This window comes from Amblyraja radiata, chromosome 46, assembly GCF_010909765.2.
Source record: "Amblyraja radiata isolate CabotCenter1 chromosome 46, sAmbRad1.1.pri, whole genome shotgun sequence".
Taxonomy (NCBI): Eukaryota; Metazoa; Chordata; class Chondrichthyes; order Rajiformes; family Rajidae; genus Amblyraja; species Amblyraja radiata.
In genome coordinates, this window is record NC_046001.1 from 3,010,088 (window position 1) to 3,061,200 (window position 51,113).

Here is a 51,113-nt window from a genome sequence, read left to right on the forward strand (position 1 = left end):
CAAAGTTCATGACTAATACCATACAACTATAGCTGAAGGGATCAGGATTTATAGGACGATTCATTCTAAACTAGAGCACTGCATTCTGTTCTTGCACATGACCTTATTCAAGCTCCAGTTATGTCCATGTTACATCTTCTACACGGTGGATGATATTGAAGCTTTAAAAGGATGCAAAGCAGAGCCACAGAAGACATTTCCAATTTTAAACACTTTAGTTACCAAGATAACATCAAAAAATCTGGGTCAGCAGACTTGACAAAAGCATGGACTCCAGCAACTTGATTGACGTTTATAGAAACATGGAGGGATTAGATTGTGTTTATGTGGACCAATTCTTTTAATTTAAAAATAAGGGAGGCCAGGGGTCACATGTACATAGTAGGTAAGGGTAATTCTTATGATGGTTCTTCTTTCCTATTTTTGGCCCATGCGATAAAAGCTGACTTATCAAATTCCTCAAGAATTTAGCCAGTTTCTGCCTGGGGGAACGATGAAGTTCTATGTAACATGGTCAATATGGATCAGAGTTTAATTATCCAAAGGAGTTGGACGGGAATTTTCTGGTCAGAACCTGAATCCACCCCACCTCCCTATTACTAATTGCACAGTTTAGTTTAGAGCTACTGCGTGGAAACAAGGCTTTTCGGCCCACCATGTCCGCACCGACCAGCGATCCCCGCACATTAACACTACCCTACACGCACACCGACAATTTTACATTTGCACCAAGCCAATTAACCTACAAACCTGTACGTCTTTGGAGTGTGGGAGGAAACCGAAGATCTCGGAGAAACCCCACGCAGGTCACGGGGAGAACGTACAGGCAGCACCCGTGGTCAGGATGGAACCCAGGTCTCTGGCGCTGTGAGGCAGCAACTCTACCCGCTGCGCCACCGTGCTGTCCATAATGTTCTCAATGTGCTCTTTCTCCTCAGGATAATACATGGCTTCAGGTGGGTAGGAAACAAAAGCCAAACAGCACAAAGCCCATCACAACCATATAGAATGGACAAGTGGGTCTTTTCCATACTGTCATTTTTATGTTGTTTCATAAGCAGTGAAACAACACTTCCCACTCCAAGTCATAACATAAATTTACTTTAGACGTTAGAGATACAGCACGGAGACAGGCCCTTCGACGTGCCGACCAGCGCCAACCCCGTACACTCACAATATCCTACACACACTGGGGAGAATTTACAATTTCAACAGAAGCCAATTAACTTACAAACCTGTACGTCTTTGGAATGTGGGAGGAAACCGGAGCACCCGGAGAAAACCCATGTGGTCACAGGGAGAACATACAAACTCCGTACAGACAGCACCCATAGACAGGGTCGAACCCGGGTCTCTGGTGCTGTAAGGCAGCAACTCTACCGCTGTGCGACTGTGGCGCGCTTAAATCTGGGATTCTGGATTCAAGTCATCATGTTGATGCTTAATATCCTTGGAGAAACTACAGATGGGCTATTATGCCCCAAGAATGGGAAAACTTTCATCTATGCTTGGGGAAGCACAAATAATTATTACAGGAATCAGATACAGATTTAACTGTACTGGCTAACTGACGATGGTCCAAACTCAATGTACTCGTGATAATCTATAACTGGTGTTTCTTTCTTGTCGATAGTAGCAAGTTTTCCAATGCAGTACCCAAAGCCCACACACATGATACAGTTTCCTGGCCAGCATATTAAAGTCTATTTGCGCCGCTGGTAGTGATGGTAGGAGAAAATTGTTCCGCAACTGCAAAGTAAACTGAGACATTCGGAATGCTACTGTAAAGAGAAGAAAAGTATCTCTGCAGATACAAGGTACTGCAGATGCTGGTTTACGAAAAAAGACACAGAGTGCTGGAGTGACTCGGCGGGTTAGGCAGCATCTCTGGAGAAAATTGATAGGTGTCAGACTTTAGACTGAAGAAGGGTCTCAACCCAAAAGATCACCTATCCATTTTCTCCAGAGATGCTGCCTGACCCGCTGAGTTACTCAAGCATTTTGTGTCTATCTTTGGTATAAACTAGCATCTGCAGTTCCTTTTTATTACATTTATCTCTTCCGTTTGTTCGATGCTTTCCTAGTCATCCTGGATAAAGCGGAGGCCAGGAGGTATTGCACAGGGGAGACGTGGATAAAGGTAGCAGAGGCTCAGAATAAGAGTGCAACAGCAAGATTCTGGGTCCCCCGGGAAGAGGAACTGCACATGTCCATCTACAGTTCCTTCCTACACAATCCTTCTTTACCCAACTCCTGCAGAGTAATTGCTTGTTGGCTTTCATCCCCGACACCATTCATAAAAATCCGCAATGCTGCGTCCCTCTCCATGTCAATCAGAATAGTAAACTGCACCACCGTTACACTTAGCACCTGCTGACCGCACATTTCCTCCTTAAAGAGGAATTGACAGAGGAGATGGTGAGAAGAAGCTTTCTCAAGCAGGAGAGTCAGGAGGTATAGTCTCAGGACAAGCGGCCAGCCACTTTGTTTGAACATGAGGAGAAATATCTTTACTCAGAGGGTTATAAGTCTTTGGAACCAGAGGACTGTGAATGCTCAGTTGTTGAATAGATTTAAGGCTGAAGTTAAATCGACTTTTTGCCACCAACGGAATCGGGGGCGATGGAAATCAGGCAGGAAAGTGGATATGGTTGCGCATCAGCAATGGGTTCATTGAGGTGCAGAGTCAACTCGAGGGATTGGCAACTTCTCCTTCACGCTGTTGCGTCATAACATTTGCGACAAAAGTACCAGACGACGGCCATTTCCAACACAAAGGAAGCAAGCCCTCCATTCAGTGACATTATTATTGTAGAATCCCCAGTGTGGAGCTGGCGAGGCAAGGGGAATGGTTACCATTCAACTGAACATTAACAGGAAAAGCTACAAAATACTGAGGCCACAAGAGTAGGTTAGAGGCTGAGTATCTGCCAGCAAATTAACTCATCCCTTCGCACCCTCTCTTTCCAGGACTCGCAGATACAAGCAAAGAGATGGAATGATTTCCACTTGCCTCTGTGAGTGCAATTCCAACAACACGATCCAGAACAAAGCAGCCCACTTGTGGTGCCCTGTACTCCACCTTAGATGATCACTCTCTCCTGCCTAGACGACTGTGCCAACCATCAACCAAATAAGTTCATAAGTGATAGAAGCAGAATTAGGCCATTCGGCCCATCAAGTGCACTCCGCCATTCAATCATGGCCGATCTATCATTCCCTCTCAACCCCATTCTCCTGCCTTCTCCCCATGACCCCGGACACTCGCACTAATCAAGAATCTATCTATCTCTGCCTTAAAAATATCCATTGAATGGATAAGAGCAACTCATCAAGGTTTCCTTGACAACATGGGAGCATTGCAGGCAGGAGATTTAGTGAGGTGGTCTGGCCAAAGGTACAGGCAGCAGATAATTGGGGACCAAGAAAGGTAGAGAGGGTAGAGTGTAGATACATAGAAAACATAGAAACATAGAAATTAGGTGCAGGAGTAGGCCATTCGGCCCTTCGAGCCTGCACCGCCATTCAATATGATCATGGCTGATCATCCAACTCAGTATCCCGTACCTGCCTTCTCTCCATACCCTCTGATCCCCTTAGCCACGAGGGCCACATCTAACTCCCTCTTAAATATAGCCAATGAACTGGCCTCGACTACCCTCTGTGGCAGAGAGTTCCAGAGATTCACCACTCTCTGTGTGAAAAAATTTCTTCTCATCTCGGTTTTAAAGGATTTCCCCCTTATCCTTAAGCTGTGACCCCTTGTCCTGGACTTCCACAACATCGGGAGCAATCTTCCTGCATCTAGCCTGTCCAACCCCTTAAGAATTTTGTAAGTTTCTATAAGATCCCCTCTCAATCTCCTAAATTCTAGAGAGTATAAACCAAGTCTATCCAGTCTTTCTTCATAAGACAGTCCTGACATCCCAGGAATCAGTCTGGTGAACCTTCTCTGCACTCCCTCTATGGCAATAATGTCCTTCCTCAGATTTGGAGACCAAAACTGTACGCAATACTCCAGGTGTGGTCTCACCAAGACCCTGTACAACTGCAGTAGAACCTCCCTGCTCCTATACTCAAATCCTTTTGCTATGAATGCTAACATACCATTCGCTTTCTTCACTGCCTGCTGCACCTGCATGCCTACTTTCAATGACTGGTGTACCATGACACCCAGGTCTCGCTGCATCTCCCCTTTTCCTAATCGGCCACCATTTAGATAATGATAGGGAGTTTGGGTTTCCACTCTGGCCAATCCTCCCAGTAACAAAATCAAATACTAGAGGGCAAAGCTTTGAGGTGAGAAGGGCAACGTTTAAAGGGGTGAGATTTTTACACAGAGGTTGGTGAGTGCCTGGAACGTGCTGCCAGGGATGGTGGTGGAGGCAGATACAATAGTGGCGTTTAAGAGACTTTTGGATAGGCACATGGATATGCAAAGAATGGAAAGATATGGATCATGTGCAGGCAGAGAAGAGTTGGTCTTGGCATTGTGTTGTACTGTTCTATGTTCTAATTAGGGGTGTGCAATAAATGCTGGTCTTGCCACCAACAACATCCAAAAACAAAATGTGAAAGAAAACATACTTCCTGTAACATGATGACCAGAACCATAAAGGCCGAAGACATCAGTGATATCAAAGAATCACAAGTCAGAACAAAGTGAAAGAGCAGCTTTCTTCAGACTTTTAGAAATCTGGATATCAACTAAACCTGCATGGGTTGCCTTAATGATCTTGCCAATCTGGGTGTAAGGTGTTGGTCAGTTAAAATCACATCAAATTTCAAAGTGCATCAATCATGGCGCCTCCGTTTACAGGCAAACATTAGGCCAATAAGTATTTTGCTGTAGTTAGGTGGGAGATTTATTGGTTTAATGTTTGCTTCTGTTTGTATTGTGGTGGGTAAAGGTGCACTGGTTTGAATTGTATTAATTGAATTGAATTGTGTGGGGTTAAAATCAAGCCCTGAATGTCAGTAGTTATAAGACCGTGGGTGAGCCTAGTTCCCTCCACAGCTGACTGCCACAAATATATCCAACATGACCCAGGTCCATATCATGGACTTGGGTCATGGTCCCTATAATGATGCTCCAGTAACTGAAGTCCAACCTGCCTCTCGCTCAAGGCCTCAAGTGTCATCTCTGGCTGCGATCAGATGATGTGCCAGACCAAGGATCAAATCTTGTTGGTAAATTTGCTGACCCTTGGCAAAGCTGGATTTAAATATTTTAAATTCCCCTATGGATTATTTTACATAGCACTTATTTGAAAAGCAGTATTAATAGATACGTCTTCTCACTGATAAGAAATCAGAGATGCTTACTGTCGCCACAAGGTCAATTTAACAGGACGTAGGAGGGCCATTGTAACTGATTGTGACATTTGATCTAACCGAGGACCACAAAACAAATTATGCAAACGTGTATGCACGACACATCTACGTTAGTTATCGTACAATTAGTGATAATGGTTCCATTCACGTGGCAGCATACCACAGTGGGCTTTAGTGGAGAGAACGGATGCAGGAATCTGTGGTTCTCAGCTTTGCCCTTACCCTGTAAATGATCCTCATTGTACTATTTGTAAAAACTTTGCAACGACTCACTGAAAGAATCTTCCGCACATCAGCCCGTTCCAGCAGTGTTTACTTTGGGGTCCAGTAATGGTTCGCCTGAACCCGATTCCGTCGAGTCGTTCGGCTGCAATCTCTTGATGGTGTTTTTTAAAGTCTGCCGCTTGTTGCAGAACCAGACTCTGACCACCTCTCGGTCATAGTTCAGCTGCTCGGCTATCTCTGTCATTTCTTGACCGGTGGGGTGGGTGTTCTTCTCAAAATGGACGTTCAGGATTTCCAGGGCCTGCGGTGTGAAAGACGTGCGGCGTTTGCGTTTCTTCGAAGGTTCGCTGCCAACAAACTCGGTGAGGTTTTGTATGCCCGCACGATGCCGCACTTCTGCTTCTGTCAGCCACCTTTCAAGCACCGGCTTGATCTTCTGCGCACTCTTAGGAGTGATGTCCAATTTCTCAAACCTGGCAGGAGACAAAACAGCACGATTAAGTCGTATACCTCACTGATTGTCCATCTCTCCAGAAACCGAGCACTCAATGTTTTTTTTCATTCTGATCATCTGGGGTGTGTTCAGGAGGTTGTTGAGTGATAGGATGGGCAAAAATTAAATGATGGGTAGGGGGCGCTGCACTGGCAGCTGCCTGTCGGCAGCGTGTCCGTCTTTTTTCAACTTTTTTAATTTTTTTAGTATGTTTAAAAGTCTGTTTTTAATGTTTCTTTGTGTGTTATGTGTGGGGGGTGGTGTGGGGGGGTAAGGGGGAAACCGTTTCGGCCGCCTCTTCCATGGAGAGGCGACTTTTTCAGGTCGCCTCCCCGTGGCCTAACAGCTAGGATCGGCGCCGACTTTCCCGGAGACGCGCCCGGAGCTTCAGCGGCGGGCACAGCGTGGACTCTCGGCGCGGAGCGGGTGAGACCTCGCTGGAGGGGAGCGCTCCGTTACGCTGGCCCGGGGCAGCCGGCAGCCTGAAGCAGCGGTCTGCAGAACTCCAGCTGGTGCGGCGTCTACAGCCCGGGATCTCACGTGGAGGACCCGGGGGAAGAAGAAGCTTCCACCGCTGGCCCGCGGCCGTCTTCTACCTCGGGTGCGGTATGGACTTATCATCTCCCCTGGAGGGGAGCTTCGACCGCCGGCCCTGCAGACTGCGGTGCTTCCGGCTGCAGCACGGCAGGTACTTTAAAACTTTGACCGCCGGCCTGCGGCCTACACCAGTCTGAAGCCGCGGTCTCTGGTTGAGAAGAGCCGATCCTGGACTCACCTTGACTTTGACTTTGTCCCTTACCATCTGGACGCCCGCAGCAAGGGCTGTGGAGGGTGGAGGTCCCGACCACGGGGGAAAATGGAGGAGGACTGGCCAAGCTCTGTGCCTTCCACCACAGTGATGAATGCTGTGGTGGATGTTTGTGTAAATTTTTTTATTGTGGTTGTGTTCTTTATTATTGTACCGCTGCTGGCAACCCAAATACCACCGACCTTGGTTGTGTGGCAATTAAATTATTTCAAATTCAAATGAGGCCAAGGTATTTTATTTTCCACTTGTTACTACAGCCTTGGTCAATTTACAGCTCAGCGGTATGAACATTGACTTCTGCAACTTCAAGTAACCCTTGCTTTTCCTCTCTCTCCATCCCTCCCCCACCCCAGTTCTTGGACAGTCTGACTGTCCTCCTGACTTTTTTGTATCTTTGTCTGCCTTGCTCCCACCTTCAACAATGCTAACAATGATCTATTCTACATTTTCCTTGTGCTTCGTCCCCTTTGATCTGTCATTTTCACACCTTACTCTTCCATATCTCTGTGTCTCCCTTTCCCCTGACTTCGAAATGAGTTACAAAATGCTGGAGTAACAGAGTCTGAAGAAGGGTCTCGACCCAAAACGTCACCCATTCCTTCTATCCAGAGATGCTGCCTGTCCTGCTGAGTTACTCCAGCACTATGTGTCCTTCTTTGCTTCTCCTGCTCGATATTACATTGTGCACCAACAGCTGAGTGGCTTTGTTACCTGCAGATAGCTGACTGGCTGTAGGCAGGTCCCTCTGCTGCACTCAACGCCTGTCCAACCTGTGTCTGTGTCAGCCCGAGAGATAGCCGTCGGATCTTAAAGTTCTTTGAAAATTCACGTATTTCTTCCAGGTTTATTCCGTCCACCTCAGTGGGTGCATTCTGAGGCTCTAAAATAAGAACTTGCATTTACACAGCACCCTTCACAAGTTCACATTGCCCCGAACGGTTTTAAAGCTAATGAAGCCATTTAAGTGTAGGAAGGAACCGCAGATGCAGGTTTACACCGTAGATAGACGTAAAAAGCTGGAGTAACTCAACGGGACAGGCAGCATCTCTGGAGAGAAGGAATGGGTGACGTTTCAGGTCGAGACCCTTCTTCTCGACCTGAAACGTTACCCATTCTTTCTCTACAGAGATACTGCCTGACCCGCTGGGTTACTCCAGCTTTTTGTGTCTATCTAAGCCATTTCAGAGTGGCCCCTGTTGTAATGTAAGAAATGTCACAGTAAATTTGCAGACAACCAGCTCCCACAATGAGCAATGTTAGAAGAACTGCCCGAGGTGGAGGACGGTACTCTTATAATATTTAACTAGCAACTCGATAAGCACTTGTTGTACGAGTCTCTGACCAGAGAATCAGTTTTCAGTGATATTGGTTGAGACATTATTCCAGATAGGATGCCTTTGTGAGAAAATTAGAAATGCTCCGCAAATGAGATTCTTCTTTTGCCATTGTTTGGAGCCAGGCACAAAATGCTGGAGTAACTCAGCGGGTGAGGCAGCCAGACTCTTTGGTGAAAGCTCTAATTTAGTTTATTTTAGAGATACAGCGCAGAAATAGGCCCTTCAGCCCACCGAGTCCACTCCAACCAGTGATCCCCGCACGCTAACACTATCCTACGCATACCAGGGACAATTTACATTGATATCAAGCCAATTAACCCTCAAACCTGTATAGCTCTGGAGTGTGGGAGGAAACCAGAATTTCCAGAAGAAAACCCTCGCAGATCATGGGGAGAATGTACAAACTCCGCACAGAAAGCACCCGTAGTCAGGATCAAACCCAGGTCTCTGGCGCTGTAAGGCAGCAACTGTACCGCTGCGCCACCGTGAAACTGGGTAGGTTAGGGCAGACCTTTTCTCTAAAGATGCTGTCTGACCCACTGAGTTACTCAATCACTTTGAGTCTATCTTCGGCAGAAGCCAGCATCAGCAGTTCCTTTCTACACTCTAGTTATTGTTATATTGGTAGTCAATATAAATAGTGATAACTCGTGAATCACCAATTCATTCATTGAGCAACTGCGCACATTTAGTGCCGGATAATTTTTGACTGGTTCTGTCTCATACATACGGCTGACCAGTTGTCCAACACTAGCATTGGAAAGAGTGTTGGAAAGAGTGTTTCTTGAAGTAACGGGAGGTTCAGTCGGTGCAGAGGATGCGGCTGGTGTCACGTTGGGTGGTGCAACGGTAGCAATTGGCTGGAAAGCTTGTACCTTAAGGAAAAGAAGGGCAGATGAAGTTAAAAAATTCTTCCTGTGATTTCCATTAAGAACATTTTAGCCTAGCATGAGCGAAGCTCTGGTCAAATATTCCCAGATTGTCCCAAAGAAAATTCACTCTCAACGCCACCAGGTGCTCGAGTTATTTTTTAGATTTTACAAGCAGGAATTGAGTGATTGATATTTTACTGTCACATGTACTTGGTACAGCAAAATACTTTGTTTTCCAGACAACACTCGTATGCAAAGAGCCGACAAAGTTACAAAAGTATTCAATATGGTCCCGATGGTCCCTCTTCCTTCTCGTCCCCACTCCAGAAAGTTTACAGTTGAGCATACTGTCGCCTGCCGTCTTTAACGGCCAAACACTGTTACCTGTTTTAGTCCTGCTGCCCTTCTTTGCTGTCCTCCAGTCATCTGGCGCCTGATCTGTGGCCAGTGGGAAAATATCTAAGATGGCACCCAAACTCAGCGACTCTTTGTGTGATAGTCAGAGAAATGGATCTGCAATCACGCATTCCCATCACTCCACTCTTTTAAATACCTACTCCTACAGCAACATTTCTTACTTTAACTATAATATCGGATTTTACTGGCTTTACTTTGCACTAAACATTATTCACGTTATTCCCTTCATCATGTATCTGTACACTGTGATTGTAATCATGTATTGTCTTTCCACTGACTGGTTAACACGCAACAAAAAGCTTTTCACTGTACCTCGGTACACGTTACAGTAACTAAACTCAATTGAATATATATCGATGTTCCTATAGAAAATCTGCTTGGTCATAAAGGGAAGCCATTCCTTCTGAATTTGCAGTGTTTAAATTGAATTTACAATAGATGGTGTTTCTTGCAAACAGATTCTACTGAACTTAAAATAAATCTAGGAAGGATTACCTGCTGTAACGTCTTTACAGGGGAGAGGAGGCCCCCTTGTCGGCTGAGAACTGGTACAAACTGGTTGCTGATCACAGTCGCAATCACTTGACCGTGTGCGTTCAGTAGCATCTGTGGTGTGACTGCTTGCACTTGTAGGCTCTGTGCTGGTACTGCTGTCACAGTATTGGTTGTTGATATTGTAGCTGGATTCATGACTAAGGGAAGAGTTCCTATGACCTGCATGTGAGAATGACAATGGCAGTAAAAGGATTCAAAAAAATAAAAGGACACGGCTGCAAACATCAAGGCCATAAAACCACAAGGCACAGGAGCAGAATTAGGCCATTCAGCCCATTGAGTCTACTTGCCTCTCTTTTACTTTTTATATATCTGAAAAAACTTTTGCTGTCCTCTTTTATATTATTGGCTAGCTTACTTTGATATTTCATCTTTTTTCTCCTTATTGCTTTTTTAGTTGCCTCCTGTTGATTTTTTTAAACTTCCCAATCCTCTAGCTTCCAACTAATCTTTGCCATGTTATATGTCTTCTTTTAAGCTGCCTTTGATTTCCTTTCTCAGCCACAGTGGCTGTGTCTCCTGCCATCGCTGCTCCACTGTCATTCCTGCTAGGGTCCCTTCCAATCAACTGCAGCCAGCTCCTCCCTCATGCCTCTGCAGTTACCTTCACTCAACAGTAACACCGATACATCTGATTTTAGCTTCTCCCTCTCAAACTGCAGGATGAATTCTATCATGTTATGATCACTGCCTCCTAGTGGTTCCTTTACCTTATGCTCCCTAATCAAGTCTGGTTCATTACACAACACCAAATCCAGAATTACCATCAAATGTCACAGTTGGATTTTATGTGCAAGGCAATTACAAATACTTTATTAGGAAATATCACTTAGATAATTTCAGCAATGAACTGAAAAGATGTCATTGATTCCCACTTCTGATTCGTATGAATTAATTTGTCCCAATGTTCAGTTCAACCATAGTCCTTCTTATCTCACCCTTTTCCAAGTCATTAATCTGACTCTTGCATCATTTACACCTGCTAATGGTCGAAGCAGGAAATCAACATTACACAATGTGAGGCCATTTTATCAGACATTAAGCCGCGGGCATAAAAGATGTTTCTTGGGCCACATAACAAGAGCTGATGCTGTATGTGTGGTTTGGCTGCATCAACAAGCAAGGAATCTGACAACCCAAGATACATTATTAAATAAACTGTGAAGAGCCATATGTTTGGGTACCCAGTTTCAAACAAACAGAGTGTTGAGATGTAAATTGCAAACTGCATATGTCGAGGTAGAATGGAAAGATCTGAAAATAATTTTAACACTTTTCAGTAGATAGTCATAATGTGGAAACAGACTTGCCCACACCGACCAACATGTCCCATCTACACTAGTCCCATTTGCTTGAGTTTGGCCCATATCCCTCTAAACCTGTCCTATCCATGTACCCGTCGAATTGTTTCTTAAACATTGTGCCTCAACTACCTCCTCTGGCAGCTCGTTCCAGACACCCACCACCCTTTGTGTGGAAAAGTTAACCCTCAGATTCCTATTAAATCTTTTCCCCTTAACCTTAAACCTACGTCCTCCGATTCCCTCTTCCCCCACTTAGAGCAAGAGACTCTGTGCGTCCACCACCTGATCTATTCCTCTCATGCTTTTATACACCAATCATAGATAAAAAAGAGTTTTGAATTCCTCTCTTGTGAAAGCTCGGAATAAGCTTGTATTCCAAATCATCTTCCGTCACCATATTTAATTTGCAGCAACAGCTACTGATTTACAAGCCAAGTCTATAATCCAAGCTGCTGATCATAGACATATTTTGTTTCACTTTGAAGCAATGGGGAATATGAATAGCTTTTTGTTTTTGTTGCTTATGGTTTCCCAGCAGTCTCCTAAAACAGATGTATTCTGATATTATTCTGAGCGGCAGTGCTGGTGAGGAAGTTTATTCGGGAGTGGACATATCGTGGGTGCTGAGAAACCAAATCTGCTCAGGTAGTTCCGCAACACATAACATAGAGGTTAGCTTGGAGACAGCATCCACACCAGGTGTGACTGCATGATTTGCTTGCAGCCTGTAGATATAACTGCACTTTCGAATAGTGAAAGGCGTGGATGGAGTGGATGTGGAGAGGATGTTTCCACTAGTGGTGGAGTCTAGGACCAGAGGCCACAGGCTCGGAATAAAAGGATGTCCCTTTAGAAAGGAGGAGGAATTTCTTTAGTCAGAGGGTGGTGCATCTGTGGAATTCATTGCTACTGACGGCTGTGGAGGCCAAGCCAATAGATACTTTTCAGGTGGAAATTGATCGATTCTTGATTAGTACTGGTGTCAGGGGTTATGGGCAGAAGGCAGGAGAATGAGGTTGAGAGGGAAAGAAAGACCAGCCATGATTGAATGGCAGAGTAGACTTGATGGTCTGAATGGCCTAATTCTGCTTCTATAACTTATGAACATACATCTGCAGTTTCAAGATTCTAGGATGAGTGAGGTGTGATTTCCTCTTGCTTTCTTTCCCCTCTCCTCCCCCTACAATCAGTCTGAAGAAGGGTCCAGACCCGAAACGTCACCTATCCGTGTTCTCCAGAGAAGTTGCTTGACCCACTGAGTTACGCCAGCATTTTGTGTCTTTTTTTTGTGAAATGACAATGTTATCTTCTACCGGTTCAGTCTCACAGCTGGCCACAGTTATAGCAATAGATGCGCCAATTACAGCAAATATTATCTCCTCCAAGGGAGTATTGTTAGGTTATTCTGGTTTACCCTTCCCTGGTTAGTTGCTTCTGCTTCTGGCTGCACATCACCTTAAAGCAATCATAGCAATAAGTTTAGTTTGGTTTAGAGATACAATGCGGAAACAGGCCCCACAGCCCACCGAGTCCGCGCTGACCAGCGATCCCCTCGCACTAACACTATCCTACACACTAGGGACAATTTGTAATTACATCAAGCCAAATAACCTACAAACCTGAAGGTACACAAAATTGCTGGGGAAACTCAGCGGGTGCAGCAGCATCTATGGAGCGAAGGAAATAGGCAACGTTTCGGGACGAAACCCTTCTTCAGACTGATGGGGGGTGGGGAAAGAAAGAAGGAAAAGGGGAGGAGGAGGAGGAGCCCGAGGGCGGGCGGATGGGAGGGTGGGAGGAGACAGCTAGAGGGTTAAGGAAGGGGAGGAGACAGCACGGGCTAGCCAAATTGGGAGAATTCAATGTTAATGCCATAAGGACGCAAGGTCCCCAGACGGAATATGAGGTGCTGTTCCTCCAATTTCCGCTGTTGCTCACTCTGGCAATGGAGGAGACCCAGGACAGAGAGGTCGGATTGGGAATGGGAGGGGGAGTTGAAGTGCTGAGCCACCGGGAGGTCAGGTAGGTTATTGCGGACTGAGCGGAGGTGTTCGGCGAAACGATCGCCCAACCTACGCTTGGTCTCACCGATGTAAATCAGCTGACATCTAGAGCAGCGGATGCAGTAGATGAGGTTGGAGGAGATACAGGTGAACCTTTGTCGCACCTGGAACGCAAGAAATGCAACACCTGTCCCTTCACCTCCCCCCTCGACTCCATTCAAGGTCCCAAGCAGTCGTTCCAGGTGCGACAAAGGTCATCCTCATCCTGTATCTCATCCAACCTCATCTACTGCATCCGCTGCTCTAGATGTCAGCTGATTTACATCGGTGAGACCAAGCGTAGGTTGGGCGATCGTTTCGCCGAACACCTCCGCTCAGTCCGCAATAACCTACCTGACCTCCCGGTGGCTCAGCACTTCAACTCCCCCTCCCATTCCCAATCCGACCTCTCTGTCCTGGGTCTCCTCCATTGCCAGAGTGAGCAACAGCGGAAATTGGAGGAACAGCACCTCATATTCCGTCTGGGGACCTTGCGTCCTTATGGCATTAACATTGAATTCTCCCAATTTGGCTAGCCCGTGCTGTCTCCTCCCCTTCCTTAACCCTCTAGCTGTCTCCTCCCACCCTCCCATCCGCCCGCCCTCGGGCTCCTCCTCCTCCTCCCCTTTTCCTTCTTTCTTTCCCCACCCCCCATCAGTCTGAAGAAGGGTTTCGGCCCGAAACGTCGCCTATTTCCTTCGCTCCATAGATGCTGCTGCACCCGCTGAGTTTCCCCAGCAATTTTGTGTACCTTCGATATTCCAGCATCTGCAGTTCCCTTTTGAACAACCTACAAACCTGTATGTATTTGGAGTGTGGGAGGAAACTGGAGATCCCAGAGAAAACCCATGCAGAAAACGTACAAACTCCATACAGACTCTGGCTCTGAGAGGCAGCAAATCTACAGCTGCGCCATCGTGTGGCCCCCTTATAAGCACCCAGCACAAAGTTATTGCATCCCTTTGCCTGTTTTGATGACTACCAAATATAGCTTCCACCTTCCTTTGTAACAAACAGATACTTAAAATCATGCAAATAATTGTGATAAGTTTCAAAGTTGTAGCAGACTTACCTGTCCTTGTGCATTAGTTATGATCGGACTCATAATTCCCTGAAAACCATGCATGGCATTGGCAATAACTGGTGTAGCAGTCAAAGAGGCAACAAGTTGAGCTTGACTGCTGAGCTATGAGGTGAGAAAAAGAAAGACAATTGTTCTTATGCGAACCCAGTGATAGTTTAATATCATAGCAGATAAGGTATGCACAAATTTCACAGTGATCGACTCCAAATTTCTTAATTAAACTTTTCCACTCTGAGTAGCTCTGCTTTATATTCTGATATTTAGAACCACGTGAAGACAAAAGAGCAAAAAAAAATCCTTGACGATTGCGTCTTTCCCGCTTTGGCCGAAGAACGGCACAAAATGCCGGAGTAACTCAGCGCGTCAGGCAGCATCTCTGGATAGAAGGGGGGGAGAAGGGGGGAGAGAAGGGGGGGGGGGGAGAGGGAGGGGAAAGAAGGGAGGGAGAGACACTTTTAAGAAGCCAGACAACGTTTAATAAAGTTTAGCGGGCAATTAACATTACCAGTCGGTTTACTTACCTTTTTTTCCTCAACGAGCTTTACCTTTGACTACCTTTGATTACTTACAAATAGCATTATGACCTACTAGGACCTACCTCGTCTAAACCCACGACTAAAAAAATATCGATTTTTTCCATGGCGACCTTTTTTTTTACTCGCGGCCATTTTTCAACATGCTGAAAAATGGCCGCGACCTAGCTGAGGCCTCGAGTACGCGGGGACCACTCTCGAGCATGAAGGAGAGTTATAAAGACCTCCTAGGACCTCGTGTCAACCATGCTGCAAGTATGAGTCAAGGCAAACTCGTCTGAACTCGCGAATTAGGTCGCCGCAGTTGGACAGCCCCTTTATGCTCTCCTATTTAGAATAAGATACTGTTACAAATAAACCAGCTGCCTCAGAATGTTTTGAAATGATTTCTTTGAGAAAGTTGCTGTAGTGGCATTGATGTCTGTTCCATTTATTCCCCTTGGCATTCTGAACACCATCATTTTGTTTTGCTTTCAGAAGAAGTGGAATTTATTTTCAGCAAAGTGGAATTTAAATTCTCTGCAATACATTTGAGTAACTCACGATTGTGGGATTTAAAGTCAGGCCTTGAGGTGTGTTAATGGAAGTAATCTGAGCTTGTGTTTCCGTTTGCTTCGGTAGAGTAGGCTGAGGTTGTAGGGTCTGTTGAAGCTGTGCCCTCTGGAGTGTGGTATTCAACAAGGATGTAGCTACAAGGGAATTGGAAACAAAACCCATTGATTAGAATGAGGTACATTAAAAAAAAAACCAAGATAGACACAAAAAGATGGAGTAACTCAGCGGGTCAGACAGCATCTCTGGAGAGAAGGAATGGGTGACGTTTCAGGTCGAGACCCTTTTTCAGTCTGAAGTCGAGAATTTTCTTCAGTCTGAAGAAGGGTCTCAGCCCGAAATGCTGTCTCTCCAGAGATGCTGTCTGACCCGCTGAGTTATTCCAGCTTTTTGTGTCTATCTTGGGTTTTAACCAGCATCTGCAGTTCCTCCCCACACATTTTAAATACCCAGATTAGTTCTATTCCAGCAAATAGAAGCTTCTCACTCTTGGATTTACTACAATCTCATCTAATAATGTGTCACTAATTGTTTACTTATTAATACATTCAGATAGAAATTCATCTTTGATCATTTGCACTAAATGTGATCATATAGTAGCAGTTGCTCCAGACACATTAAGTGCATAGCTGAGCACAAATTTCTATCTTATACATGTGCCCATTATAGATAATTGGTACAGCTTCAAATGATTCAGAATACCCATTCAGAATTACTCTGTGATCTAGATCTCCTTTCTCTAACAAATTACAAACCATTTAAAACGGGCTACGGTTAAAAGATGAGTTCCCCATAAATATCATCAAATGCCTTGCGCCAATGAACTGGAACTATTAAGTGATGAGATAGAGTCATAGACTCATGTAGCGTGGAAACAGGTCCTTTAGCCAAATTTGCCCTCATCGACCAACATGTTTCATCTACACTAGTCCCACCTGCCTGTTTTTAGTCCATATCCCTCCAAGCCTATCCTATCCATGTATCTGTCCAAATGTTTTGTTGTGATAGTACCTGCCTCAACTACATCCTACCTACCTCCCTGTGTAAAAAAGCTGCTCCTCAAGTTCCTATTAAATCTTTCTCCCCTCACGTTAAACTTATGTCAGACATTAAGTTGCCTCCCACACATTGGCGGCATGGTGGCGCAACGGTAGAGTTGCTGCCTTACAGCGCCGGAGACCCGGGTTCGATCCTGACTACGGGTGCTGTCTGTATGGAGTTTGTACATTCTCCCCGTGACCTGCGTGGGTTTTCTCCAGGAGCTCCGGTTTCTTCCCACATTCCAGAGACATATGGGTTTGTAGGTTAATTGGCTTGGTAAAATTGTAAATTGTCCCCAGTGTGTGTAGGATAGTGTTAGTGTGAGGGTATCGCTGGTCGGCATGGACTCGTGGACCAAAGGGCCTATTTCTGCGCTGTTTCTCTAAACTAAACATTGGTTATTCTGTTAACCATTATCGCCGGAAGCTGGCGTCCTTTTCAGGACGGACGATGACAGCGAGGCCAACATTTGAAACATGGAAGATGGACACGAAAGAAGAAGATGTATGTAGCCCTGAGATACAATCTCTCGTGAAGGGGTGGGAGATTGCAACCTTCACGTGGTCCGCCCTGTTTCGACGAATGCAATCAACCTGGCGTGCACAATCAAATAAGATCAAATAGAACAAGATGCTGCAACTTTAGGCTGTGCACGCCATACGCAAGAAGAAGAAGAAGCTCTGTGAAGCTGAGGTCTAGCTTTGAAACGGCAGATCAAGGTAACTGATTTATGTGTTGGAGACAAAGTCACCTGCTGCTGTTAGTCTACAATTTGTTTGTATTAGGCAAAATCAAATTAATGCACATTACACGGACTGTGGAAATAAGTCAGCACCTATTTATAACCACTTGAGGTCTGATGAATTAATCAGAGACACGATGTCCATAAAAAGACACGGTAAAATTAATGCTACCCTCTAATGAAGAAGACATACATTCCACCTGCCGACGGGTTATGACAGCAAAATTAAAACCATAGACCAGTAATCCAGACACATTTACTGATGATCCAGAAATATAATGTAGAATTCCTGCCATGGGAATTTAAATGTGGTTACCTCAAATATAAAATAATCTGGAAATAAAAAGTTAGCATCAATAACTGTGATCATGAAACTATGGGATTTGTTGTAAAACACACACCTGGCTCACCCATGCCTTTCAGAAAAGGAAATCTGTTGTCTTTGCCTGATGGCGATCTACTTGTGACTCCGTATGCACAGAAATGTGGTTAACTGTTCTGAACTGCCTTTGCAAACCTACTTAGTTACAGAGCAATTTGTGGTGGGATAGGAATACTGATCCTGCCAATGTCACCCACATTCTGGGAACAAGTTAAAAAGGATCATGGCACGAAAGCTGGAATGGAATGAAGATAATGAAGATATAACAATAAGAATTAGCAGCAAGAAGCAAATGGTATAACAAATGCATCGAATCTTGAACAATGATTTACTTTGCTCATTAAATGATGTGCCTTGTTTACAACTACGCAGCTGAGAAGCACAAATATTTAATAACATCAGAATCCTTCCATTATTCTTTCCACAAGTGACAAACGTTCTAATATTCAATTTCAACCCAAATCTTCCCACATTTCTGCAATTGCCTGTAGATCCGAGTCCTCTTTACATTTGTATTGCTTATTCCAACCAATAGTAAACGTGCCGACAACAGCCGTTCCGAATTTTTGTAATTTCAGCACAAGCTTGCTCCATAGAAAATCACAAAACTAAAGTCTCCGAAGAAAGTCTGTACGCTAAATACAACGAGATCTTGTTTTTCTACTTATAAACTTACCTCCTATCGCACCTCAATACCTCACACCTGTCTGGGTCAACAAATATTGTGAAAACTTCCTTAAGTTGGCCCTCAGGTCGAAGCCCCGGCCGTAGCAGAGGATTCTGGCACCACGTGCAAGACTGTCTCCAAGAATCAATTGCACACGGCCTTTTTCCAGCATCGTGTATCTGAACATTTTTTTTCCTTCTAGAGTGAAATTCAATAATGGCCATTTTATGTGACTCCAAAAATTTGACTGACAATATACAATTCTGGCTGGATGGTGCCTGGGACACTGTCATTCAGACTTTATTTTCCTGGAGTGACATTCAAAGGTCAGTCCTGTGACAAATAGACCATCCCAAGGTATTTTACCTTGCTAAATGCTCGATACCCCAACCTTTAGAGTAATTGAGTCATACAGCATGGAAAGAGGCACTTTGGAATAATTTGCCCACACCGACCAAGATGCCCCATCTACACTAGTCCCACCTGCCCGCATTTGGCCCATATCCCTCCAAACCATTCCTACCCATGTCCCTGTCCCAGGTTGTTATAGTCCCTGCCTCAACTTCCTCCTCTGGCAGCTCGTTCCATACAAAATTCTCCCTCAGCTTCCTATTAAATCTTTCCCTTCTTACCTTAAACCTATGTCCTCTGGTTCTTGATTCCCCCATTCTGAGTAAAAGAGTCTACTTATGCTTGCAACTCGTTATTATTATGTTGGTAGTAGCCTGTCAGTATAGATTGTGCTGTTTGTCATCCCAGCACATTCAGAGACTGCCTTGAATAACAAGGTGGAAAGGAAGAGGGCAACCTACAGTCAGAAGTCGCCAGGATCCATAATAATGTAACAGCAAGAAATCCCTGATGAGGTCAATGTCCTCATTGCACCTGGGGAAAGTCTGCAATGCGTTTCAACAAATCCCATCTCCCAGCAATTGCCCATTTACCTGCTCCCTGTGGGTGACACGCGTTCTACCTCTCTATCTACCTCTTTGATGACCCTCGGACTATTCTTGCTTTACCTTGCACTAAACGTTATTCCTTTTATCATGTATCTATACACTGTAAATGGATCGATTGTAATCATGTATTGTCTTTCAGCTGACTGGTTAGCACGCAACAATAGCTTTTCACTGTACCTCGGCAATAAATTGAACTGAACTGAGTTCTGCTCTAGAGGATTCAGGTGAGACCCACACTGGAAGACTACAGATTGATATTGATGGGCATGCACAGCGAGAGATGTTGGATCACTGGCTGGCCTGTCTGAAAACCTGCACGAGTTGTCAAGGATCACGAGAGAACCACACTCCTGCCATGCAGAGTCTGACGGCCAACTTCCCAGCTTTCATTGTGATACACTGAGGCTGCTCAAGCTACGAGTGCTGCAATGGAAGCTAACATCTGCATCACACAAACACAAGCTGCTCAAGGTTGGGCAACACACTGGATTTCTCAGCCCAACATGGCCGGCCTGTCTCTGGAGATCCTCTATGCTTTGCAAATGGACCAAGAAAATGCAAGCAGGGGAAGCTACTTTCTCTCGGGCACGAGACAACTCCCCCTGTACTCCATCACGGCAGGTTGATTTGAATAATCTAACAGGTACATTTTTAGGTATAGCTAACCCATTCAATAACGTCAAACAAACAAGACTTTAAAAAAATAGAGCTTAAACAACGCAGTTTATAGAATTCTGTGCACAGTAAATGATGTGTGACCTACCCTGTGTGTTGGGCAGAGGAAGCTTGAGAATGCCTCCTGCACCAGTGGCAGGGGTGAATCCTGGGAGAGAAGCAAGAGGTGCTGCGGGAATAGTAAACACAAGTCCCTGTTGTGCATTTATTGGACTTGTCATGTTGAGCGGAATGAGAAGAGACTGGTTTAATGGGACACTTCCTGCTGAAGCCATCACCACTGTCGCCAGGTTTTCCGATGTCAGAAACTGCGGGAAAATACATTGCATAGATCAGTGGACGGCAAGCAACTGCACTCTGATTGTTTTTAAACTTAAACTTTGTTACACAACCGAAAGGAGGGGGGAAATCAGCATTGTTCCCTTGATTTATCTTAAAAACTGCTCAACCATATTCAGTGTTCCAGCCAAACCTATTAACAAGAAAGGTATCTAGCTGTGCAGTGAGTTGGGCAGTGAGGCCATGTGGCCCATTACAATTAGCTCCTTTGTCTACTTCTGTTGCTTTTGGAAAAAAGAAATCAACTGTTCCAAACTTGGATAGATTATTGAGATTGACAGTCTGAGGGCACAGCAGGCTAACTCCCTCCAAATTTCTCTCCTTCTAATTTACAAAACCTTGCTTTCACACGGAAGCTCCTCAAGCAAAAGAAATGAGAAGTCCTGTCTACACGGCCACCAATATTACTCTCCCTTCTCCTCACTGATGTGGAACTTTGTTCCTGCTCTTTCCACTTCCTGGGTCAGTCATCACCCTCAACCGCAGCACAGACCAAAATGACCTTAACGCTCTACCCACCTCATTCTAAGCTGCGTCAAAGGAAATATACAGCTTGGTGATTCCCCCACTAATATTCCTTTTGTTCCTTTGCTTCAGTACCAGGTCTTTGCTCAATGCTTCCCTTTAACAACTCTGGTGCGAATGCTGACCAGACCATCACAAATACAGAGCCATATTTTGGCTTTCTATGGTTGACTGCTTTGCAATACTTTGTTTGACATTGTGCACGGAAAAGTTAATTTACAAAATGTGAAATGAGGGGCGAAAAGGGGGTGGGGGGTGATTTTACAACGGCACAGGATAAAGTCTTTAAGAAGGAACTGCAGATGCTGGAAAATCGAAGGTACACAAAAAAGCTGGAGAAACTCAGCGGGTGCAGCAGCATCTATGGAGCGAAGGAAAAAGCAACGTTTCGGCCCAAAACGTTGCCTTTTTCCTTCGCTCCATAGATACTGCTGCACCCGCTGAGTTTCTCCAGCTTTTTTGTGTACCACAGGATAAAGTCTTCCTTGGTTTCACTGCCGAACGGTGAGATCTAATTTAATCTAAGATGGTACCCTCTGGTTATGGATTATCCTCATCAAGGGAAATTATCCCTCTGCATATATTTTATTGAAGCACTTTATCACTTTAAATACCTTGACTATATCTTCCTCAGTCTCTTAAATGCAAGCAATTAAAAGCAAGCTAGTGATTGGATATGTTTTTTTAAACATTTCTCTTAATTATGTCTGACCTGATTCAAATATTTTTCCTTACCTATGAGTGAGGAACTGTGACTGTGAACTGGGACTGTGAACACCAAAGGCATTTATTTATTTAATCTTTTCTTCACGAATTTAATGAAAACAGCACAGCAGCCTGATATATAAATGCTCAGGAATTGAGTATAATTTGGATTTCAGTACCAGGGATGGCTCCACCACTTTTCCCTTCCATCCATTAACATTTAAAATCAATTTTTATCACCAAATCTTTGGTCAATTTCCCTTGTTTGTTATTCTTCAGTCCACAGTTCATTTGTAATTGATCATACCACTGTAATAGAATAGAATAGAATGCAATTTATTGTCATTCAAACCTAGGTTTGAACGAAATATCATCTATCTAAGCACCTATCCATGCTAAAACGTCCATACAAATGGAAGCTGTTAATATTTTTCTGTACTTTTCAATCCAACCCTTGCTCCTTTCAGTGCTTCACTATATTCCTACCAGCTTCCTTTGTTTTGTGTAGGGGTACAGCGCGGAAACATGATCAGCCTTTAGACTTTAGAGATACAGTGTGGAAACAGGCTCTTCAGTCCACCGAGTCCGCGCCGACCAGCAATCACCCCGTACACTAACACTATCCTACAATTTGTTAATTTTTTTACAGAAGCCAATTAACCTACAAATCCGCACGTCTTTGGAGTGTGGTGGGGGAAACCGGAGCACCCGGAGAAAACGCACGCGGTCACGGGGAGAACATACAAACTCCTTTTAGACAGCACTGTAGTCAGGATGGAACCCGGGTCTCTGGCGCTGCAAGTCAGCAACTCTACCACTGCGCCATTGTGTGCTGTTCCTCTTGTTTTTTCACTCTCCAATGGATTACATTCCTTCAAGCAAGCATGATTTTCACAACCTATTTTATTTACCCTTTAACTCTTTTATTTTTTTTGGGGGGGGGGGTTTAAAGATATTATCTGCTTCATTTGAATCACACAATTCTTTCCGGAGGAGAATATGTATGTGCTATTTAGTGTTCTTTAAGCTGCAACATGATGCAACCAGCATTCTTACACATGAAGCACTGAGTTCAGCAAATCACTTAATATTACTTAGTTCTGTTCACAGCATCACATATTAATCCAGCACTTAAAGTATCCTGTGACCACTCACAATTTTTAAATAGATGAAAGATGCTTCCATGCATAAATTTCAAACATTTTCCATAAAATCTGCAGAGATCACGTGGCAGTCATATGCTATCAAGCATGAAATCTCTATCTACACAGAGAGCACATTTTTACCAGATGGTTTACCGGAGTCATTGTTGGTACTGAGATGGGCACAGTCTGCTGTGCTTGAAGCTGTACCCTGTTGGTTTGTATTTTATTCACTGGCATTATCCCGGTTTGTTCTAAAATATAAAGTAGCAATAAACAAAATTATTTAGGGTCTTACAAACTATTTTTCGTGAATGCAAAATGGAAGCAAATATTTTGTTCACAATTATTTAAAGTCAATTTTAATAGCCCTCTTTCTTTCCAAACTTAAGTTTGACCTTCTCTTCATACATGCAGATACCTTTAAGAGATTTAGAAATACTTGACTTAATGACTCGACAGGGAAATCGTAGATCAGTAAATATTTTGAGTTGCACAGAAATTCTTTGAAGATCAGCACCTTGGGATAGTTGAACTTTTTTTTTTCAAGATACTATGAATTCAGAAAGGGCAAATAATGCTGTAATTTTAGTAAGATTCTCTTTACATTATCGGAGAACAACAGCAATTACTTATTTTGGTATTACTATTGGTTTATTAACGTCATATATACTGAAATACAGTGAAAAGCTTTGTTTTGCGTTCTATCTGTCAAATCATACTATTCAAAAGTCCTTCAGGCAGGGAAGGGTCTAAATTGAACTTTGTTTGCCTGTTTGGGATGAGCATAAAAGGCATTGAGCTCATCTAATAGCGATGTGTCGTTGCCCCTGATTTCAGCTTGTAGCTCCTGATGGTATTCAGGCCCTGCCACAGTCACCGATTTGGGAACAGCTCCATCCTAGACTGCAGGAAATTACACAGAATTGTGGACGCAGCCCAGACCATCGCACTGACCTCCCTTCCATTGACTCCATTTATACCTCACGCTGCCACGGCAAGATCAGCAGCATAATCAAGGATGAGTCTCACCCCGGCCACTCCCTCTTCTCCCCTCTCCCATCGGGCAAAGGTATAGAAGTGTGAAAACACACACCTCAAGATTCAGGGACAGTTTCTTCCCAGCTGTTATCAGGCAACTGAATCATCCTATCAAGAACTATAGCGCAGTCGTGAACTACTATCTACCTCATTGGAGACCCTCGGACTATCTTTGATCGACTTTACTGCCCATCTTGCACTACATGTTATTCCCTTCATCATGTATCTGTACACTGTTGATGGTTCGATTGTAATCATGTATTGTCTTTCCGCTGACTGATTAGCACACAACAAAAGTTTTTCAATGTACCTCGGCACACGTGAAAAGATATAGAATATGCAAGGAGAAATTGAGAATTAGCTCAGTAGGAGAACATTCTTACTATATTTCCCACACAATCAAAACAATTAATTTATTCAATTAAATAATCCAAATTTCCTTACTTTTATAACTTTTGGTTCCATGTTACACAACAACATGTGATTTGGTGCAAGTAGAAACCAGGGAAACATGGAGTAATCCTCGGAGTTAATGCTACACCTCAAATCACCATATAGGAGTGGCCTGTGTAGATGTACCCAATTTATATATTTAAAGTAGGTAATAAATTGTGATTGTATTGCCGTATTATCTCGTAGGAAAGCACTATTTTTTTTAAACAAGTGTGTAATTGCCAATAAATGAGAAACTGGCTTACACAGGTCACAGATTAAGGTCTAAATCACAATAGCAGACATGGTTTACCTGTTCCAATTTAACAGAGATGGTACAATTTCAGCTGTTCATACATCATTGCCAGTCATTCATTATCTTTCCAAATTTAGCAATTTTTTTGCCGTATTATTGCTAAATTGAAATCGAGGGTAGCATAAAGTCTAACTGAGGGATATAGACTTTATGGTGCTCACGTGAGGGCGGCCCAGCTCGAGGGAAACGGCGCTCCCGTGAGGGCGGCCCAGCTCGAGGGTAACGGCGCTCCCGTCGGGGCGGCCCAGCTCGAGGGTAACGGCGCTCCCGTGAGGGCGGCCTGGCGCGGGGCTGAGACGCTCCCGTGAGGGCGACCGGGCTCGGGGCTGGAACGGTGCTCCGGTGGCTGAGACGGCGTTCTGGCGGCGGCGGCCTGAGTCCGGGGTTCGGCCGCGGGCCAGTGGACGACGTCGTCAACAGCTGCATCCGCTGGACTGGAGGGCGGCAGCTTCGACCACCCCGGGCCGCGGTGTTTGAACCGGCCCGTTCGCGGAGCTCGGTGAGCCGCGGGACTGATTTACCATCGCCCGGTGGGGTATCACCTCAGCGCAGAGGGAGAAGAGGAGGGAAGAGACTGCAGCCCTAAGATTTTTGCCTCCACCACAGTGAGGAGGTGCTTGGTGGACTCACTGTGGTGGATGTTAATTTGTGTTTACTGTCTGTTCTGTTGTCTATTATTGTATTATTGTATGTATGGCTGCAGGCACGAAATTTCGTTCAGACTGAAAGGTCTGAATGACAATAAAGGAAATTCAATTCAATATACAGAAATAGATTACAGCTTTATGAACATAGGTGTTTAATCCATTAATGATGTCACAGATTGTGGTGATAAAATTACCCCTCAAAATATAACTAGTTTGTTTTTAATTGTGCCATATAAATTTGGCCATTTTTTTCATTAACGCGATTCCAATAATTCAACAAAGGGCATTGTTGGGATTCTCAAAAGATTAATAGAAGAGCTGCTTAAAAATGTATGAAATCCAAGAATAACCAAAAATAAACCCTGCTCACCACTAGACCCGTGGCTTTGGTTCTCCTGCACACAGTTGTTGAGTTCTTTCGGCACCTCAATGGAAACACTGCCGTCATTGCCTTCCTCGCCCACTACTGCCGCTGGAAGAACAATCCTTTGAGGTTCTGCGTCACCCCCTACTTTGGATGGAACATCCACTTTCCTTGATGAAACTTTGGTGATTTCCTGGACAGTCATCGCAGTAGCCTGCGAATACATGAATTTAATAATCAAATCTCAGAAGCTGCAGCTGATCCCCTTCAGTAGGGTCCGACATCTTGTGGTTCACCATTTCGTTTCCAGGGCTTGGAAAAGTTTTGAGATACAGAAGTGGAGAGATGGATTTGCTCTGGATTTTAAAATTATCTTCATCAAAATTAAAGACAGTTAACCTGTGGCTTGGACTATGTAACATGGTGCCACAATCTGGCGACTATTGCATATGGACTCAGTGGGCTGTTTCTATGCATGGGGTACTTGCAAAGGATTGTCTTAATGTATGGTAATAATCTCACTGGTCTATATGCAATAAAAAAAATCACTGTACTTTGGTACACTTGACAAAAAAAAATGAAACCATTGAATTTAACCATTAATAATCACTTTAAAAAAATTAAATGGACTAAATAATGAACAAGTGTTATTTCCACAGCAATACAGTGGGTAAATATATCAGAGAACACAAACTACAGACAGGCTTTATCTCTGGTATAGATGCTAAATGCTGGAGTAACTCAGCGGGACAGGCAGCATTTCTAGAGGGAAGGAAAGGGTGACGTTTCGGGTCGAGACCCTTCTTCAGACTGGCGATTCCTTTCCCCTGACTGTCAGTCTGAAGAAGGGTCTCGACCCGAAACGTCACCCATTCCTTCTCTCCAGAGATGCTGTCTGACCTTCTAAGTTACTCCAGCTTTTTGTGTCTATTTTCTGGTATATCTTACCTCATTTTAGCCAGATCATTGTAGATCATTGCAATTAACTGATGTTCTCAGCAATAGAGGAGGAGGATGGGATAAAAGCTCATTCTCAACCCTGCTTTCTCTCCCACGTCAACACTCACAACATGGCTCCCACTGCTTGGTATGTAGACAAAACTACCTCAACAAAGTAAGTGCAGAAATAGTTTTGGATAAGATTAATGGCCTGCACAATGATAGGCCATTTATAACAAAAATGCTAAGACAAATGGTGCGAGTCGTATGTGAGCCACTGTTCGATTTATTCAAAAGTTCAAGGAGATCCAGGTTGATCCCAAATGGATTGGAAAATATCCCCTACGAGTACATTATTGAAAAGTAAAAGATTATAGCCCTCGGAGTTTCATGTCAATTGTAGAGGATCCTGTCACGTTGAATCTGACATGATCATCTGGTGAGTTTGGGTGTCATTCAGTAATACTTTTGATTTGAGTTTCCAATTAACAAGCACTCCAAGGGTGCAAAACCGTCAGACGGTGACCAGGGAGAGGAAAAGAGCCATGGCCAGGGAACATTTGTCATTTAACAAAATTTACTTGGAACAAATTTCCGCTTATCAAGAATAGACGTCCAACATATGGTGTGAACTCAGAAGGGCAGGGTGGAAGTGGTGGTCACAACATGTTAAAATATCAAATCCAGTTCTGCATCTCTGGCACTAAGCCTCATGTGAAGAATCGAACTGGGTCAAAGGCACCTCCACTAGTTCCTTGTACACCCCATTGAGTTCAGCGAGCCTGTTGTGAAGTTGCCACAATCCCTCAGCCACATCTCCTGCAACAACAAAAATCACCTAACCGCCAACAGTTCGTGGTAACAGGATGTCAACACTGAAGGAAGCATTTTGCAAGAATTTCACACCATAGAGAACTAACCTGGAAACGCCTGTGAAAATTGTTTCCTCCAAAGCACACTGCTGCGGGATTCTGACATTATATAGCTGTGAAACCGGTCTTGCACTGAATATATTAACATGTATAGAAAACTGACGAACAACAGATATAGGCCAAAGTCAGCATGGGTTTGTGAAGGGGAGGTCTTGCTTGATAAATTTGCTGGAATTCTTTGAGTCAGTAGATATTTACTTAGATTTTCAGAAAGCCTTTGATAAGGTGCCACACGTGAGGCTGCTAAGGAAGATGAGAGCCCATGGTATTCGAGGGCAGATACTAGCATGGATAGAAGGTTGGCTGGATGGCAGAAGGCAAAGAGTGGCAATAAAGGTTTTTTTTTCTGGTTGGCTGCCAGTGACTAGCGGAGTTCCGCAGAGCTCGGTGCTGGGGCCGCTACTCTTCACGTTGTATATTAATGATCTGGACAAGGGGATTGAAGGCTTTGTGGCAAAGTTTGCGGACGATATGAAAATAGGTGGAGGGGCAGGTAGTGTAGAGAAAGCAGAGACTCTGCAGAAGCAGCAGATGGAATATAGAGTAGCAAAGTGTGGAGCCATGCATTTTGGTGGTTGGAATGAAGGCGTAGATTATTTTCTAAATGGGGAGAGAATCCAGAAATCGGAGGTGCAAAGGGACTTGGGAATACTGGTGCAGGATTCCCAAAAAGTTGATCTGCAAGTCAAATCGGCAGTAAAGAAAGCAAACTCAATGCTAGCATTTATTTCAAGAGGGCTTGTATACAAAAACATGGATGTAATGTTGAGGCTCTATAAAGCGCTGGTAAGGCCACATTTGGAATATTGTGAGCAATTTTGAGCACCATACCTGAGGATGGATATGCTGGCTCTGGAGAGGGTTCAGGTTTACAAGAATGATCCCAGGAATGAGATGAGCGTTTGATGGCACTGGGCCTATACTCGCTGGAGTTTAGAAGAATGAGGGGGGGGGGGACCCCATTGAAACATACAGAATACACAGTGAAAGGCTTGGATGTGGAGAGTCTAGGACTAGAGGTCATAGCCTCAGAAGTAAAGAACGTTCTTTTAATAAGGAGATGAGGAATATTTATTTAGTCTGAGGGTGGTGATTTTGTGGAATTCTTTGCCACAAAAGGCTGTGGAGGCCAAGTCAGTAGATATTTTTTACGGCAGAGATGGATAGATTCTTGATTAGTACGGGTGTCAGGGGTTATGGGGAGAAGGCAGGAGAATGGGGTTAGGAGGGAGAGATAGATCAGCCATGATTGAATGGTGGAGTAGACTTGATGGGCTGAATGGCCTAATTCTACTACTGTCTCTTATAACCTTATGAACAGAAAACATTCTGAATAAATGGATCACTTTGGTTGGCACGCTTTACCTAGTGGGGTGCCGTGGGGATCATTTCCATGGCCGACACTGTTTAACACCTATATTAACGCCTTTGATGAAACTATCAGATGTACCGTAGCCGGATTTGCTAATAGGTGTGTAAGATGGATATTGTGACCTGAGAGTCATGATAAACAAGACACAAATTATTCTAAACTATCAATGCAAATCACTTCTGGTTTGTGTCCTCTTAACCTTTGGGTCTCACTGGAAAAAAAATGATATACTCCTTATGTGCTTTATACAGGGATGTCCAACGGGTGGCGCCAGCAAGTGGCTGCCTCGCCAACATTCTGTCTGTCCTTTCTTCTGTTTTTGTTATTTTAAGTAAGAGTTAAAGAGTATGTTTTAATGTTCCTTGGTTTGTTTTATGTGGAGGGTGGGATGGGGGGTTGGGGGAAACTTTTTTCAATCCCTCACCTCGAGGGAGATATAATTTTTCAATTAGTTAATACAATTTTTTTCTGTACCGTATCTCCATCCCCACTGCGGCCCAACATCGTGGAGTGGTGCGGCCTTTCGTGGAGACCGACCCAGTGCTTCAACTTGCCATCGTGGAGCTTGTGGACTTACAATCGTGAAGCTTGCGATCCCTTTGCTGGGGATCGACGGTGGAGAGCTCCAACCGCGGGCCTGTGGACTTTAACATCGTGGAGCCCGTGGTCCCTGGTTCGAGACCGATTCAGGAGCTCCAAGCCGTGGAGAGTTTCAATCGTCCCGATGAGGGAATTTCGATCACCCCGACGCAAAGGCTTCGGATCGCCGGCTGCGGGAGCTTTGATGGCCCCAACTGCGGATGGTTCGACAGCCCCGGCCGCGGGAGAGTAAAGAGGGAGAAGATTGGACTTTATTGCCTTCCATCACAGTGAGGAATGTGGGACGCCACTGTGGTGGATGTTTATGTTAACTTTTATTTTATGTGGCTGTGTCTCTTGTTGCTTTTCACTTAGTATGGCTGCATGGTAACTCAAATTTCACTGTACCTTAATTGGTACATGTGACAATAAACTGACCTTGAAACTTGAAAAGAATAATAAGGTACTCAATGAACATTATTGGCAATGCTTGAGAAAATGACAGATTGTCCCTTGCGAAGCTCTTGACACGTGGGGGTGCATTATTCCTTGAACATTTCCACCAATCCCTTGGATGGACTACTCTTTCAAAACCCTCAGATCAATTTTGAATTTGCCTGCAAAAGGCTAATTTTCATTTCAGCTCTTGAATGATATTTTAACCAATTTAAATTAAGATTTCAAATTAAAAAGTCTGGATCCTTTCCAAAGACATTTAACTTCCATGCTCTCTTATATCAAATGAATACAGCCTATGCAGGTTCAAATACATTAAAAACTACAAGTGAAATGTAAAAAAATAATTTCAATCTTTAACCCGTGGGTCCATTTGAATACACATTATGAATTTGTATCTAACAGCCTGTGAACAAAACTGATCCTCACAACATCAATTACAAATTCTCTAGATAAAGTATCAAATCATTTCCAGAGTGCCTGAGTGGAATATTTATAATAAAAGAAAATCCTGGACAGCACGAATTTTGCATGAAATAGCATGTACAGGTATGAGCTTAACTGAAATCCCAATCATGCCTTTACAGAACTTGGAATGGACACTCGTGTTAGCAGGCTGAACATAATAATGATCTGTGATAATTATATCTCATTCACATGAGCAAATTAACATGATAAGAAAATATTTTCTCTATAATATGCATAATGCAATTCCTTTAAAACAACTCCCGCAGAATAATTGTAATGCCATAAGAGTGAGGGCATTAATGATTTATGCTAATCAGTTCACATTTCATATAGATATTAGCTTAGTTACAATTCTAAAGTGCCAAGCCAGATCTTCATGAAACTTAGGGGGTGTAAATGTTATTCATCAGGGAGGAAGCATTAATGTAATATGCTAATTAAATCTACTCTTTACAAATGAAGTTAATTACAGATTAACATTTCCAGCCATTCAAAGCCCAGAGGTCCTACCTTGAAATGTTGAGATCAGAAGTAATATCACAATGGGCCTAACTTAGAGGAACAGAATGAAGAAAAAAATGCATCAGAAAGCTAATGAACACTGTCTTATTGAATAAACATTGCCATTGGGTAACATGCCATTGCGTGCCTTCAATGCCCTGTAGTCACTATGCCATTTTTCCAGTTTATTCAAGTGTAGAGGAAATATAACACCTTAAGCCACAAAAGAAGGTGGTGATTTTGTTTTTGGGAGGCATTTTGGAATCCACATGATGGAATTCACAGTGGAGAAAGTTGGTTGAATTTATTTTAAAAAAACACATTGATGCAAGTTTGCATATTTCAATTTCATCCCAGTCATCCAAGCTAGAGAAAGAGATGCTTACAAAGTCCTATTCTGACATTCTGTTGACTGATTTATATATAAGACTATAGATAGATTTGCCAGGGGTTCAGGAAGCCCAGTGACTAGAAGGAAAGTAAGCCTGTTATGTGATTTTGACAGCAGGACTGTCAAGGAAACGTAACTAGTACCAAAATGTATAAAAATGGCCTTTAACCACATCTGATTTTTTTTTCTATTACAAATCTCAAATTGTGGAGTACAGAGGCAAATAAATAAATGATGAGTTACTCCAGCTTCTCGTGTCTCTCTTTGGTTTACACCGGCATCTGCAGTTCCTTCCTACACTTGCAATGAAGGAAATGGCATTCACTCAGTATCGGCAGTGTCTGACAAATGGTTGGATAACAGTTGCGAGGCTAATTCTAACCATCTGCTCTAATGTACACCAACGCCATGAATAGGTGGGAAATGCATGACTGAATGTTGTCTAATTCATGGAATGCACCCAGGAATCACAAAGCCACACTGGTTATACAGTGCCCTCCATAATGTTTGGGACAAAGACCCACCATGTATTTATTTGTCCCGGTACTCCACAATGTAGGTCTCAGCAAAGCAATCATCTCATCTACACTTGGACTCACCGATGTAGAGGAGGACACATCGAGTGCATTGAATGTAATAGACAAGGTTGAAGACAATGCAACCTCTTCCTCTTTTTGGAAAGGCTGCTGGGATCTCAAAAAGGAGTTGCGGAAGGACTCATCAACTCCATTGTACATGTGTAGGGACAGATGTTGCATCTCCTGCGGTTGCAGGGGAAAACACCCGAGGAGGAGGATTTTCACCCTTCCTTCCCTAAAAAAAAAATTATTGGAGGACACATGACATGACATGACACTTTCAACCTTAGAGATACAGCATGGATACAGGCCCTGCGGCCCACGCCGGCCAGCAATCACATTGTGCACTAATTCTATACTACACATTAGGGACAATTTACAGAAGCCAATTAACCTACAAACCTGCACGTCTTTGGAGTGTGGGAGGAAACCGGAGCACCCAGAAAAAACCCACGCGGCCACAGGGAGTACATACAAACTCCATCCAGACAGCACCCGTAGTCAGGATCGAACCTGGGTCTCTGGCGCTGTAAGGCAGCAACTCTACCGCACAACATCAATTACAAATTCTCTAGATAAAGTATCAAATCATTTCCAGAGTGCCTGAGTGGAATATTTATATCCATTGTGCCGCTCTCCTCGTTGATTTAAGATTGGGAACCAGTTACCTGGATAATCTCAGGGCAAAAACCACATCCTGCCTCAATGTCTTGGAATATTAACTCATTTTGTTATCATATGCCTTCCGAAACGTACTCCCAAAATCAAAATCAACATCAAAAGATACAAAGATAAATGTGCTTTGCACTACCAGGTAGATAAAGCACTTTTCATAAGTTCAATTAGACATTTGAGAGTGCAATAATTTAATTCATGTATTTGTCTTGGAAAACTAGGTGTATCAACAGAAATGTCGGAAAAAGTATTGAATTGTTTCGGTTAGTTTAGAGATACAGAGCGAAAACAGGCCCTTCGGCCTACCGATTCCGTGCCAGCCAGCGATCCCTGCACATTAACACTATCCTACACAGGCTGGGGACAATTAACAATTATACCAAATCAATTAACCTACAAACCTGGATGTCTTTGAAATGTGGGAAGAAACCGGAGCACCCGGAGAAAACCCACACTAGTCACGGGGAGAACATACAGACAAGCACCCGTAGTCAGGATCGAACCCGGGCCTCTGGCATAGCAAGGCAGCAACTTTACCGCTGCGCCACCGCGCCGCCCATTTGAAAAAAGCAATAATTAAGTAGCTAATACTAATTTAAATTGGAAGAGGAAAAATAAAGGATAAATGTCATACCTGCTTTGTGATATACAAATTATCTCCTTGCTCTGCCAGACTGCCAGTTTCCATTGTACATCACTGAAAGAAACAGTTTGGTCTGCCTTCTTGCATTCTGGAGATCAAAACAAAAATGATGAATTTACTTTAAGAAAATCAACAAAAAAATTACCTTGATTAACTGGACTCCATCATGATTGATTTAATAATTGCTTTATGTATCAGTGCACTGGATAATTTGGATGCAATCTCATGAATATAACATCTCAAAAAAGACTTGGCCACCAGTTGTTCAGTTGTAATGGCATCCTGCTCCACTGCAGCTAATGTGAATAAGGTATTCTGCTTATAAAAAAAAAAGCCAAAGTGTGTTAAATCATAAATGAGTGATTCTGACCCAACTTAACTAAGGGAATATTTATGAAGCTGAACTTTTCCGCAGGGAAAGGCCTAGCCCAAGGACGAGAAGTTGAAGATGGAAATCCAATGGTGTGTTTTCACACTTATACACTATTTCTGAAATATCTTTCGGGCTCCCCAGGGAAACAACCAGCAGTAAATGAAGACAAACCAATGTAGCAGGGATGTGGGATTGGTAGACACTTTTTGCCAATCACTCCCCAACGCACATGTGTACTAGCCTCCCCAAACTATGTTTGTTTCTCCCTTCAAGGGACCACCACCACATGCCATTTGTCTTTTTAACTGGTTGCAAACTTTCTGTGATTCGTGCACTCTGAGACGCACATTTGCAGTTAATTACCATTTAGATACTGGTCCGCCTTTTGATTCTTCTTACTGAAGTGTATGACCTGACTCCGATCTGGTTGGTATTCGGATAAGTGATCTCCTGTCTGCCTGAGTAAACTAATGATCCAACCAGCAGACTGATCTCACAGCTCAACAAAAAATTCACTCACACTGCATACATTAAAAAAAATAAGTCACACTAATAGATGGCAACTCTGACACTGCAACACTCCTCAGTGCTGCGCAAAAATAACAGCCTATTGCACTTTATCTGTTTATTTATTGTGTATATATGTGGTATAGAGACACACTGAACTTTTATCCCCTGTTCTGTACTATGTTTACATATTCTGTTGTGCTGCAGCAAGCAAGAATTTCATTGTCCTATCTGGGACACATGACAATAAAACTCTCTTGACTCTTGAAATGTCTTCAAAGATTTTGCACTCGTCTGTTAAGTGCCTTTCTGGTCCAGAGATGAGATTGCTTCCAAATGTGTCATGGGTGACACATGGTGTCATGAGTAATTCTTTTGACCTTTTGTTTCATAGGGGTTTCTTTGTTGTATATATTTGTCACATTTCTTCTACTTGCCATTATTTCGATTTTACAATGTTTCTTTGCAAATTGTTTTGTAGTAATTTTGTTCCTCAACGTACAAGTCTTAAAAATAGAGCAGAGGAAAATGCAACATATCTCTGGAATTCTCTGCCACTGGAAGGTATTTGAGGCCAGTTCATTGGCTATATTTAAGAGGGAGTTAGATGTGGCCCTTGTGGCTAAAGGGATCAGGGGGTATGGAGAGAAGGCAGGTACAGGATACTGAGTTGGATGATCAGCCATGATCATATTGAATGGCGGTGCAGGCTCGAAGGGCCGAATGGCCTACTCCTGCACCTATTTTCTATGTTTCTATGTTTCAGTCCCCTATCCCAACGTCGCCTCAGCTTCTAGTTAAATCAGTGTTTTTTTATTTGCTCTTGAGAGATTAGATGACAAGGCCATTCTGGTAGTTCTGTGATATAGGTTGTGCACTCTCTTTTTGAACTACTACATTGTTGGGCTGACAATGCTCCAACAATGCCATCAGATCAGGAATTCCAGGATTTTCACCCAGAATACAAAGGAACTGTGACAAAAAAAAAATGAAAGTCAGGGCAGTTTGTAGCTCGGGAAGGTATTTGGAGATGATGGCTTTTCTCTGGAGTTGCTGCTCTTCCTTTCTGGGTGTTCGACAGGGAAAAATGGAAGGTGCCATCAAAATAATTCTGGTGAGTCACAACAATACATCTCTAGGCAGACAGACACAAAAAGCTGGAATAACTCAGGGGGTCAGACAGCATCTCTGGAGAAAGGGAATAGGTGACGTTTCGGGAAGAGACCCTTCTTCAGACTCTTTTGTGTCTGAAGAAGGATCTCGACCTGAAACATCACCTATTCCTTTTCTCCAGAGATGCTGTCTGGCCCGCTGGGTTATTCCAGCTTTTTGTGTCTCTCTTCAGTTTAAACCAGCATCTACAGTTTCTTCTACACATCTCTAGGCAGTGCAGGCTGCAACCATAGTGCAGAGAGGGGTGACATTAAGTTAATTATTATAGGTGGCATATCAAATGCACTGGATTATAATTAATGATATTTTGCAATAGTGTAGCTGGATTCATTCTGCTCATTTGTTATGCCGATAGGTCAGTGGTCGGGTATTCCGCCTTTTTTGTTGGGGATTGGTGTTGCTAAATACATTTGTGTACAAAAGTGTGCATGCTATTTGTTGCCCCAAAATGTTGTCCGGATCCTGTTGTATACTGGAATTATCTGTTCGATTATCAAAGGAACTGTGAATGGAGTTTCAATTGTAAGCAAAGAACCAGGATCTCAAACAATGATGAGATGGAGTACAGAAATGCAATAGAAAGATGAGTGCAGTTGCTGGTTGATACACAAAAGGACAAAAAGTGCTGGAATAACTCAATGGGTCAGGCAACATCTCTGGAGATTATGGATAGGTGATGTTTCGGGTTGAGACCGGGGGGGGGGGGGGGGGGGGGGGGGGGGGGGGGGGGGGGCAGCCGGTGCTGTAAGTGCCCTCCCTGGTGGTGGCATGAGCCAGGAGTGGCATGGGAGGCCGGTGCTGTAAGTGCCCGGGGTGGTGGCATAAGCCACCACCATCGCCAAGGGGTGGCGCGGGAGGCCGCTGCTGTAAACGGTGGGGGAGGTGGTGCGAGCCAAGGGGTGGTGTGCGCAGCCGTCGGTAGGTCAGTCCGCTACAACTGAAATCCGTTATAAAGAGGTCCGTTAAAACGAGGGTTTACTGTATTCGGTAAATGACCTGGTCATTGTTACTGTTACTAGCTTTTGCAGATTTTTTTATTTTTTTTAATTTTTTTTTAAGTACTTCATTTCCCCAGCTGCCATGGTGAGATTTGAACTTATGTCTCTGGATCAACCATGCAGGCCTCAGGATAATAGTACAGTAATCCAACCATACTTCCCCATATCTGACTCATCACTAAGAGTGCTACTTCCAGCTCCACAACATCCCCAACTGCTTATGCCTCAGTCTATTTGTACGAAAAAGCTCATCCATTTCGCCACTACCTCAAGAATTGACACCTCTAGCATTTTCCTTGTTGGCCTTCATCATTCTACTCTCCAGAAGAGTCCAGTCATACAAAGCTTTACAGTTGTGTCACAAGAAGCACTGATCACCCACAACTCCTGTTGTCATTGAATTGTTTTGGTCCACCAGCAGCCAGTGATTGACTTTAAAATTCTCATCTTTGTCTTCAAAACCCTCCATGACCTCGCTACTCCTTATCCGAACCAAGACAACTCGGAGATGTTGGTGCTCCTCCAATTCTATCTCTCCACCATTGGTAGCAATGGCTTCGGCTGGCAAGGATCATAACTCTGGCATTCCCACCCTAAACTGCTCACAACCTTTCTTCCCCCCTTTAAGATGCTCTCCAAAAGTTACTTTTTGACAAGCTTTTGGTTAGCTCTGCTAATATCTTATCACGCTTCAGTGTCAAATTCTCTTTACAACATTTCTGTCAAGTGTCTGGTGACATTTTGAAAATTAAAGTATTTAAATACATTTGTTCTTAAATAAATCATATCGAAGTCTTCAGTAGATGTAACCTTTCGTCTCTTGCAGTTTCAATGTATCAAAAATCATAAAGTTACAGTATGTGCTGTGACATTTTACATTGTTGTCACCTTGAAGGTAAGAATCTACAATGAAAAGCAGGTCATCTTTGACCACAATCGACTTCTATGAGGAGAAACGAAAAGTGAAACGACATGTGAAAAGAAAGAGATTAGTTAAAACAAATGTAGGTCCCTTGCAGTCAGAAACGGGTGAGTTGATCATGGGGAACAAGGATATGGCGGACCAATTGAATAACTACTTTGGTTCCGTCTTCACTAAGGAAGACATAAATAATCTGCCGGAAATAGCAGGGGACCGCGGGTCAAAGGAGTTGGAGGAATTGAGTGAAATCCAGGTTAGCCGGGAAGTGGTGTTGGGTAAATTAAATGGATTAAAGGCCGATAAATCCCCAGGGCCAGATAGGCTGCATCCCAGAGTACTTAAGGAAGTAGCTCCAGAAATAGTGGATGCATTAGTAATAATCTTTCAAAACTCTTTAGATTCTGGAGTAGTTCCTGAGGATTGGCGGGTAGCAAACGTAACCCCACTTTTTAAGAAGGGAGGGAGAGAGAAAACGGGGAATTACAGACCAGTTAGTCTAACATCGGTAGTGGGGAAACTGCTAGAGTCAGTTATTAAAGATGGGATAGCAGCACATTTGGAAAGTGGTGAAATCATTGGACAAAGTCAGCATGGATTTACAAAAGGTAAATCATGTCTGACGAATCTTATAGAATTTTTCGAGGATGTAACTAGTAGCGTGGATAGGGGAGAACCAGTGGATGTGGTGTATCTGGACTTCCAGAAGGCTTTCGACAAGGTCCCACATAAGAGATTAGTTTACAAACTTAAAGCACACGGCATTGGGGGTTCAGTATTGATGTGGATAGAGAACTGGCTGGCAAACAGGAAGCAAAGAGTAGGAGTAAACGGGTCCTTTTCACAATGGCAGGCAGTGACTAGTGGGGTACCGCAAGGCTCAGTGCTGGGACCCCAGCTATTTACAATATATATTAATGATCTGGATGAGGGAATTGAAGGCAATATCTCCAAGTTTGCGGATGACACTAAGCTGGGGGGCAGTGTTAGCTGTGAGGAGGATGCTAGGAGACTGCAAGGTGACTTGGATAGGCTGGGTGAGTGGGCAAATGTTTGGCAGATGCAGTATAATGTGGATAAATGTGAGGTTATCCATTTTGGTGGCAAAAACAGGAAAGCAGACTATTATCTAAATGGTGGCCGACTAGGAAAAGGGGAGATGCAGCGAGACCTGGGTGTCATGGTACACCAGTCATTGAAAGTGGGCATGCAGGTGCAGCATGCAGTGAAGAAAGCGAATGGTATGTTAGCTTTCATAGCAAAAGGATTTGAGTATAGGAGCAGGGAGGTTCTACTGCAGTTGTACAGGGTCTTGGTGAGACCACACCTGGAGTATTGCGTACAGTTTTGGTCTCCAAATCTGAGGAAGGACATTATTGCCATAGAGGGAGTGCAGAGAAGGTTCACCAGACTGATTCCTGGAATGTCAGGACTGACTTATGAAGAAAGACTGGATAGACTTGGTTTATACTCTCTAGAATTTAGGAGATTGAAAGGGGATCTTATAGAAACTTACAAAATTCTTAAGGGGTTGGACAGGCTAGATGCAGGAAGATTGCTCCCGATGTTGGGGAAGTCCAGGACAAGGGGTCACAGCTTAAGGATAAGGGGGAAATCCTTTAAAACCGAGATGAGAAGAACTTTTTTCACACAGAGAGTGGTGAATCTCTGGAACTCCCTGCCACAGAGGGTAGTCGAGGCCAGTTCATTGGCTATATTTAAGAGGGAGTTAGATGTGGCCCTTGTGGCTAAGGGGATCAGAGGGTATGGAGAGAAGGCAGGTACGGGATACTGAGTTGGATGATCAGCCATGATCATATTGAATGGGGGTGCAGGCTCGAAGGGCCGAATGGCCTACTCCTGCACCTAATTTCTATGTTTCTATGTTTCTAAACAACAATGAATGCCTTGCAATTGTATTTGGAGGGTTACCACTGGGATGAACGCTACATAAAACTTATCTGTTTGTCTTCTCTATAATACTTTTTACTCCCTAATATTGCAAATAGATCAAAAGAGAGCTAGATAGGGCTCTTAAAGATAGCGGAGTCAGGGGATATGGGGAGAAGGCAGGAACAGGGTACTGATTGTGGATGATCAGCCATGATCACATTGAATGGCGGTGCTGGCTCGAAGGGCCTACTCCTGCACCTATTGTCTATTGTGAACAGCTGACAGGAAATTACTCTATTCATGATCCTTCTTTCAAACAGTCCAGGTCCACCACCGACTTTCCGGCAACTGGTGTTCCAGCACCTTCTATAATCCAGACACAATTATGAGAGCACACTGTAAATTCCCCTCCCCACCCCGAAAATGTAGCACCTAGGTAGGTGTGGTAGCCGATCTCAGGACTTCCGTGGCCCATCGGCGGGTTGGATTTGCACTCTGCGGCCGGCTTTCTGGAACTCCGGCCCGGATGGAACCGGCAGATCTGTTCCTATAGCTGACTACTGTGGCCAATTAGCGGACTGAATTTGCCGCCTGCGGCCGGGGCTTTGGCATTCCAGCCCTGCTTGAGCCGGCAGATCTGTCCCCATAGCCGACTTCCCCAGCCGACTTTGCGGGCCGGTATCTCGGTCCCCCAAGGCCGTGACCTCTGTTGGTCCGGCAAAACAGATGAAACAGCAGGGCTCTAGATTTAAAGGGTGCCGGAAAATCGGTGGTGGACCTGGACAGCACACATGACCAAACCACCATGCCCTCCATTTCCTGCATGTTCCTGAATGAATGCAGTTGCAAGAATACCCAAGGTCAACATGACCCAGGATAAAGTAGCCAATTTACCCACTAGTTTAAACATTTATTCCCTCCGTCACTAGTGCAGAACAGCTGCAGTGTTTTTTGTGTTGTGCTGCTCCGTCAGCATCTCAGTAACCTTTAGTATCTCCATTTGTTTTATTTATTCATCATTTTTATCAATGTTATGGAAATATTTGGAGCTCCTAAACTCATGGACAAGGTCAGTGGGCACAGGGGATTGCCATCACTTGTATGTTTCTCTCCAAGTTACACATCATCAAGATTTGGAAATATATCACCATTCCTTCATCGTCACTGGCTCCAAATCTATAAACTAAATAAACTAAACAGTCTGAAGAAGGGTTCCAACTCGAAACGTCACCTATCCATATTCTGCAGAGATGCTGCCTAACTTACAAGAGCATTTTGAGTCTATCTTTAGTATAAACCAGCATCTGCAGTTTCTTCCTAAACTAAACTGAAATCCTGGAACTCCCTTTCTAACAGCACTGTGGGAGCACTTCTTCTTCTTTCATGTGGCGTGCACAGCCTAAGTTGTTGAACAACTTGTTCTATTTGATCTTCCGTTTGTGCACGTAGAGTTGATTGCATTAGTCGAAACAGGGCGGACCACATGAAGGTTGCAATCTTCCACCCCCTGTGGGAGCACTGAGAACATACATAGAACAGAACAACACAGGAACAGGCCCTTGGAACCACAACATCTGTACCGAACATGATGCCAACTAATCTCATCTGCCGGTATATGATTCATATCTCTCCATGGCCAGTATATGTCTGGATATGTCTATCCAGACAGAAGCAAAAAGCAGGAGTAACTCAGCTGGACAGGCAGCATCTCTGGAGAGAAGGAATGGGTGACGTTTCGGGTCGAGACCCTTCTTCAGACTTTCCAGACACATTAATTAAAAATCACTATCATATAGACTTCTACCACCACACCTGGCAGCACGTTCCAGGCACCCACCACCCTTTGTGTAAACATGCCACACATCTCCTTTAAAGTGTGCCCCTCTCACGTTAAAGTTATGCCCTCATCTTTGACATTTCCACCCTGGGAGAAAAAAGGTTGTGACTGTCTACCTTGTCTCTTGACTCTCATAATTGTACATACTTCCATCGGGTCTCCCCTCAACCTCTGATGCTCCAGAGAAAACAATCCAAGTCTGTCCAACCTCTCTTCATTGTTTATACCCTAAAGATGGACTGCAGCAGCTCACCCCCACCTTATCAATTAAGAGTGGACAATAAATACTGGTCTTGCCAGTGATGCCCAGTTCCTGCACTGGCAAGACCAATCATTGTCCATCATCTCTCCATTTCCTGAACAAAGGCAACTTTTTTTCTTCCCATCTAGTCTGCTCAGAAATGAAGTTGCCTAATCCAAATTATCTGACAACTCGATCCTCACTCTAAATTCTCATATGTTTTAGGAGGAGAATTAGGCCATCTGGCCCATCAGGTCGACTCTGCCATTCAATCATGTTCAATTTATTGCTTAATGGTCAGCTTTTATACAATTAATCACACAAATACAGAGTAATGAAAGGATCAAGGCTGCCATTGGCAGTTTGCAAACAATAATCAGACAATTATCAAATTATAATGTCGACAACACCCGATGTCATTAACCACGGTCTCTTCCAGGCTGCAGATGTGACAGGCAGCTGGCGAGTTCGTGAACCAATTTAAATAGAAGTTCAGAAGTTATAGGTGCAGAAATAGGCCATTCGGCCCATCAAGTCTACTCCACCATTCAATCATGGCTGATCTATCTTTCCCTCTCAACCCCATTCTCCTGCCTTCTCCTCATAACCCCGACACTCTTACTAATCAATATCTAGTACACTCCACTGTTCTGTGCAACCTCTCTTACTCCATATACACATGGAACACGGTGTCTTCCACGCCGAAGTAGCAGGCAGCTGGCAACTCTGATTATTAATAACCCATTTTCTGTTATTTGCACTTTATCAGTTTATTTATTCATGTGTGTATATATTTATATTATGTCATATGGACACACTTATCTGTTTTGTAGTAAATGCCTACTATGTTCTGTGTGCTGAAGCAAAACAAGAATTTCATTGTCCTATACAGGGACACATGACAATAAATTCACTTGAACTTGAATATCTGTTACATTGCAGCGCTCTGTGCAAAGTTCCATGCAGCACTCTGTGCCCTTTTTTTTCCATTTTATCAAAAATAATTTATTCAATAATGATACAAAATAATATTTACAAACCAAAACTGTGGTAACTCACCTACCACCATAATACAAAATCAACAAATTATTTAAGACACTAAATTTATTCCTACACCCCCCTCCCTCCTCCATGCCCAATGGTCCTGGAAATCCCCTAGGGTGCCCGTGGACAGCGTGTGTTCCCTCTCTAGTGCCACAGGCAACCAGCTCGGGCAGAGCCCTCTTCAGCCTGGCGCCATGGATGTCCGCCATGGAGCAACCCAGCCAGGACATCTTCAGCCCTACCCTCTCCCCTATGCACAGGGCTTGTCCAAAGATGAGGGTGGTGGGTGTGAAGTGCAGCCAAAAGGCAAGGAGCAGCCCCTTTAGATATTGGAGCAAGGGCTGCAATCTCACACACTCCATGTAGACGAGGAACACAGACTCTTTCAGCCCGCAACAGTGGCAGGCGACTAACACATTCTCCACCCCAGAACCAAAGATGCTATAGGATCTTTGCCCAGAACTCCCGTGCAGAGAGACCTCCACTGGGGACCGCCCTCGCTGTCAGCTGGTGACATGGAGCGCGTGTGTGTGTGTGTGTGTGTGTGTGCGCGTGGCCGCGGCGCGCACTTCCGCCGCGCGGGCAGCACGTGACGCGGCCGAGGAGAAGCGGCGCCTTGTCCTCCCGCTGCCATAAATTTATAAATTATGCTAATGGCGGAGAAAATCCAAATGAGGCGAGGGGCCCGCCGTCCGCCCCCCGCACGTATTTATGTCGGCCAAAGATAAATACACATCTCCAAACGCCCGCTCCCTCCCACAACGCCACCACCGTGTCACCTGCGCCTACTTACCGTTATTTATTCATGCCTCGGCTTCAGCAAAGTGCCTCGGAAACTGTCTCCGCCTGTTTGCGAACAATTTTTTGTCTTGTTTGAAGCGAGTTAAAGGACCAGAAAAAAAAAGTCAAGTTTTGCTTTTTTCCCCATCAATTGAGCCGAGCGGCAAGGAGTATACTGGTTAAGGAGGGAGCATTTGCATCGATAAAAAGCGGGCCTTGAGAAACATCTCCATTTGTTTTATTTCTTCATAGTTTTCCTCAATATGATGGAAACGTTTGGAGCTGCTAAACTCCTAGATAAATTGCCTTCCCGAGCTTCCTTTGTAATTAAAAAGAACGTACCAGCTTCGATAAACATTGCTCGTTAGCACTACGTTATGAACATAATTTATGCAAGGCGAGTCTGCATACGACAAAAAAATATGTTGATGTTGCCCTTCCCGTCCGCGGTGCCAGGTGGCGCGCTTGGCTTCTTAAAGAGACAGCCCGTGGCGGCGGGGCACCGCCTGCATGCTTCGGCTCAACTCGGCTCCAGATCAGATCGGATCGGATCGGATCCAGCTCGGCTCTGCCCAACGCAGCCACGAAGGTCACCTATCACTTATCACCTATCAAAGCCGGGCATCAGGACTCGGTTGCTCTTTAATAGAAACATAGAAAATAGGTGCAGGAGTAGGCCATTCAGCCCTTCGAGCCTGCACCGCCATTCAATATGATCATGGCTGATCATCCAACTCAGTATCCTGTACCTGCCTTCTCTCCATACCCCCTGATCCCTTTAGCCACAAGGGCCACCCTTCTCTCCATACCCCCTGATCCCTTTAGCCACAAGGGCCACATCTAACTCCCTCTTAAATATAGCCAATGAACTGGCCTCAACTACCTTCTGTGGCAGAGATTCAACTACCTTCTGTGGCAGAGATTCAACTACCCTCTGTGGCAGAGATTCACCACTCTCTGTGTGAAAAAAGTTTTTCTCATCTTGGTTTTAAAGGATTTCCCCCTTATCCTTAAGCTGTGACCCCTTGTCCTGGACCTCCCCAACATCGGGAACAATTACCTTTCGATAATTAGTTTTGTTACTTTACTCATCACCGTTTGATAACTTGCTTTTTTTTAAACGTAATCAAGAACCTCATCATGATTTTTAAATATTAATCAAGAATCTGTTGTTACTTTATTCATTATTAATACCTTTTGAGAACTTGCTTTCCCCCCCCTTAATCAGGAACCTTGTAATGTTTTTTTATTAAAGAATCTTTTGATAATTTGCTTTTTTACTTAATCAAGATCCTTATAATATTTTTCTTTAAAAAATATTAATCAAGAATCTATTAATCATTTGCTTTGTTACTTTAGTTATTAATACTTTTTGATAATTTGCTTTTTAAAACTAAATCAAGAACCTTATAGTTTAAAAAAATATTAATCAAGAATGTTTTCATAATTTGCTTTGTTACTCTACTCATTGCTAATACATTTTGATAATATACTTTTTCTTTACTTAATCAAGAACCTTATAATGATTTTCTTTAATACTAATCAAGAATCTTTTGATAATTTCAAAAGATCATAAGTGATAGGAGCAGAATTAGGCCATTCAATCATGGCTGATTTATCTTTCCCTCCTAGCCCTAATCTCCTGCCTTCTCCCCATAACCTCTGATACCTGTCAATTTGTGTTGTTACTCCACTCATTATTAATACCTTTTAATAGTTTGCTTTTTTTACGTAATCACAAACCTTATAATATGCTTTTATTTTTTTAATATTAATCAAGAATCTTTTGTTACTCCACTTATTATTAATACCTTTTGATAATTTGCCTTTTTTACTTAATCGAGAACCTTAATATGCTTTTCTTTTAATATTAATCAAGAATCTTTCATTAAGTTGCTTTGTTACTTTACGCATGATTAATACCTTTTGATAACTTGTTTTTTTAAACTTAATCAAGAACCTTCCAATATGTTTTTAAAATATTAATTAAGAATCTTTCATAATTTGTTTTGTTACTCCACCCATACCTTTTGAGGAAGAGAAGGCAAGGGGATGAGGTTGAGAGGGAAGATAGATCAGCCATGATTAAATTGCTGTGTAGACGCGATGGGCCAAATGGCCTAATTCTGCTCCTATGACTGCAAGAAAAACTGCAGATGCTGGTTTAAATCGAAAGTAGACACAAAATGCTGGAGTAACTCAGTGGGACAGGCAGCATCTCTGGAGAGAAGGAATGGGTGACGTTTCGGGTCGAGACCCTTCTTTAGACCCGAAATGTCTGCCTGTCCTGCTGAGTTACTCCGGCATTTTGTGTCTACCTGCTCCTATGACTTATGGACTTAATAATAATAATAAATTTTATTTATGGGCGCCTTTCAAGAGTCTCAAGGGCTCCTTACAAAAATTTAGCAGGTAGAGGAAAAACATGTAAGGGGAATGAAATAAATAGTAGAGACATGACTAGTACACAAAGTAAAGACAGAATTCAATTCAAAACACAATGTGAGGCAATTAATGCACAGATGAAAAGGGAGGGGGACGTGGGGCTAAGGATAGGCAGAGGTGAAAAGATGGGTCTTGAGGCGGGACTGGAAGATGGTGAGGGACACGGAATTGCGGATCAGTTGGGGGAGGGAGTTCCAGAGCCTGGGAGCTGCGCTGGAGAAGGCTCTGTCCCCAAAACTGCGGAGGTTGGACTTGTGGACGGAGAGGAGACCGGCTGATGTGGATCTGAGGGACCGTGAGGGTTGGTAGGGGGAGAGGAGGTCAGTGAGATATGGGGGGGCCAGATGGTGGAGGGCTTTGTAGGTGAGGATCAGGATTTTGTAGTTGATCCGGTGGGAGATGGGAAGCCAGTGAAGTTGTTTGAAGACTGGAGTGATGTGATGCCAGGATTTGATGTGGGTGATGAGTCGGGCGGCTGCGTTCTGGACCAGTTGGAGTCGGTTGATGTAGGTGGAGCTGATGCCAAGGAGAAGTGAGTTGCAGTAGTCCAGTCGGGAGGAGATGAAGGCATGGATGAGTCTTTCAGCAGCGGGAGGTGTGAGAGAGGGTCTGAGTTTGCTGATGTTGCGGAGATGAAAGAAGGAGGTTTTAATGACATGGCGGATGTGAGGCTCAAGGGAGAGGGTGGAATCAAAGATCACGCCAAGGTTGCGGGCCTGGGGAGATGGGGAGACAGTGGTGCCGTCGCTGGTGAGAGTGGGGTTATTGATTTTGCTGAGTGTGGCTTTGGAGCCTATGAGGAGGAATTCTGTCTTATCGCTGTTGAGTTTGAGGAAATTATGTTGCATCCAGGTTTTTATAGCTGACAAACAGGAGTTGATATGGGAGAGGGGGGGGGGGTTGTGGGGGGATTTGGTGCCGAGGTAGCTCTGGGTGTCATCAGCGTAACAGTGGAAGTCCAGGTTGAAGTGGCGGAGTATCTGACCAAGGGGGAGGATGTAGATGATGAAGAGGAGGGGGCTGAGTACGGAGCCTTGGGGAACGCCTTGAGTGACTGCGGCTGTAGCAGAGGTGTGGTTGTGGAGAGAGATGAAGTGGGATCTGTTGGAAAGGTAGGAACGGAGCCAGCTGAGTGCAGATCCTTCAAATCCGAGGTCTTTGAGTCTGGTGAGCAGGATGTTATGGTTCACTGTATCGAAGGCTGCGCTCAGGTCGAGGAGGATGAGGATGTTGAGGGAACCAGTGTCAGCAGAGGTCGTTGAGGACTTTGAGGAGAGCAGTTTCTGTGCTATGGGGGGGGCGAAAGCCAGATTGGAGGGGTTCAAGTAGGTTATACGCAAGGAGGTGGGAATGAAGTTGCGACGCAACGATACGCTCCAGGGTTTTTGAAAGAAAGGGGAGGTTTGAGATTGGGCGGTAGTTAATGAGAGAGGAGGGATCAAGACCAGGTTTCTTTAAGATTGGTGTAACAGCATCAGTTTTGAAAGCGGAGGGGACAATTCCTTGGGACAATGAGGGTAGAGTAGAGAAGGTTGATAATTTGCCTTTTCTATTAATCAAGAACCTTATAATTTGCTTTTCTTTTTTATTAATCTATGGAGCCATAGAATCATACAACATGGAAACAGGCCATTCGGCCCAACTTGTCCATGCTGACCAACCTATATCTACATGCCGACCAACCTACATCTACACCAGTCCCAGCTGCCTGCGTTTGCTCTATATCCTCCTAAACCTATCCTATCCATGATGTACCTGTCCCTCACTGGCCTGTAGTTTCAGGCTTATCCCTGCTGCCCTTCTTAAATAGAGGCACAATATTTGCTATCCTCCAGTCTTCTGGCACCTTATCCGTATTTAATGATGACGACTCATAAATCTCAGCCTGGGCACCTGCAATTTGAGTTACTGCAAGTGGTGCCGAAGCTAAGCGATTCTTTGCATGCTGGTCCCAGAATTCCTCCGCTGTTTTCAATCTTTATTTCAACGGCAGCATTTCTTATCAGTACACTGTGACGGCTTGATTGTTGGTTACATGGTTACATTACTGAACTAGCAGCCAGAGACTTGGACTATTGATTGAGAGACTTGAGTTGATATTCCCACTATGGCACATGGGAACTTTAAAATCAGGAACCATATCACAGCCCAGGGTTTGAGCAAGTTATGAACCTCTTGTTTCAATTCAGCATTTTGTTTTGTCTAAATTAAGCTAAATTGTCTAAATTAGGATAACAAAGTTTAAACTCAGTAGAAGAGCCACAGTATGGACAGCCCTAGGAAGGTTGTGACAAATTAAAATAAGTCATTAATAAACTTGAAGGATGAGTATAAAATTGGCAAATTAATATTAATATTGGTAATGTACTTTTGTAAGAAAAATTACTTGGGAAATAAGAATCTGAATGTAGACGAGGAGCAGAGGGATCTGAGAGTGCAGATACAATTATACAATGTGGTCAAGGGTCATTGTCTGAACAAAAATAAGTCAAACAGTTTGTTGAGGGGTAGATTGTAGAGTAGAGAGTGTCTGCTAGGGTAGTATCGAAGTGTGGTTAGACTACCGCTAGAATACTGTGTATAATTCTAGTTATTGAATGATAAGAAGGATATAGAGGCTCGGAAGATGGAGCAGAGGCGGGTTGCTTGATGATGCCGGGAATACAAGATGACACAGATGAGGAAATGATGAACAGAATGGGTAACATTATCTAGAGTAGAGAAGGTTGACAAATGACCTCATGGAGATCTTCAAAATCAGGAGCAGTTTGGATGGTGAGTGAGCGAGTGTTTCAACTTGTGGGTAATAGAAAACTGTAAGCCAACAATTGGAGCTTCGTAAGTTATAGGAGCAGAATTAGGCTATTCGGCCCATCAAGACTACTCTGCCATTCAATCATGAGTGATCTATCTTTCCCTCTCAACCCCATTCTCCCCATAACCCCTGACACCCGTACTAATCAAGAATCTGTCAATTTCCACCTTAAAAATATCCATTAACTTGGTGTCTATAGCCGTCTGTGGCAATAAATTCCACAGATTCACCATTCTCTGACTAAAGAAATTCTTCCTCATCTCCTTTCTAAATGTACATCCTTTTATTCTGATCTGGTCCTAGACTCTACCACATCCCCTCCACATCCACTCTATCCAGGCCTCTCATTATTCGGTATATTACAGTAAAGTACAGGTCCAGTGCCGTCAAACGCTCATAATTTGTTAACCCAATCATTCCATAGTCACTAAGAAACCAAAGAGGGTATTCACTCGGATTTACCCAGAGAAGCAGTTCACTAACACAAGGGGGTGGTTGAGGTGAATAGTTTTGATGCATTTCCGAAGTGCCTTGGTAAGCCCAAGAGGAAGAAGAGAATGGAGGATTAGAATCATTGAGTCATACGGCACCAAAACAGGTCTTCACTGAGGTCCCTCCTCACTGAGCCATGCCACCATCAAGCACCCAGAGAACCCTTTGCTCCACTTCCATATTTTATTCTCCCTCTGTGCCATTGACTCCTTCCAGTTTGCCACTCACCTATGCACTAGGAGCAACTTAGTGTCCAATTAATGTACCAAATCCATTATGTTGAGTAAAGAACAACAATAAAAGGCACAGAATAGACTGGTTGGGCTGAATGACCTATTTTCTGTGCTTTTACAATTTCTATGTAATTCTGTGATATGGTATTTGTTTTCTGGTGCATTTTAAAAGCAATAAAATATGGGGGGGAAATGGTGGATTGAAGGAAAGCTACATGGTTGATTATAGAAAAACAACATTTATTATCTAACCATAAAATCACATTTATTTCCCTTGTCAGCAAATGGAAATACACTTTTGTTAGCAATAATTCCCTCCTGCTGAGGGTGTCTCTGTTGGAATTACGTGCATGGAAGATTTCCTCTTTGCAATGTGCATGATAACATTTGATTGTATTTTATCAGGAAAGGATTTATGAATTTGCACAAAAAAAAAAAATCTTTACTTCTAGTTTCCATTCATTATCTCCAATCCAGTATACACTTTTCTCCTTGAGAGTAGACTTTAGAGATACAGCGTGAAAACAGGCCCTTTGGCCCACCGAGTCCGCACCGACCAGCGATCACAGCATACTAACACTATCCTACACACTAGGAAAGACAAGTTGCTATTTTATCGAAGCTGTATGTCTTTGGAGTGTGAGAGGAAACCGGAGCACATGGAGAAACCCCATGCAGTCACAGGGAGAACAAACTCTGCACAGACAGCACCCTTTCCAGGATCGAACCTGGGTCTCTGGCGCTGTAAGGCAGCAACTCTACCACTGCACTACTGTGCTGCCCCACTAAAAACCTCAAGTTCTCATTCCACAAAACTAAAATATCCATTGTAGTCAGGAAGGAACTGATCCAACCAGTTACAATAATAATATGGATAAAAAACAACCTTTACTTTTATATAGAAATAGTTATCTGCAGAAATTGTGCTGTTTTTTTTCCAAGGAGCATCACAATGATTCAATAAAACCTAAGGTTCAAAATGCAAACTTAAGTACCTACAAAAGCAATTTTATAATTTAGTTGCCCAGAGATCAGGTAGCCCCGGCATTTCCTCTCTCTATATCCCTCCCCCACCCAAGTTGCATGAACGTCTCATTTTCACCCTACAAACAGCTGACAATGGCCTGTTTCCTTTATCATCGCTACTTTTTTGCATATCTTTCATTCATTGTTCTTTATCTCTCCACATCACCGTCTATATCTCTCGTTTCCCTTATCCCTAACCAGTCTGAACATGGGTCTCGACCTGAAATGTCACCCATTCCTTCTCTCCAGAGATGCTGCCTGTCCCGCTGAGTTACTCCAGGTTTTTGTGTCTATCTGATATTATAGTTTTGTTCATAGTGCTATGCAATTGAAAATGGGCTCATTTCAGAGTGAGACACGATAACAATTCACGTGCATTTTGGCAACATTCTGGAAATTTCTGGCAACTTCTAAGTTTGTGTTCTTCCAATAAAGTTGTTGTTGTCAGGATACTATGAAGGAATGCAGGTGAATGAACATGCACAAATTGTTTTGTTTTAGTTTAGTTTTGGTGTTTAGATACATCACAAAAACAGGCCCTTCGGGCCCACCGAATCCACGACGAACAGCGATCCCTGTACACTAGCATCCTAAACACACTAGGGACAATTTACAATTTTACCAAAGCCAGTTAGCCTACAAAGGAAGGTGTGGGAGGAAACCGGAGCAACCGGAAAAAAACCACACAGGTCACAGGGAAAACGTACAAAGCCGTACAGACAACACCCATAGTCAGGATCGATGTTACTGATAGTGGGTAAATCTAGAACAAGAGGTCATAGCCTAAGGATGCAGGTGAAGTGATTTAGCGCCGGATGAGGAGAAATTTCTTCATCCAAAGAGTGTGAACCTGCGGAATTATCTAACTCAGAAGGCAGCAGAGGGAAAATCATTAAATACAAGATATACGGGGGGGAAAAGCAGGAACAGGTACTCAACTGGATGATCACCTCAATCTATTGAATGGTGAAACGGACTTAAACAGTGAAGGACATACTCATATTTCTATTTTCTATTATCTCATCTGAACAATTTCTCTTTACGTTTATGTTTGGACCTGCTATATACAGTATTTTCTGTTTTATCAAATTTCTATCATTTCATGTTTTTTATGACATTTCTTCAAACAATCAATCCATACAACGATGTCAGGCTAATTTGAACTTTGAGTGATGGGGTAAAATGATAGAATTTCCTCGTTGTACAAAACAATTTATCTTTTGGCCCCGACTGAAAGTTAGTGGCAGGAAAAATCAACTATTTTGCAAGC

The 51,113-nt window shown here is 43.6% G+C and overlaps 1 protein-coding gene across 1 annotated transcript; it reads right to left on the minus strand.

The window, feature by feature from the left end:
- Positions 1 to 4,470: 4,470 nt before the first annotated feature.
- LOC116968779 (POU domain, class 6, transcription factor 1-like) lies at positions 4,471 to 43,283 on the minus strand. The gene is made up of 11 exons (XM_033015607.1): positions 42,846 to 43,283; positions 33,059 to 33,155; positions 25,540 to 25,747; positions 22,890 to 22,987; positions 20,111 to 20,330; positions 15,548 to 15,693; positions 14,460 to 14,573; positions 9,982 to 10,200; positions 8,928 to 9,072; positions 7,572 to 7,740; positions 4,471 to 6,032 (listed from the first exon to the last, which is right to left on the minus strand). Exons 2-11 carry the CDS (start codon positions 33,110 to 33,112, stop codon positions 5,627 to 5,629), a joined length of 1,779 nt encoding a protein of 592 aa, XP_032871498.1. The 5' UTR covers positions 33,113 to 33,155; positions 42,846 to 43,283; the 3' UTR covers positions 4,471 to 5,626.
- Between the last annotated feature and the right edge of the window lie 7,830 nt (positions 43,284 to 51,113).

Coding starts and splice junctions, on each gene's coding strand:
- LOC116968779 (XM_033015607.1), bottom strand. CDS start 33,112: ATGGAAACTGGCAGTCTGGCAGAGCAAGGAGATAATTTGTATATCACA. Junction 22,988..25,539: donor CCAAAGCCACGGGTCTAGTG/GTGAGCAGGGTT, acceptor TTTATATTTTAG/AACAAACCGGGATAATGCCA. Junction 15,694..20,110: donor TCCTCTGCCCAACACACAGG/GTAGGTCACACA, acceptor ATTCCCTTGTAG/CTACATCCTTGTTGAATACC.